This window comes from Rhincodon typus, chromosome 34 (assembly GCF_021869965.1).
Source record: "Rhincodon typus isolate 14 chromosome 34, sRhiTyp1.1, whole genome shotgun sequence".
NCBI classification, from domain to species: Eukaryota; Metazoa; Chordata; class Chondrichthyes; order Orectolobiformes; family Rhincodontidae; genus Rhincodon; species Rhincodon typus.
Genome location: NC_063365.1, coordinates 11,363,291 through 11,435,379, shown reverse-complemented (window position 1 = coordinate 11,435,379; position 72,089 = coordinate 11,363,291). Strand labels below are relative to the sequence as shown.

Below are 72,089 nucleotides of genomic sequence, written 5' to 3'. Positions count from 1 at the left end.
TCCTGGTGATGAAAGGACGTTGACTTGAACTGCCCCATCCACCTGACAGTTCTAGTAAAATACCACGAGAAAGGTAAACAGCAAGGCTGGCAGTGCAAAAACTGTACAGTGATCTCATTATAAGGTGCTTATGGAAGATTGTTACCATTGAAAGCAAACAGTCCAGACCTATGTCAACATCAGATGAGCATGATTCTATATAATTAAATTGCAATTACATACTTTACACTTTGATGATTCTTGCTGGGGTAATCCATGTGGATTGGCAAATTTGCAGGTGACAGCAAGGATTGAAAACTGCTGTCGTACCTCCTACATTGCAGGCAGTCTTCCTGTCGTAGTGAATGTGCCAGCACCAAGTCATCAGCTTTGTGATGTTAAGAGTTTTGAACAATTTTCCAAGAAGATGCTGATTGGTCTCTGTGCCCGGGTAAAATGCTGGCTCAGGGCTCACCACAAAGTTATACAAAGTAAAAGAAAACTCGGGTACCGTGTCATGTTGGCCAATCACAGCAGGGATAGCATTTGGCAGGTTGTGATTGGCCTCATTATATCTCAGGTCAATACATGGTCATGGTCTATAAGGAATTGTAGGTATCTCTTTCCCTCTCTTGGGCTTTCCCATTCTGTAATTTCCTAAATCTCTCCAGATTCCTTTCACTTTATCTATGTCACCTCTTAAACTACTAATTTCAGTCTGTCCTAACTGTGTGGCTGGAGGTTGTCCTATATGATAAGGCCCCAGTGATGCTTAATGGCTTCAAAACTGCTTTATTGACAATGTTTTCAGTTAATCAATGACAGCAATGTGTAGGACATTGGCGGACGTTTAAATGTGGTGTTCACTATGTGCAAACATTTTGCTGACACTCGCTCTCGAAGTTGACTTTAGGAGCTCTGCATGAACAAGAAGCATTACTTTTGCAAGAGGCTGGAGAGAAAAATGAAATCAAATTTACCTTCTCCCAGGACTCCGCTTTCTCTCCACAGATGCTGACCTGCTGAGGTTTGACAGCAATTTCTGTTTTTGTTTTGGATTTTCAGCATCTACAGTTTATTGGGTTTTTTTTCCCTGTTACAATGACTTTAAAGCTGTGCAAAGGCTTCATTGTAACAAGATGATAAAATGCTGTGATTTGTTACCCAAAAAAACAATTCTATTTGATTACAATTTTCTACATTGTAATGGTGACTGCACTTCAAGAGACTGCATCGGTGAGGTAGGCCCAGTGGTGAAAGATGGCGCCTGGGGATTGGTGACTTCTTTGATGGTAGGGCCTGGCACTGGCAGCAGTGACAGAAGGGCATCATGGTGATATCGACAAGGTGGGCCCTGAGGCGAGAGCTGTGACTCTGATGTTGGTGGCTTTGGGATGGGTGGCAGTGCAGGAGAATTGGCCCAGTGGTGAAAGATGGCACCCGAAGAATGGTGACTTTTGATTAGGTCTGGTGTAGGTGGTGGCGATGTGGTGTAGGAGGATTGGTGGTGCAGGCATTGTTAATGATGAGCTGGCTCAGGACTGATGGACTGTCTTCAAGCTACATCTTTCTAATCTTTCGCTTGTGGCACCAGATCGTGGCGACAGTGGAAAATCATTTCACTGTATTTTTACTGTTTTTCTCACTGTAAAATACACGAGACAATTAAAAAAAATAATTCATTCATTAGTTCAAAAGCCTCTCATTTCTAGTGAAAGAAGAAGCTATTAGACATAGACCAATCGGGTCTGCTCATATCTGATCTCATAATACTCAACTCTGCTTTCCTGCCTTTGCCCCATAATCCTGATTCCCACCCTGTTTAAAAATCTGTTGATCTTAATGGCTATAGCTGCTACATTTAATTAAAATCCTTCTTTACAAGGACTCGTTGCATTTTGGCAAAAGAGGAAAACTATTAACTGCCCAAATGCTAAAGAAAGAACTTTGATTTCTATAACACCTTGCAGATCTTTACTGTATCTCAAAGTACTTTTCAAAATATGGTCAAGGTTATATTGTATCAGACACAGCAACTAGTTTATACAAATCCAATCACTCTCACATGGCTGTGAGACTAAACTAGATTTTGGTCATTTTCTTTACCAGGTTCATATTAGCCAGGACAGTGAATAGAGCCAAGGAATCTTTTACACTGAGAGGACAGAAGATATTCACTGTTTCCTGTGATCTATCTTTCCTCAGGCAAAGTCATACTCCATTAGTTCCATGCTGTTGCACCATCCTATAGTATATCATAATGTTGGGTGTTGAACATACTACCTTCAGTAAATCACTGCTTTTAGATAAACAATTTCTCTATAGAAATCTGATAGATAAACATTTACACGCTGTATGATGATTGGCCTGTGAGTTCTGTACACGTTATGACTGAGCTCAAAATAAGTAGTTTGCTTCAGCTGCTGTTGCTCAGTGAAGCTTTAGTTCTGGAATGACCTTTTTACTCATTAATAAAAACAACCTTCAAAAACAGATTAAAAAGTTTTGAGTGACAAAGACTCCTGGAAATGAGCCAAAAAATATAAAGAAATTCTTTCAGTGCTTTGAGTAAATTAGCTGAAGCTCTGCCCACAATTAGCAAACATCAATGTTTATTCTGTATGAGAAATCTATGCAGTTGAGAGACAAAGCCCATCATGCTACTGTAGTTGTTATAGAAGTGCGTTTAAAATCCAGAGGTCTGGATTATTAATCTGAGTTCGTGGTGATGTGAAAATTTTAATTAAATTATTAAACAGTGACCAGGAGGCATGTAGGCTTGTTGTGAAAAACCAAATGACCCACTGATGCCCTTTAAGGAAGCAAATCTGCTGGTGTGTATAATTCTGCACAGTTCATCACTGACGGTAAGTATGTCCAGGGCCTTTGTACCTGGTCCAGGCCTAAACAAGGCTCCATTCCCACAAAAACATGGTTTAACTCTTAACTGACCTCAGGCTTCCTAGCAAACTGCTCATTTGTATCAAAATAAGGATGGCCCAGGACTATTGGCCTTGGATTAACAATGAAATCCTGAGAATTGACATAAAAATGAAATTTAATCACTGGCCAATGCCTCTAGCTATGCCCTATAGTGAAAGATTAGCCTAACCATCAAGAGATAGAGCTTGTGGACAACAACACGCAAATAATTTACCATGTTCAAGTAGTTTATGGTAAAAGGACGAGTAATGTACATATGAAAACCTTGAAAGAAGTTAACAGAGATGAAACAGAACAAAGAAGCATTAAGATGTCAGCAAGTGCTCCTGTGAAAGTTCCACCATAAAAGATTAGAGCAACATTTCCTTGAATGAGTTCATCCAGATTCACATATACAGCATTAACAAGGCGTGGAGCATCTAGACTGGAGTGAAGGGACCATTACATACAAATCCTGTGGTATTAGTGACAGACATTGTTCTGTTGGCTCTAGCTCCCTTTTAAAATGGAATATGATAGTCGCACCTTAATGCTGTTCACTTGAGAATGTCGTTTTCTGAAAGCTTCTGAAAAAAAAAAATCAAATCACTTAGTCCAGTCAGGAGTTTAATCATGAAAGACTCTTTCATGCAGAAGGTTAAAGTGAAGATCTAAACATCTGTCCCAAAAAGTATTGGATCCATTAAGATTTTTAAAACTGAGTTCACTAACCTTTTGTTACATAAGAGGTAATAAAAATCTGCCACATCCAATATGGAAGAAAATATTGGGAAATACAGCTGGAGTGTGATTTAAATTTCAAGGCACTGACCAGCATCACCCTGCTGTTATTTAATAGCATTGGGCTGGATTTTATGGTCATCCCTCTCTGATCATGTTTTTGGTGTTGGGGGTTGAGACTGTGGTGAGTGCATCAAATGGACAGCCCATGTCTTCCTGCCAAGACCCCAGCTCTTTCCCAAATTTTCAGGGGTGTTGGTAAGACACCCACTAGACCACTGCCTTTAGACCCATTGATATTGAAATGTTAGGCTTATTGAAATGTTGTCTATTTTAAGGGTCTCCATTCTACTGTCAAAAAGCTGGGAAGTGGGCAGAAGTGGAAAGGCCAATGTGTGTAACATGTTAAAGATGACGTAGAATCATGAATTGGGTATGCTTTGGGAGTTCTCCCATCAAGATATTGCCACCTTTCTCCCTCTCGATCTGGCCTCCAGAATCCATTTTCTGCTCCCTGGGTTCATTGATAGCATCTCCATCCAAAACTCCCAACTTGTCTATCTCGCTTACCTATCCCAACATGCATTGCATGTTGTCGTCTTCGTGGGCACTAATAGTAGTTCAGGAGTGCTCATTACTCAGCTTTGGACGCCTATTCAGAGTTGCTAAACTGGGCATGGTGATACAATCTAACTTAATGTGAAAGGGATCACCCAGATGTATCACTTCAACATCAACAGCATGTCAGCTGGTCAGCTACAAATAATAGCAAGACCTTAGGGATGATTGACATTCTCTCCTGGTTAAAACACCAAGGACAGTTTGGGCTGATGTGGGAGAGGAGGTCTGATAGAACCTATAAGTTTAAATAAGAACAAAACATTTAGTGCTTGTAATTGGCTGTGTCTCATTGCAAACCGCAATCTAGTTTACATTTCAGAGGATAGGGCAGAAATTATTGTTTGGTATGTTGTCATGTCAATGCTTAGCACACATGTATCAAATTTCTCTCTCTGCCTTGTGGCATGGTGAACACCTCTGAATTCTGGGAGTCATTCCTAAACTAGGAACTTGTAAAGAGTCACCACTGACACAACTTGCACAGTATGATTATCATTAGACTTCTCAAGGATAAACCCATCATGTAACAGAAGCAATATTGATTCTAAGTTGTTCTACCAGAGGTCACAATATTACACAACTTGGCTTAACTTCAGCAGCTATTTTTTGCTCTCAAAGAAAAATTGGAGTGGTTCCTTGTCGAATTTATTTGAATTTGTACCTTCAAAAAGCAATTAAGCAGCAGACATGCCAGTGGCTTATAATTATCTCTGTAGATTAAAGATCTAGGCTATATTTATTTCACCAGGCTTTTCGTAGATCTTTTCTCAAACCATTAACTTTGTGGTAAAGTTAATGTATGTTGAAAGGAATGCTGAAAGGCTTTAAGCTCCACTATATTACATGGAGCTCAGCAGCTTTTAAACATTAATTAAGTGGCGTCATGGCATTAAGGTAAATAATCATAAATCACTTAAAACAATATGAAATATTGGCCCTTAACGTGTTTTTAAGTTGGGGTTTGATGCTATAAACAGAACACAGCCAGATTTTACTAACACTTATTACAACCAACCTTAAAACAGATGCTTCCATTTATGTGAATTACCTGATAAGGGAAGATTTTTAAATTGGCACCAATTGAAAAACGTCTCTCCTTCTACTATATTTTTCTCCCAAGTTAACTGTAAAGAGTAAATTCCTGACAAGTAAGTCGTTTTTGGCTGAGTACTCTTGTTATGTTACCGGCCAAAACTTACATCCAGTCGTACTCTTTACCTTGTCCACACATTTAAGCTAGAGTAGGATTTGACAACTTTATTTTTTTCAGTTGAACAAACAGTGGAGTATAAGAAGCGTGTACAAAGTAGTTCCGATAGGGACTAAGCTTACAAGGGGTAATTGTGCAGGTCAGACAGAGAATTCTAGCAATAATAAAGCAAGCGCTTTCAAGGTGGTTGCTGTAGCACGTTAAGAGCTGCAGCCATTTGCAATCTCCTATTGCTTCTCTGAAAAGATAGCTCGATAGTACCCTCTTCCAACCTCTTGGAATACAGAGGATACAGAAGTTTGAACGCACGCACCAACTGGTTCAAGAACAGCTTCTTCCCTGCTGTTATTAGACTGCTGAATGGACCTCTCTAATTTCAAACCTAATGTTGATCTTGCTTTGAGCACCTCCGGTGCAGTGTAACCTGTATGCCTCGCTCTTTTTAAGCACCCTGTGATTCTAGGCCCAAAACGTCAGCTGTCCTGCTCCTCTGATGCTGCTTGGCCTGCTGTGTTCATCCAGCTGTACACCTTGTTATCTGTGATCTGTATGTCCTTGTTTGCTACGATCTGCCTGTGCTGCCAGCAAAACAAAGCTTTTCACTGTACTTAGGTACATGTGACTACAATAAATCAAATCAAATCAGAGCAATTCCTGTCTGGCAAGCCTGATCCGCAGCAGGACTGCATTGTGCATGACTGACATATGAAGAGGTTCAGTTTGGATTGTAGTCACTGGAGTTCAGAAGATTGAGAGGGGAATCTCTCAAAAATATATAAAACTAATAGAACTAGACAGGTTAGATGCAGGAAGAATATGCCCAATGGTGGGGGTGAAGTCCAGAATCATGGATCATAGTTTAAGTGGTAAATCTTTTTGGAGTCATAGTCATGCAGTAAGGAAATAGGCCCTTCAGTCCAACCAATCCATGCTGACCATAATCCCAAATTAAACTAGTCCCCACTGCCTGCGTTTGACCCATATCCTTTCAAAATTTCCTATTCATATACTTATCCAGCTGTCTTTTAAACATTGGAACTGTACCCGCATCCACTACATGCTCTGGAAGTTCATTCCACACACGAACCACTCTCTGCAAAAAAAAATTGCTCCTCATATTTTTTTTTGTAAATCTTTCTTCTCTCACCTTAAAAATATGTCCCCTAGTCTTGAAATCCTCCACCCACCATTTTATAAACCTCTACAAGGTTACCCCTAGGCCTCCTACACTCCAGTGAGAAAAGTCCCAGCCTATCCAGCCTCTCCTTATAACTGAAACCTTCCATTGCTAGCAACATGCTGGTAAATCTCTTCTGAACTCTCTCCAGCTTAATAATATCTTTCCTATACTAGGGTGACCAGACCTGCACACAGTACTCCAGAATAGGCCTCACCAACACCGAGTAGAACCTCAACATCCCAACTCCTATGCGTAAAGGTTTGAGTTGAGCAAACAATGAAGGCAAGCATGCTAAATGCCTTAACCACCCTATCTACATGTGACGGAAACTTGAAAGAATTACGTCTTTCTGTTCTAAACACTACCCATGAGGAGAAATGTCTTCACCCAGAGAGTGGTGAGTGTAGGTTTCACTACGACAGAATGTGGTTGAACCAAAGCTTTCTGTGTTTAAGAGGGGGTAGACATAGCTGTTGTGGCTAAAGAGATCAAGGGATAAAGAGGGAGGGTGTAACTAGGGTATTGAGCTTGATGACCAGCCATGATCATATTGAATAGTGGATCAGGCTTGAGGGGCCGAATGGCCTACTCCTGCTCCTATCTTCTGTGTGCATGGACAAAGAGGTTAACCTAATAATTGACCACCACCATACTCTTTTCTTCTGACCATTAAAAACAAAATACTGCAGATGCTGGAGATCTGAAATAAAAAAAACACAGGAAGTGCTGGACAAACACCGCAGACCTGGAAGCATCTATGGAAGGAGAAATAGAGAGAATTTTTCAGTCCAATGACTCTTCTTTGTGAGTTCAATAACACAGTCGGGGTTAGACCTGAGAGAACAAGAGTGGAGCAAGTTCACAGGGAGACAGCTCAGAGTGGGAGAAGGGAGCAGAGAAATTAAAGCAGCCAGTGTGACATCAACAGTTTTCAATGAAGACCTATTGTCAAAATAAGTAGCCAGAGTGGTGAGGGGTAGGGGTGTATGGGGGTTGAGGGGGGGATGGTTTGCAGATAGATGGAGAGTATTGGAGATGGGTGAAAGAATCTGTGTGGCAGGGAGAGGGCTCCTGCCTAAAATAATGGGCACAGAGTCAAAGGCAATGGGAGAAGAGTTCAAAATCACGTTGCGCCCAAAATTCATTGAGGTGATGGCATAAAGAGAGAGAGCCTGAGGGGTTGCTGATGGAGAGAGGGGTCAAGAGTATGTATGTGGTGGTACATGGCATGAGGGTGGATCTTAGGATACGGTAGGAGCAGGTGTCTGAGGAATATATATGTCTCAAAGGCATATGGAATCCTGGGCAGCTTTGAAACATGAAGGACAGGAATTTATTTGGAATCCATGTGGGGTAAGGCAGAGCCAGAGATAGTTACTCAGAAAGGAGATGAGCCTGCAAAAACGAGTTCTAGCAAACATTTTACCAAACCCTGGGAGAGAAATGGAAACCAGTAAAGGTGAGCAAGCCAAAAGATTTAAATGGAAACACTAAGAGAAAAGCAGAACTTCTTCAAAGTGGGCACTTCTGGAAGAGATGTGGCAGTGAATTAAACTCTCAAATAAAGGTGAAATACCATGGATGCTAATAGATACCATCCAACCTTCATAGATGGTTGCCCGCTGATGAAGTCATTGAAACATAAAGAATTGTCCCTTGTTCTAAGTTTAATAAAAATCCAACACAAACATTGGCAAGTATCACTGTGACCTCAAGGGTTTGACAGAGCAGATGTAGAAATGAGGATTCTCTTAGCTGGGAGGTCAAGAATTAGGGGGCAGTGTTTCAGAATAAGGAGCAAGCCATTTAGTATAGACTTGAGGAGGACTTTCTTCACTCGGAGAGTAACAAATCCTTTGAATTGTCTGAGGGTTGTGGTGGCTTAATCATTGATAGATTTCCAGGTACAAAGGAGGGTTTAAGTCCCCTCATTCCAGAGGTGCATATTGCTATCTATGAACAGGTTGATTAGAAGGTATTTAATGAAATCACGGGATTTGAGAATAAAACATGAAAATGGCATTGGAGTACATGATTAGCTAGGATCTAGAATGGCTTGGGGCTGGATTGGAAAGGCTTGATGGGCTGAATGATCTACTGCTTCCTTGTTCCTACGATTTGAACCTGTGAGGTTGTCCACCTGCACTGAGGAGTTTATGGAGTAAACCCATTAATGTTGTCATTAGTGCTTAACCAATCCAGTAAATCTCAACCATTTCCTTTGGCAGTCTCTTTGACCTCCTTCACTGGAAGCAGTGATCCCACACTCATCAAGAGAGACAAATTGATACAAACAAGCACAGCAGATGCGGCCAGTATTGGGGAAGCTGAATGGCTGTAAATAGCTACTCTTGTTATAAATGAATAGACAGTGGTAAGCTGTTGTCTGTGGGGGCTGATACGTCCATTGATGAGCCCTGATCATAGCTCTTTAATCATTCTATGGAATAAATTCTGTATTACAGAAATGACCAATGAGCACTTTCAAAAGTTGTTTCAATCATAGGGAAACATTCTTGATCTGTAAACTGGAATTAAGTTCACTATAATTAGTTTTAGTTTATTGGAGGCTAACAACAGCTTTCCCTTGTCATGCTGTAGTACCAATGTGGAGGTACGTGCACAGTCAGCTTGAGTTGGAGATTTCACACTACAATGTGCCCATTAGTCATTCCCCTTGCACTGGGTGCATCTGATCCCAGATTTAGCTACACGATACTATGAGGGACATTTAACTTCCACATACTGTAATGGTATATTGACTCAATATTCCACAGATAGTATTGAACAATTTGTACCAGCATTAAGTTAGAATTCAGCAACAAAACACTGCAAGTATTTTTACTAATTTACACCACAAATGCTGCTTTATGTCTGCTTAAAATCCACTATTAATGTCAAAGAACATAAATCTACCACCCATCAATGCCTCATCAAGAAACATCTTGTTATTATAATAACAGAATTGGCACAGACCCTTTCATTAAAAAAAGACAATGTTCAAAAGAGTGAATTTTAGGAATGTTTTCCCCGATGGATCTTATGGGGTATTTAAAGACTGAGGCATATTTTCCATCCACTATAAGCACTAATAATCAAAGCTGGCCCTACAAGTGTGACCAAGCTGTAGGAAAACTGGGACATGGTTTGTGGGAAGCAAAATCTCCTGCTAATTTTTCTAACTGCTTTTCACTTCTGAACCTTTGGCTAATTTTCACCTTCGTAACATTATTCTGTCTCCGTTCATCTGCTGGTGAAGGCCTTATTTATGTCTTTGTGACCTCAGGTCTTGACTGTTCCAATACACTTCCTACTGACCTTCCCACATTTTACCCTCTGTAAACTTCAGGTCATCCAAAACTCTGATCTTTGAATCTTGACTCACAGGATGCCTTGATCCCCATATTGTCCCTGTGCCTGCTGACCTACACTGATTCCTGATGAAACAATTTCTTGATTTTAAAATTCCTATCATGTTTTCAAATCCCTCCCTCTTATCCCTTTGAGCCCCACAGTGTTCCTAGATTGCCTCTAATTCTGACTTGTGCACCCCAATCATTATTGTATCACAGTCAGTGGCAGTGCTTTCAGTTGGCTAAGCCCCAAACTCTGAAATTTCCTCTCTACCACTCTATCTCATAATTTAAGATACTTGTTAAAACTCACCTCAATGACCATTTTTTTGGTCATTTAACCTAATATCTCCTTATGTGGCTCCTGTAAAACTGGGTGGGGCAATGGCCTAGTGGTATTATCACTAGACTTTTAATCCAGAGACCCAGGTAATGTTCTGGGAACCCACTTTCAAATCCAGGTGATAGAATTTGAATTCAATTTTTTAAAAAAAGTCTGTAATTGATCTAATGATGACCGTGAATTCATTGTTGATTCTTGGGGAAAATCCCATCTGGCTCACTAATGTCCTTAAGGAAGGAAGCTGCCATCCTTACCTGGTCTGGCCTCCATATGACTTCAGACCCACAGCAATATGGTTGACTCTTAAACTGCCCTCCTGGGCAATTAGGGATGGCCAATAAATGCTAGCCTACATCCTAACAGCAAATTGAAAAAATTGCCTTAAGACACTTCATCATGTTAAGGGTGCTATATGGACATAAGTTATTGTTGTCATAGCTTTTTATGCTGTTTATCGGTGTTGTTCTGCCTCGTGTGTTTTGTTTTGCTCATTTGCAGATTTATTTTTGTTCTTTTGGCAAGAGGGCTTCAGGGAATGTTTACTTGTAAATAAAAACAGATGAATATTGTCTGCAAACTTGACAGAAAGCTGACTGTAATTGAAGCAGTTACGAAAATTCAACCGAGCATAAGTGGTAGAAGGACAGTGAACTGGGGGGAAAAGGAGCTTTCACAATGAGAAACTGTCAGTTTAGGAAGTAGCCACCACTCTAACTGCACCAATTTGTTTTAGCACAAATTTAATATACCTTTAAGTAGATCTGCCCTTTTAAATTTTACCACCTTCAAGGACTGCATGTATACGGATTCCTTTTCACACCTGCCCCACCACCACTTCCATTACCCCCAATCCTGCCACATCCTTTAGTGAGTTCCTAGACCAACCCAACATGAGCCAAAAGATCTTTGAGAACAATTAATAAGACCAACCATGGGAAATTTCAGGAAAGATAGCCTGGCAAGAAATCAGCCTGCAGGAGTGCTGAGTGTCTGTCTGTGTGTTTCTATGTATAGAAGCGGTGGAGACAATGCTGTAAAGATCAACATTGTCATCGGTTTACTGAGTGTAATTTCGCAAGTACTTAACAGTCTAAAGTTTGGTGAAACACAACAAAATAACAAACTACAAATTAGTTCAGAGATGTGTCCATTAGAGTTTAAGTAATTGGGAAAAGAATAAGGCCATGTCTACCATAGTTAAATATTGGGAAGGCTGAGACCATCCAAAGGGAAGGTTTTGGTCCAGTGGTATTATTGCTGGACTGTTAATCCAGACACCCATGTAAGGTACTGGGGACCCAGCTTCAACTCCCACCATAGCAGACTGAACTCAATTAGAAAAATCTGGAATTAGGAGTCTAATAATTACCATGAACCCATTGTTGGAAAGATCCATCTGGTTCACTAATGCCCTTTAGGGAATGTCTGACCTATTTGTGACTCCAGACCCACAGCAATGTAGTTGACTCCTAACTGCCCTCTGGACAACAAATGCTGGCCTAGCTAGCAATACCCTCACCCTGTGAATGCACTTAAAACATAATCATCTGCAGACCCTGATACAATGTTTGTCCTGGCCATTGATTCCATCCAGTGTCTATGGGCCAGCCAGACTCTTTGCAACCTTGGTATGATTATTTGACCCTGGTAAATAGTTCATTCCCATTAGGCATTGTGCCCCTCTATGTTAAATTTGCACCCATTGCCTTTTTGACCCCAAAAAAACCCCAATCTGGCCTTGCAAACTATCACCATATCTCCAATTTTCTTCGCTGCTCTAAAACACCTGGGTCTCCCAAATCCATGCAAATATTTTCTAGAATTCCACCCTCCAATCAGATTTCCACCACTGCCACTGTGCTGAAACAACCTTTTCTCAAGGTTGCAAATGACATCCTCTGCAACTGTGACAAAATGTCAGCTATCAATTCCTTGTCCTGCCTGCAACCCGTTGAACACACCACCCTCTTATGCTCCTCCACCATTCGGTAACTAAAGAAGTAATGTTGTCATGATAGTGGCAAAATATGTTTCCCAAGGTCCTGCCATTCATCATGTATTCCCATACCTTGTCTGTACTGCTCAAGTGCATCACTTCACACTTATCCAGATTGAATGCCATTTACCACTGTCATTTCAATTCATACCTGTCTGGTAAGTGGCCCACATTGGACATAAAAGGTTGCCTGTGGTGTATCCAGTTTGGAGGGACAATGGGAACGGACTTAGAAAGACACAAACACACACACTCTCATACACACACACACACACACACACACACACACACACAGTCTCTCTTTCTCTCTCACACACACAGACTCCTTAAGGTTTCCTTAAGTGAAAGAAAGGAATTTTATTATTCACTACTCTCTAGAAAAATTAATAATTGTGACTTCAAACACTCCCATACACACACGCACACACATACACACTCTTACACACACGCACGTGCTCGCGCACACAGGCGCACACACTCTCTCTCAGACGCACGCAGACACACACACACTCTTACTCTTTCTAGAAAAATTAATAATTGTAAGAGTGTGTGTGTGTCTGCGTGCGTCTGAGAGAGAGTGTGTGTGCCTGTGTGCGCGAGCACGTGCGTGTGTGTAAGAGTGTGTGTATGTGTGTGCGTGTGTGTATGGGAGTGTTTGAAGTCACAATTATTAATTTTTCTAGAGAGTAGTGAATAATAAAGTTCCTTTCTTTCACTTAAGGAAACCTTGCAGTTGGCTCCTTAATTCGACAAGTACAACATGTTAATTGAAGTGTGCTAAAAATATTTATTGAGAACAACCTTTGGGGTTAAAAAGAAGACAGCTGACCTGCCCCTCTCAAAAATTTAAAGTCATTGTACGCCCAAAGAGCTGGTCTCTTATTAGAGAGAGAGATGACTGTGGCTTAATCTGAGGGTTACTACATCTCAGATGAGGGGTGAGGTTGAGAAGATGGTACCTTCATAGTAATCTCAGCTGGTACAGTAATTGAACCCATGTTGTTGGCATCACTCTGCATTGCAAGCCAATAGTCCAGCCAACTGAGCTAACCAACACCCCCCATCCACAGTACTCACATATGCACACAAATGTATTATGCTGTACCTTTACTGTGCCAACAGACATACAGAAAGGTTGAAGTATACATGACAACAACATACAAATGTTAGCCTGAGATCACACAATCAACAACGTTATCTGTTGCCCACATTTTAAAAAAATTTATTAATTGGAAATACAATTAGTCTCACTTAGATTTCTAACTTGCAACATGAAGCTGGTGATTAAAATGTTGGACAGGATGGCTTCAGAGTTGATATAATGCATCTCACAGCATCTTTATTATGATACACTTTGCTAAGTATATTTATTGCTTGGCTTAGTAAGTTTAGTTTATTTGATTTAATTCAATGTGCATTTAACGCTAGAACTTTTTGTTAGCACCTTGCTCATCTCACCTTGAGCAAAGCCCTGACATAACTGCTAGTATATTTTATATGTAAGATTCATTGTCATCATCTGAAAACTGAGAAAGACTATTGTAACATTATCTCAACAAGATCATACAAGAGAAGATTTAATTAAGGTACACTCCAGAATTTTTAAAGCGGAATGCTGAGGAATTTATATGCTTGGCATATGTTATAATTTGCTCAGTTTGCACAGTTTGACCTATGTCATTTGAGTTGAACAGCATTTGATGGAACAAGTAAAAAGTCTCCAGCTGTACTGTAAATACAGCTTTGATTCACTTTGATTTTGTATACCATTCAATAACATGAATTACAATTCAGGGTAAATGAAGGAAGTTGCTTTGAACTTCATTTTTCCCTTCATCTTTCTGAGTCAATGATGCTGTCAGGAGTTCCGAACTTCTGCTGCTCCTCAGTGTTTGGAGTCAGGCAATAGTTAACAAATTCTTGATGGGATCCATTCTGCTGGGTCTTAATTGTTCTCTTCGTCTCAGCTTCCTTTATTAAAGAAAACAACTTGATCAGTTGTAATTTGGAGCTAGGAAATCAAATGCAATATCCTGTCAATTTATTACACAGAAGCCAGGCTCCAAGTAATAGCTTTTAAACATTAGCTGCTTTTTATGAAATTAAACGGTTAGATATCCTTTAGAACCCACACAAGGATGGAGAGTTATTCCAATGGCAGTCTGCCCTAACCCCCACAGCTAATGATCATATGTGCCCCATGACTAATTAATATTTCACATTCTCCTATTGTGGTAATGTCAAGCCCAATACCCTTCACTTTAAATTTTGGCTGGTTGGAAAAGACAAAGAATGAAGTTTCACTCATGACCTCTTTGTCCAGTGGTTTTACTCACTCTCTCTCTCTCGGGATAACATCAGTTGAATTAAACAAGGAAAGCTAAATTAGATCTGTGGGTGAATTGAACTTATCTTAATTATCAGGACATTTTTGAGGTTTTGTTAAATGGTAGATGAAAACTTAAATCTTCTGTAAACACACCAACGTCAATTTTATTAGGGCTCCTCTCAGAGTTAACCCCCAGTCCCTTCGACGATTTACATTCAAAGGGTCTGGAAGTGATTCCGCTTTTGGCTTGCTTGTGTCTGCTAATTGAAAGCAGGTCATGCAGTGGAGTCTAGTACATTGCCATAAATTAATGAACAGGTAAACTGTGACTTTGAATATAAAGTACATCCATTGAGTGCTTGTACCCCGCACTCCCCAACATAATCCATACCAAGTTAAACTTTATAATGGACCTCAAGGTGGCTCTCTGCCTTTCTTCTGTTTGCTGCAATACTCTGACATGACTCCCCAGGATTCACACTGGAATGTTTATGCTCTTATATCATGGCACCTTCCAATCTGATAGCATTACTTTTTTTTAATGAGAAAGTGGACAATGTAAGAGATTCTCCACAAAGGGCCTGCTGTTGTTCAACATTTCTATTTCCTTTAGATGTGTACGTTGTAAATACCTACTGAGTTTGAAACGAAAGAGCAACTTGCATTTATATAGCCTCTTTCACAACCTCTAGGCATTCTTTACAGTCAACAAAGTGCTCTTGGAAGTGTAATCATCGTTGTAGGCAAACGTGGCAGCCAATTTGCACACAGCAAGCTCCCACAAGCTGTAATGAGAGTATTATGATCTGATTTAATGATTTTGGGTGAGCGAGGATGATTGACCAAGACACTAGAGAGGGCTCTCCTGCTCTTTGTATTGTGTCATATCAGATTTCACATTCAACTAAAAAAGACAGATGAGGCATTGGTTTGAAATCTTGACGAAAAGACAGTACTGCAACAATGTGGGACTCGCAGTACTGCACTGGAGCATCTGCCTTCAGATTCTGGAGTGGGACTTAATGCTTCTGACTTAAAGTTATGAGATGCAAGAAAGAAAGCTGACTGTGTACCCATTATATACAAATCAACAGAGAGTTAAATTGGGCAAAGTGCGAAACAACTACTTGATGAAATTTTACCTGACCAGTATATTAGCTTAGAGTGACCCTGCTGGCTCTAGTTATAAACACTTGAAGAAGCAAAGAAAGTCTGAGGGAAGCAGGAGTTACAAAGGATAGAATGCAGCAGCAGCAATGTGAGGGGTTTGAATATCAGTGAGGATGCAAATTGAGGAAACTGGGCAGATTTTGGTGGCAAAGAAGAACAAGAAACGAAAGATTTATGAAGCATTGTAATGTTGACAAAATATTATATTTTGTGTAGTTATATTGCTAGTTTTTTTGGTCCCCTGAAAACTATTACACTATCTTTGTCATCTGTGCAGCTTTTAGCAATGATAAATGAGAATTTTTCTTCCCAACAAGTAGACTTGTGTATGGTGATTAACAAAGCACATGGAATGTAAGACTTATGAAAGCATCCACAATAATTAGATTTGAAAGGGAATTAGATTGGTACATGAAAAAGGGACATATCAAAGGATATTAGGAGAGTGGGATTAAACTAGACAGCTCAAGTGGAGTAAAACACCAGCAAATGCACCAAATAGTTTGTTTCCACAGCCTATCATTTTCTGATCTCCTCAGTGAGGTGCAATACTCAGATGCTCTTTAGTCATTTTCAAATCGATTGCCTGTGTGCCAATTCAGCACTAGGTTCCTTAATTGCCCCTTTTGAAGTTCTTGGCATGGTCGATCACTGTGCTAAACATTAAGGCATTAAAGATTTCAATGAAAATTATGCCTGGGCAACATCAGACATGTGCGGCAGTAGCGCATGAGTCTAAACACGGGAATTTACAGGGTGTGAAAGGAAATGGGAAGGATGCATGCATAATCCCGTAAGAAATATTCATCCAGTTCTCAATGAACAGGGCCCTTTCAGCAGTAATGTTTACAGATTACCAAGGCAAGCCAGTCAAAATGTAGCGTTTGTGCCGCAGAAAAATAAACGAATAGATATGCAGGGAAAGCACTGGATAAATGATTCTGACATCCAGGCATGTGATGTTGACATGAGAATGTCATACAATGTTCCAGTGGTTGAATTTGGAGATGCGAAAGTACATGAAAATAGGTTGCATGCTCTGATCTCAGAGTGCACAGATTGCCAGGAAATGTGGTAGGTGAGGGGATTTATGTGTTTATTGGTTCTTGACAAGGAGCTCTGAAACTGTTCCTCGAGACACTTTTACCAAGGTGAAATTACTTGCACTGTAAATGGCTCCTCCACAATTGAAAACACTTCATTCATCCTGACCTGCTGGGATTAGGAGACCTCCTATCAGCTTAGCTGTACACAGTAGACACAGAGACATTTGTACAATTGAACTCCATTCTGTATTTTCTACATGTTACCTACTTTATTCTCTAATGCTGCACTTAAGCTCCCTCTCTTCAAAACTGGACCAACCTGAACTCAACGATTTCTGTTCTTTGTGTACCTTTCCAGCTTGAAATGAGTTTATTCCTTTTTTTTGGTACATTCATGGGCTGTTAGTATCTAGACCAGCATTTGTTGTCCATCCCTAGTTCCTAGGAGAAGGTGATGGTGAGCTGCCTTCTTGAACTGTTACAGTCCTTCTGATTTGAGGTACACTGACAATACTGTTAGGGAGGTGTTTCTAGGATTTTGACTCAGTGACACTGAATGAGTGGTGATGTATGTGGTAGGAAGGGAAACTTGAAGTGGGTGGTGTTCCTGTGTATCTGCTGCCCTTGTCATTTTAGGAGCTGGAGGTCGCATGTTCAGAAGGTGGTGTCAAGAGACTCTTGGTGAGTTGTTAGCGAGTCCATCAAACAGGAACCAGAAAGATTATTAACATGACAATTGACCAATAATACCTGCTGACCCCGCAATTGTATCACTAAAAGAAAGAATGGACAATAGTTCAAAATGCAAACTAGTTAATCATTAGTAACAATGAATACATTGTGGATTTCAGAATTCCTAGGTACTTCTCCAAGCAGCTAGTCTTGATGTATTGGATCTGACATTAATTGGCAGCAGACAGTTCCATCATTGGAGAGCTGTTACAGTTAAACTCAAGTCTATTCTCAGGATTCATGTGTAACAGAAGCAGAAACTTTGTTTGCTTTACCTGACTTCCCGAACACTGATAAATGTCCTGACTAATTTTTAGTCATTCAACTCCAACACTGGTTGCAATCAGTAACCTCAACAAAGTGTAGGGTCAGACCTGCTTAACACAAAACCAAGTGAGAGCTAAAGTTACCACAGTCCTACTTTCTCATCAGAGGAACAACTGGTGGTTGTCGTGCCTGAGGATCACCACACACCAGACATGGGGAGAAGGTGAGTCCCTCATTGAAACCTCAGCCACAATTGAACCCATGCTGCTGGTATCAATCTGCATCTGAGAAAAACCAGCTGCCCAGCCAACTGAGCTAACCAGCCCTCCACACAACCAAGCTCACTACATCTCCACACAGCTTCACTTTGTATTTTTAATCATTTATGCAAATGGCTGTTACACTTCCCACACATCGTAAAAACTATTTGGTCAGATGGGAGACAATAACAACATCTTCAACTAAAAAATTGCATATTGAAGTTTTATGCTTGAAAGTAATATTGGATCCAATCAGAGATTTTCTAATACTTTTGAAACTTGAATCAGTGACATTTTTACATATTACATCACAAAGCAAACCCACTGCCTCACATCGCCAGGGACCCAGGTTCGATTCCACCCTCAGGAAGCTGTCTGCACATCCTCCCCACGTCTGTGTGGGTTTCCACCAGGTGCTTGAGTTTCCTCCCACAGTCCAAAGATGGGCAGGTTAGAGGGGGATTTGCCATGCAAAATTGCCCATAGTGTGCACACTAAGTGGGTTAGCCATGGGAAATGCAGGGTTACAGGGATAGGGTAGGGGGTGGGTCTGGATGGGAGGCTCTCTGGATGGATGGTGCGGACATAATGGGCCAAATGGCCTGCTTCCATGCTGTAGAGATTCTGTGAAATAGTTCCAGTTGGGAATAAAATGTTATGGTGTTTAAATGACTGTGCCCTACCTAGGAATAACATGATGGCAAATGTGTTGTCTCCTTATCTTTACCCGAAACACTACCTAGGTAGTGTCTCCCACCCATCCTCCTCCTCTAACCAAAAAAAAAGGTTCTGAGCGCTGATTTGGTAAGGCTACTAGTATTTTTTTTTATAATTTGTCTGTTTGGGAATTCAGAACAGTGGGAATGGATATTAGGGCAGATGTATGCTCCTCCTGTAGAACGTGGGAGGTAAGGGTCACCACTAGTGTCCCCACTGACTTCATCTGCGGGAAGTGCACCCAACTCCAGCTCCTCGGAAACCGTGTTAGGGAACTGGAGCTGGAGCTGGAGCTGGATGAACTTCGGATCATTCGGGAGGCTGAGGGGGTAATTGAGAGGAGTTACAGGGAGGTAGTCACACCTCAGGTACAGGAAAAAAGTAGATGGTTACAGTCAGGGGACGGAAAGGGAACAGGCAGACAGTGCAGGGATCCCCTGTGGCCGTTCCCCTCAAAAACAAGTATACCGTTTTGGATACTGCTGGGGGGGACGACTTACCAGGGGTAAGCCATGGGGTACAGGTCTCTGGCACAGAGTCTGTCCCTGTTGCTCAGAAGGGAAGGGGGGAGAGGAGGAGAGCATTAGTCATTGGGGACTCCATAGTTAGGGGGACAGATAGGAGATTCTGTGGGAACGAGAAAGACTCGCGGTTGGTGTGTTGCCTCCCAGGTGCCAGGGTCCGTGATGTCTTGGATCGTGTTTTCGGGATCCTTAAGGGGGAGGGGGAGCAGCCCCAAGTCGTGGTCCACATAGGCACCAACAACATAGGTAGGAAAAGGGATGGGGACGTAAGGCAGAAATTCAAGGAGCTAGGGTGGAAGCTTAGAGCTAGAACAAACAGAGTTGTTATCTCTGGTTTGTTACCCGTGCCACGTGCTAGCGAGGCGAGGAATAGGGAGAGAGAGCAGTTGAACACGTGGCTACAGGGATGGTGCAGGAGGGAAGGATTCAGATACCTGGATAATTGGGGCTCATTCTGGGGTAGGTGGGACCTCTACAAACGGGATGGTCTACACCTGAACCAGAGGGGTACCAATATCCTTGCGGGGGGAATTTGCTTATGCTGTTCGGGAGGGTTTAAACTAATTCAACAGGGGGGTGGGAACCTGAATTGTAGCTCCAGTGTACAGGAGGTTGAGAGGAGTGAGGTCATAAATAAGGTTTCAAGGTTGCAGGAGTGTACCGGCAGGCAGGAAGGTGGTTTGAAGTGTGTCTACTTCAATGCCAGGAGCATCCGGAATAAGGTGGGTGAACTTGCAGCATGGGTTGGTACCTGGGACTTCGATGTTGTGGCCATTTCGGAGACATGGATAGAGCAGGGACAGGAATGGTTGTTGCAGGTTCCGGGGTTTAGATGTTTCAGTAAGATCAGGGAAGGTGGTAAAAGAGGGGGAGGTGTGGCATTGTTAGTCAAGGACAGTATTACGGTGGCAGAAAGGACGTTTGATGACAACTCTTCTACTGAGGTAGTATGGGCTGAGGTTAGAACCAGGAAAGGAGAGGTCACCCTGTTGGGAGTTTTCTATAGGCCTCCGAAAAGTTCCAGAGATGTAGAGGAAAAGATTGCAAAGATGATTCTGGATAGGAGCGAAAGTAACAGGGTAGTTGTTATGGGGGACTTTAACTTTCCAAATATTGACTGGAAACGCTATAGTTCGAGTACTTCAGATGGGTCAGTTTTTGTCCAATGTGTGCAGGAGGGTTTCCTGACACAGTATGTAGATAGGCCAACAAGAGGTGAGGCCACATTGGATTTGGTACTGGGTAATGAACCAGGCCAGGTGTTAGATTTGGAGGTAGGTGAGCACTTTGGTGATAGTGACCACAATTCGGTTATGTTTACTTTAGCGATGGAAAGGGATCGGTATATAACGCAGGGCAAGAGTTATAGCTGGGGGAAAGGCAATTATGAGGCAAGATTTAGGATGCATAGGATGGAGAAGGAAACTGCAGGGGCTGGGCACAATTGAAATGTGGAGCTTGTTCAAGGAACAGCTACTGCGTGTCCTTGAGAAGTATGTACCTGTCAGGCAGGGAGGAAGTGGTCGAGCGAGGGAACCGTGGTTTACTAAAGAAGTTGAATCTCTTGTCAAGAGGAAGAAGGAGGCTTATGTAGAGATGAGGCGTGAAGGCTCAGTTAGGGTGCTTGAGAGTTACAAGTTAGCCAGGAAGGACCTAAAGAGAGAGCTAAGAAGAGCCAGGAGGGGACATGAGAAGTCTTTAGCAGGTACGATCAAGGAAAACCCGAAAGCTTTCTATAGGTATGTCAGGAATAAAAGAATGACTAGAGTAAGATTGGGGCCGGTCAAGGACCGTAGTGGGAAGTTGTGCGTGGAGTCCGAAGAGATAGGAGAGGTGCTAAATGAATATTTTTCGTCAGTATTCACACAGGAAAAAGACAATGTAGTCGAGGAGAATACTGAGATACAGTCTATTAGACTAGACGGGATTGAGGTTCATAAGGAGGAGGTGTTAGCAATTCTGGAAGGTGTGAAAGTAGATAAGTCCCCTGGGCCGGATGGGATTTATCCTAGGATTCTCTGGGAAGCTAGAGAGGAGATTGCAGAGCCTTTGGCTTTGATCTTTATGTCATCATTGTCTTCAGGAATAGTGCCAGAAGACTGGAGACTAGCAAATGTTGTCCCCTTGTTCAAGAAGGGGAGTAGAGACAACCCTGGTAATTATAGACCAGTGAGCCTTACTTCGGTTGTGGGTAAAGTGTTGGAAAGGATTATAAGAGAGGATTTATAATCATCTAGAAAGGAATAATTTGATTAGGGATAGTCAACAAGGTTTTGTGAAGGGTAGGTCGTGCCTCACCAACCTTATTGAGTTCTTTGAGAAGGTGACCAAACAGGTGGATGAGGGTAAAGCGGTTGATGTGGTGTATTTGGATTTCAGTAAAGCGTTTGATAAGGTTCCCCACGGTAGGCTATTGCAGAAAATACGGAGGCATGGGATTGAGGGTGATTTAGCGGTTTGGATCAGAAATTGGCTAGCTGTAAGAAGACAGAGGGTGGTGGTTGATGGGAAATGTTCATCCTGGAGTTCAGTTACTAGTGGTGTACCTCAAGGATCTGTTTTGGGGCCACTGCTGTTTGTCATTTTTATGAATGACCTGGATGAGGGCGTAGAAGGATGGGTTAGTAAATTTGCGGATGACACCAAAGTCGGAGTTGTGGATAGTGCGGAAGGATGTTGCAGGTTACAGAGGGACATAGATAAGCTGCAGAGCTGGGCTGAGAGGTGGCAAATGGAGTTTAATGCGGAAAAGTGTGAGGTGATTCACTTTGGAAGGAGTAACAGGAATACAGAGTACTGGGCTAATGGTAAGATTCTTGGTAGTGTGGATGAGCAGAAAGATCTCGGTGTCCATGTGCATAGATCACTGAAAGTTGCCACCCAGGTTGATAGCGTTGTTAAGAAGGCGTACAGTATGTTAGGTTTTATTGGTAGAGGGATTGAGTTTCGGAGCCATGAGGTCATGTTGCAGCTGTACAAAACTCTGGTGCGGCCGCACTTGGAGTATTGCGTACAGTTCTGGTCACCGCATTATAGGAAGGATGTGGAAGCATTGGAAAGGGTGCAGAGGAGATTTACCAGGATGTTGCCTGGTATGGAGGGAAGGTCTTATGAGGAAAGGCTGAGGGTCTTGAGGCTGTTTTCGTTAGAGAGAAGAAGGTTAAGAGGTGACTTGATAGAGACATACAAGATGATCAGAGGATTAGATAGGGTGGACAGTGGGAGCATTTTTCCTCTGATGGTGATGGCTAGCACGAGGGGACATAGCTTTAAATTGAGGGGTGATAGATATAGGACAGATGTCAGAGGTAGGTTCTTTACTCAGAGAGTAGTAAGGGCACGGAATGCCCTGCCTGCAAAAGTAGTCGACTCGCCAACTTTAAGGGCATTTAAATGGTCATTGGATAAACATATGGATGATAATGGAATAGTTTAGGTTAGATGGGCTTCAGATTGGTTTCACAGGTCGGCGCAACATCGAGGGCCGAAGGGCCTGTACTGCGCTGTAATGTTCTATGTTCTATGTTTCATTTTATAATCTGACTGATTTCAATCATGAACGAGTCTGGTCAGCACTGATTCATGAAACTTTCTTCATAATCAGTGGCTGCACATGTTGATACGTCCATGACAACCACTCTTAAAATAATTCAGCAGGTATCAAACCTGAAGCAGTTCCTCCTCTGCAGTGGAGTCTCTGCAGATTAATGTGCATAATCCCCAGACTGCAAAAACAAAAGACATTTTCAATCAAGTACCATTTATTCATTATGAAAATCTGTACCTCACACCTCACAGATTTTGTCCTTCCTGACAGCATACCAAGGTGAAGTACAGCTTCATAAAATTTATTGGCGTGTAAGTTGATGTATTTAAAATTTGAATAAAATGATTAATGGGATAAATTTTGTGCAATGTTAAAGTAATTTTCCTTTTTCCAGAGACACCAGAGAATTCATGGAGGTAAATCTATGCTCTTGAACATAAAAAAACTGAAAATGTTGCCAATTAGCTGTGCTTTTAGCTCCTCAGGTTTTGTTTTGTCCACAGAACTGCTTATGGTATTTAATATTGCTGTAGGTCCTTAGTTTAAAAGTGGTGGAACAATTGTGAGAGTGCTTTACGAATTGGTGAATTTTAGGCTTGGTAGAAGAATATCTCTGGCCAAATGCTCAATTGGATGCAAAAACTTGACCTCTTGGATACAAAATATGTAAAGTTTTGGTTAGAAATTTAATTATAGAAATACAAATAACTTTTAAATGGGACAATCAGTAAAACATAAATTTGAGGGGAAAAATTCAGTCAACTGAAGATTATACAAAGAGGCATTAAGATTCAATCAACAACATTATTTTCATCATAGTTCAAGTTGATTCATTTTATAGTGATAATCTTCAAACATCGGTCTTTACATTGTTTTCTTACTTGGAGGAGAGAAGGTCGAGACAAAATTTAATACAGGTTTTCAAAATCATAAGGGAAATGGGACAGGGCAAATAGGAAGAAAACTGTCCTGTTGGCAGAACGATTGCAAACCAGGGGACACCGATCTAATTGGAAAGGTAAAGGTGACCTAAGGAGAAATGTTTTTAACCAGGATCTAGAGTGCACTGCCTGAGAGTGTGGCAGATTCAATCAGAGTTTTCAAAACAAATAGATAATCACCTGGAAAGAAGAGATTGCAGGGCTCTGAGTGAGACAAACTAAGTTGCTCTTCTAGTGAGCTGGCACAGGCATGATGGGCCAAATGGCCTTCTTTTGGGTTGTAACGATTCCATGATTCTATTGTGGTCCTCACTGATCTGATGTGGAAAAGAGTCACTCCGCAGTTATTTCACCTTCATCCCACATCATATTGTCTCCCCAGTTTCTGCGTTTTCAAATTATAACAGTGACTATATTCAAGAAGACTTTGTTGGTTGTGAGCTGCTTTAGGGTGGGCCTGGTACCATGAAAGGAAAATGCACAACATTTTGTCTTTCTAATCTGATTTGAAGGGTTGAGAATCCAGTGCATGTGCATCTCTTGGGAAGATTTTATCTCTATTGTTCATTCACAGGACGTGGGCCTCATTGGCTGGGTCAGCATTTTTTTGTCCATCCCTAATTACCCATGGAACAGTGTTGGTGAGTTACCTTCTTGAAATGCTGCAGTCTATGCGTTGTGGATACATCCACAGTACTGTTGGGAAAGATGTGAGAGACGACTTATAGAAGTTTATAGAATAATACGGGGTATAGATAGAGTGAATAGTAGTTGCCTTTTCCCTAGGATGGATGATGACTAGGAGACTCATTTGTAAGATGAGAGGAAAGAGAGTTGGGGGTAATTTTTTTTTAGAGGGTGGTTCGCATGTGGAATGAACTTCCTGAGGAAGTGGTGGGTGTGGGTACAATTACAATATTTAAAAGACATTTGAATAGGTACATGAGTAGGAAAGGTTTGGAGGTATATGGGCCAGGATCAGGCAGGTGGACCTAGTTTAGTTTGGGATTATGTTCGGCATGGACTGGTTGGACCGAAGCGTCTGTTTCCATGTTGTATGACTCTATGATGTTATGACTGATACTGTCTCCCTTCACCCTGTTAATCCAGCTTGCCAGACAACACTCACATCAGCTCAACAGCTACTGGGAAAATACCCAGTCAAATTACTGAGCAAGAGTCACTTATCCACAGTGTCTGTTCACCAAGATTGGGAGGAGACTTAAAAGCAAAACATATCTTAGTACCTGGAGACTGAAAGCATTGAACCAGAGAATATATCATTAACAGCCTTCAACAAGGTTGAATGATGGGAATGAGGTTTTATTCCGTAGAGTCAATGGTTCTGTAATGGAGAGGATGGAATATGTTAGAAGCCAGTTGATAGCACTGAAAAATAAATCGGGATTTACAGATGGGAGGCTGTAAGAGAGAATTTGGATCGATGACTATATGAAACAAGTAGGTTCTTGAAGGACTATGGTCATGGAAGCACAATGCCAAATCTGCAATTGCACATGATCTACCATCATGGTGTATAAATGGACATTATCAAGAGCAATTCCACCATGATCACATGCTATAATTTTAATTATGCTTCCTGGTAACACATAGTCAAAACTAAAATGCTGTAAGTGTTTAAAGGATTTCAGTAGGAATGCTTTGTTGTGACAAGCTGCTGATGACTAACAGTCTTTATCTTTATCACTGTACCTCTGGACAATAACTGGTCTCTGACAGAAAATAATCTGTTGAGATAAGCCATTTGTAATCAGCCTCCACTCCCTCCAGCCTAAACTCATTGAACTAACAATAACCAATCAACCCTAGCTTCTCTGACCTTGCTATGTTGGAAAAGCAACCTTCTGTTTTGAGACTTCAGCTACAAGAACTGATGTTGTGCCCACTACAGCTCTTTACCACTTTCTCCAGGGCTTTTAGGGATGGGCAGTGAATACTGACCCAGCCAGTGATGCCCAAATCCTATGAATGAATACAAAAAAGCATAACTACAGTAAAAGGCCAATGATCAATGTAAAGCTACAGAGGAGGAAATAAAATCAGTTTGGTTCTGACTCTATGCGAGAAGCTAACATCCATACTCACAGCTATGGCTCCACAATTGTAATGGTCTCAAACTCCTCCAGTGCCACAATGATGCCACAGACAAACTGGAGAAGCAACACCTAATATTCCACCTTGGGAGCCTACAGCCCGATAGCCTGAACGTAGAATTCACCCGTTTCAAAATCTCACCACCCCCGGCCTCATCCCACGTCCAACCCTCCCTCTCATCCCCGCCTCCTTGACCTGACACTACCTGTCCACCTCCTTCCCCACCTTCCCACTGACCAATCCCCACTACCCCCAACTGCATCCACATATCGCCATCCCACCTACCTTCCCACAGCCCCACCCCTCTTTCCTCTATTTATCTCCCAGCTCCCTTGCCCTTCCCCAGTCCTGATGAAGGATCTGGGCCTGATACATCGACTCTCTTGCTGCTCTGATGCTGCCTGATCTGCTGTGTTCCTCCAGCGCCACACTGTATCAACTTAAATTGTGCTTGGTTTGATCAGGTCAATAAAAATTCAGTCACTATCTACAATGTGTCACAGTCAGATTTACTACAAACATCAGGAGGAACATTCCAGGGTACATATAGAAAACACTTTTAGGATTGCACCAAAAACAGAAGTTGCTGGAAAAGCTCAGCAGGTCTGAATTAATCAGAGTTAACTGTGTTCTGAGGAAGAGTCACTCAACCCAAAAGATTTCTCTCCACAGATGTTGCCAGACCTGCAGAGCTTTTCCAGCAATTTCTGTTTTTGTTTCTGATTTACAGCATCTGCAACTCTTTCGATTTTTATTTAGGATTGCACAATACACTTTTGGTTCAGTGCACAATGTGAATGCTTTCTCAGGACATTTTCCAAAAAGATGACATTGATAGATTATAAAGAAGAAATTTGTACACCAGCTTACACTAAAACATTCCAAAGTGTTTCATAAAGACATGAAATAACTGGAAATCAAGACAGTGAGGAAGAAGCTTGGTGGGAGTTATTAAAAATGCGATTAACATAGTAACTTTGATCATTTCAATTCATTCATCCTTGGGATGTGAGGATTGCTAACAGGACTAACATTTATTTATCCAAGAGAAGGTGTTGGGGAGCCATCACAACTGCATGTTGTGAGGTATTGAGACTCCTGCAGTGCTTTTTGAGAGGGAGTTCCTGAATTCTGACCCAGTGACAAGCAAGAAATGGCTATATAGATCCAAGTCAGAATGGTGTATGGCTTGGAGGGGAACTTAAGATGGTGGTATGTGCACATACATATGCTAACCTCATCCTTCTAGGTAGGTTTGAAATATTCTATCAAAGGATCCTTGATGAGTTGCTGCAGTGCCTCTTGTACATTGTTCACATTGCTGCCACTGTAGATATTTTCGATCAACCCATGCTCAGATATTTTATGATCAACAGCAGGTGAGACTTAAACTCAAATCTCCTGGCTCAGAGGTAGGGACACTATCACTGCGCCACAAGAGTGCTTACCTGTTGTTACTATATGTCAATGGTGGAGAGAGGGAATATTGAAGATGTGGGGTGATTGGGTTGCTTTGTAGGTTTCTTTGTCTTGGATGGTATCTGAAATAACCCCAGAGGCCGGTATCCTGTCACCAATTTATTTACATGAGCATAGTACAGTACTTGACACTGGTCTCCTCAGAGCCAGCTCTGAGTGAACAGAATCTCTGATACTCCTGTTTATATCTGTCAGCCAGGGCTCCCCGATTGGACCAGGTTAACAGCCCCAATTAGGGAACTCATATTCTATAATGTCCTTCTGGCTGACCACAGTACAATCTCTACTGTATCAAGCTTTTCCAAGTGCTGTAGGAGCTGCACTCATCCAGTCAAGTGGGGAGTGTTCTGTTAAATTCCTGGCTTATGCCTTGTAGGTGATGGGACAGGCTTTGCAGAGTCAGAAGGTGAGTTAGTCATATGAATGTACCAATTTGGAACAGGTACAGGCCATTCAGGCCGTAAGATAGACCGGAAGACCTGAGTTCAAATCCGACATGCTGCAGAGCTGTGTAATAACATCTCTGAACAGGTTGATAAGAAAAATAGGTTTTTGAACTGTGTTGTGGCCTCCTCTCTACTTTCCTGTCTACCCCTCTGATATGCTTTGATTCCCCTTTCAAACAAGAATCGATCCAATTCAACTCCAGAATTCCCAGCCTTTGACCTGTTTTTGTCGCATCAGTAATTCTGTGGTTGATCTTGTTAACTTTCTGGTCCATGTTAACACCGAGGGTGTTGATGGATGGGAATTCAATGATAGTAATGACATCAAGGGCAAACAGTTACATACTCTTGTACTGGGGACGATCATCCCCAAACTTATCTGGCATCAATGTCACTTTCTACCTGCCAGTCTGCATCTGCACACTGTGTATGTCTTTCTCCACCTCTTCAGTATCTGAAGAGACTTCTGTAGAGGGGAAGAGAAATAACATTAGGGGAGTGATTTTCTAGAATGTACCGGGGTGCGAGACTAAAATAAGCAAACATCCGATGGTTAAAAGAGAATCAAAGAGAAAGTTAGGGGATGGGGGGGCGCGTGGTGGGAAGGCAAACGTCGGCGATAACAGTACAGAAAATAGCTTTTCCTTGTTCATGCATGTTTGCGTGGGCACTTAGATTGAGTGGCGGGGGGGGGGGCGCGTTGGTTGCAGTGGGGGTATGGTCTGATGTTTTGAAGATCATTCCTAATACATTCAACTCGAGTGATATGGTGCCATGTGGGGCAACTGCAGTCTCTCCAGTGAATTAGGAAAATGAAGAGCTTCATTGTTGCTGATGCTTAGGGCTGTTGGAAAACAGCCATCACTGTGACCAGAACCAGCAGCCAAAGCCACGTGAGACAATCATCCTAACTGCTACATTGCTCGGAAACTCAGGAAATGAAAACTCAACACTGATAATTTATGAATTATCAAGACTCTGAATTGAATTTGTAAACATAGGAAACCCTCAATTGAGTGGTTTCTTCCAATTCAACATCTTCATTCTCCGAGCTTTTGGAAGATTTTTTCTCAGAACCATTTCAAATTTTGCACAATAAATCTTTGCTTCGAATCACATTTAAATAGTTACAGACAGACAATTTATAAAAGGACAATTTGTGGATAAAATGCAGCCAGATGGGTTGGCAGCCTACTGCTCGTTCGAAGCCAAAGCTGCTCTTTATTTTCCTGCAGTCCTTGTTCAAAAGAGACAGATTTTTTTTTCCCCAAAACAAGATGGAAATAATACGCTGCTCTTAAGACATGCAATAATAAACTGTGTCTGGGACTGCTGCTGTGAGACTGAGTTGAGTCTTTGCTGATCCAGTTCAAAGTGGCTGGACGTCAGGGCAACCTGGTGATCTACCACATCCCCACCCCTTCTCTGCAGCAACAACAACTTGCATTTACATAGCATTAAGAGGTCTAACCCTCCAAATACCATTCATGAGTCAGCCTGGTTGGTCAGTCCTCGAATATAGACTGGTAAATCCTCAACTTGGCTCTAGTGCTGCATTACAAAACGTTATCTGGACTGCAAATCTTCTGATGCCAACTGTGTCCCCATGGAGCTGACTAGACCCAAAAGACCCTGAGCCTGGTGGAGGGTAGTCACTAACTTGTCATTAGATGACAAGTTGCCTGCTGTAATCAAACAAAAAGGGCTTCTAGTCTGCTTCAAACCCATTGCTATCATTGTGACATCAAACAAATGAAAGATGTCAACCATACCACAAACAAAATCCTCTTCCCAAAACAAAACAGCACTTACCACTGCATCAATGACAGTTATCCCCCCAGTGATGATGACTTTTCTTTCGTACAAATGAATAACCGAACATGGTAAGTGTGCCAAAGCCTACTTAGAAATAACTACTGATTCTGTGTTCTTTAAGATGTAAACAAATCTCCCTGTGGAAACAAACATGGGGATGGGTTCCAGATTATTTGAAAGTAATTTCTTCAGCCATTGAGTCATTCAAAACAGAACAAATCATTTGAATTGCTTAAAAAGAGAGATTTAGCATTTTCAACAAGCAGACAGTGGAACTGTGCAAGTTTAATTGGTTCCAGTGATGTCCAGGAGAGTTTGTGAGAAGACTAGCCAAGGCTGTTCCTTGTCTTTAACAAGAAGTGATTTTAACCAGTCTTTTCTAGCTGAATTTGGTCCCAAGTTTGAATCAATTTGCAGAACCTAGCGTTTGCAATTGTCTCAAAACAGTACTCTGAACACTGGCAAGTATTCTAGTTGCTCATCATCAGGAATCACCAATACTATTTTAGGAAACGGTATTAGGTGTAAATTACTGTCACCTATCCTCAATTTGCTCAGAATGGGGAGACTGTGGTTTTCTAAAATATCTTTCACAGGATGTGGGTATCACTGGCAAAGCCAGCATTTATTGCCCATCCCTAACTGCCCTAGAACTGAGTGACGTGCTCGGCCATTCAGAGGACGAGAGTCAACTAAATTTTTTGTGTCTGGAGTCACATGTAGGCCAGACCACGTTAGGATGGTAGATTTCCTTCTATAAAGGGTATTAGTGATCAGATAGAGTTCTACCACAGTTGATGATGATTAGTCACCGTCACCTAGATTGGATTTATAATTCCATATTTATTAACAATATTTAGATTGCACGATCTGCCATGGTGGGATTCAAACCATGTCTTCAAATCAGGGTTTTGGAATTACTAATCCAGTGACAATTACCACTTCTCAAACACCTTTCCAAGTGATCAGAGATTTAAGATCAAATGAAGGGAGGAGCATCCTTTTCACAAACACCACGAGTGAAGCTAAAGTCAAGCAGCTCAGGAAATTTTTCACCCATGCTGGAGGATTCCGGGTTCAGAGCGGGGAGAGAAGGCAGTGCACACTTTGGAAAACTCCTTTATCCATCTTCCTGACATTTGGGAATCACTCAGTCAAAAAAGATTTGGATAGATTTGGAGTAACATTTTCTTATTTTGGCCATATTTTAGTTGCTTCCAATATTCTGTCCTCAACAGCAGAAAATGATTGACACTGGGCTGGTGTTCCAAGGGAGTAAAATATGAGTGTTGACAGATTATCTGTCTTCATAGAGGACATCTCATTCAATTTTGAGTCTTTCTTAAACTGACATCCGTCTGTATAACTTACCCATCAGCAGACCATGGAATGATGATCAGGTGTAAGACTAGAGGCCTTCTTGGTCTCATTAATACACCATTCAGCAGTGGATTTACTCATTTTGTACAACAACAGAATATTGTATTTCAAAACAGTGTCCATCCAGTTCACCTCTACAGACACAACATAATTTTCTCCTCCCTTTTCCATGGAATTCCAGGTTAGGGTACAATTCCACGGGCACTAGTTCACCTCTGGTACTTTATCCAACTTGTCATCTTTCATGGGATGTGGGCATTGCTGGCTGGGCCAGCATTTATTGCCCATTCCTAATTGCCCTGGAGAAGGTGCCAGTGGGCTGCATCTAGAACTACTGCAATCCCTGAGGTGCAGATACATTCATAATCCTAGTAGGAAGGGAGTTCCAGGATTTTGAGCCAGCAACAGTGGAGGAATGGTGATACAGTTCCAAATCACGATGGTGTGACTTGGAGGGGAACTTGTAGATGGTGGTGCGCACATGTACCTCCTACTCTTGTCCTTGTAGATGGTGGAGGCTGAGGGTTTGGAAGGTGCTGCCTAAGGAGCCCTTTGGCATTACTACAGAGAATTTCATAGACAGTACCACTTCCTGGTGGTAACGGAATTAATGTTACAGGCGGTGGATGGAGTGTCAATCAAGTGGGCTGCTCTGTCCTGGATTTTGTCAAGCTCCAAGTGGAGTGAATTGAGTTGGTTGAAGACTGGCATGTAAGACTGGCATATAAGACAGGCATGTATACTCCTGTGTACACCTTAGTTGCAGCATTTCCTGACAATGCAACAGCAACAGGATGTTGAATGTCCCATTCATTGACTGGCAACCATTTTGACTCATCTGCTAGTTGTGAAAACCGCAATCTAATGATCTTAACCTATCTCTTCTAACAATTAAACCTGGGATATTTCATTCTTGTATAACGGCTCAGCTTTTCACTGAATCTTTGAAGGACTCACTTGCCACACATTTCCACACCCTTTCTTTCTTTACCTGGACCCTGACATTGGCATCAATCCAACCCATCGCCCTTTCAATTGCTTCTGTTTTCTCTGTGCTCCTTATCTTAGTGCTGTTTCCTGCACATATTGGTTCTCTATCAGCCAAGCACCAGCTGAGGCTCAGACATTGTATGAGGTGTCACTAGGACAACACATGAGCTCAGTGTTCTCCAATTTAAGTAATTCCATTTAAAAACGGGATTATTAATAACTTTTGTGGAAATACTTAAGGTGAAACACCTCCTGGAGTATCATTTGATAAATATTTCCACATGTATGGTCGCTTGATAATTCACTTGAGGATGACTTTCAAGCATTTTTAAGCTGGTTTCTCCATGAAAACATGTATCATATTACCCAACCTGTCATCCCTTATCCCCTACGTATACTGCAGAAGGAACTTTGCAGTTAAAATCATTATTACTTTCTGTAAGAGTTGCAAGATTACTTTGTGGAAACACTCCTGGGTCCAGACTGATTACTCCAAGAAAATAATTTGGAAAGGCTTATGAAACATAGAGATATGCAATGATAGAATGGCGCAGTACAGAAGGGTGCCATTCAGCCCATTGGCACCCTTCAAAGGGCTATCCAAGTGGGCAGACTCCCAAGCTCTTTCGCCATAATCCAGCAATGTGAGAATGAGAAATTGCTTCTCTACCACATCATCGATTCAGCAGAATCAAAGTTTTAAATCTGAACTGAGCAAACAATGCGTTTCTGAAACTGTATCCCTATTTACCAGCAGGTTTGTCTCTCAGGAAGATGCAACCTGGCTTTTATTTGGAAAGGGTCACCAGATGGCAGCCATGTTATTTTGCCAAGTCCATCCCCTATATCCTTCACCAATACATTTGACAGCCATGCTTTCAGCTTTCTACACCATACGCTCTGGGGTTTAGTCCCGAAACTCATCCACCTCTTTTATCATTCTCTTGGTCTATGGGCTGAACCTTATTGCTGTTTTGGCTAAGTGTAAGCTCCATTGGGTTGTGTGGAATGATTCTCACCCTATGTTACCAAACCTGCCTCATTAATGGCATTGCTCATGTCTAATTTCAGCTCCATCTTGCCATACGCTGTCCTCAGAACAATGCACCACTCAGCTGATACTCTGGATTTCACCGGCACCCCTTACGCCCATGCCATCTTAAACAGCCAGACAAGCACCATTTGTCTGGAGCTGTCCTGCTCAGTTTCTGACCTTTGCCCCTCACATGGCAGATGATGGGGAATCGTCGTCCTGCTTTGAGGGCAGGATCCTGAAGGTCCTACTGGGCAGGGGTGATATCAACCTGGGACTCCCTCTTTCTTCAGGACCAGCAGTGGAGGCCACTAAACTGAACCATGCCCATCCTGGTCTGAGGTTGCCACCTGGGTCAGTGTAGTTTCAGCTAGGAATGCCCAGAAATGTCAGAAGGAGATGAATGTCCTTCTGCACTCCACCAGGGTAAATGTCAACTCCTTCTCTCTGATACCTCACACTCACTCTATTTCTACTACTTTACCCAACTCCTACCAAGGCTCACACTCTACCACTCTCATTGATACCAGCCACATTCACCCCATTCACCCTCACCCACTCCAACTCTCGACATCTTTAACCCTGCATACCCACAGCGCTGCCTCCTCACTCAATTAGGTACACCTCTCCACTAGCACCAACAGTAATAGCTGTGCCAACCACTTTATCATCTCCCCGTAATACCATCTCCCTTAAAACCCATCTGGTTCAATAATGTCCTTTAGGGAAGTAAATCTGCCACCCTTACCTGGTCTGGCTTACATGTGATTCCAGAGCCACACCAATGTGGTTGACTCGTAACTGCCCTCTGGGCGACTAGGGATGGGCAATAAATACTTACCTGACCTAGCCAGTGATACCTGCATCCCATGAATGAATAAAGGAAAAAATCCTGCTTCTTTCTCACTCCAGGAGGGAAAAACCCACAATAGGACATAGAGATTCAAGACAGGGGCAGTGCTACTGGGATTCCCTGAATGAAATCTATTCCCCTTGACTGAGGCTTGCTGACAACTATGACTAGCTTCCTGGCTTTGTGTCTGCAATAAATTGCAAGGCTAGGCAGCAGCAAAATGAGCCTGGTCGCTCTGGCTGAGGGGCTAAAGCTCAAAAAGAGACAACAAAGCAAGGCAGGTCTGCTGTCAGCATCCAGGTAGGCTCAGAGTGAATGAGCGCTATGACAGTGAATGAACAGCCTGGAGATGCAGCCTGGTGCAGTCTTTGAGCTGGATGTGTGTTCTTAAGCACAAAGTGTCCTTGCTGCAGCTTTACAATGAGAGTTGTTATTGTGCCCAATGTGCAGCAGTGAAGTGCAGAAGTGTGCTGTAAGTGGATCAGAGATGTGCCATGTGGGTACCATGCCAATGTCTATGGATATTTGGGGAATGTGACTGGGGTCCACTGAACCCTGAAATTTCGACGACTAGCCGAATCCACCAGGTACCCATTCTTCCTGATGTCGTGTTTGCTGGGGGCTGTTTGGTAAAATCTGAACCTGCATGTTAATGAGGTGAGAGACAGTAGGAACTGCCGATGCTGGAGATTTCTGAAGAAGGGTCTCAACCCGAAACGTCAGCCTTCCTGCTCCTCTGATGCTGCTTGGCCTGCTGTGTTCATCCAGCTCTACACCTTGTTATCCCTGTTAATGAGGTGAGTTGGGTTGTCAACAAGGAGTTTACCCAACGTTAATCGCTGTCAGTTGGTAACTTGCTGCTGCCTGGTGAAAGTCTCCCCATGGCACGAGTGGAAGGCATAAAAGATGGAATGAGATGATCTCGAGGATGAGATGGTCCTCACTAGACTTCCCATTCAATTCTGCCATACATCTTGCCATAACCCACGTCACTCAGACTCCTATAAGATTCTGCCCTGTCTCTTTTTGTTCAGCTCTTAGTCACTCTTCCAAATATCTTTGCTGTCTATCATTTTTAATGGAATATGCTTCTGGGATATTTTACATTCAAGTTGCAGTTGATGGGCCTAACCTGTTTTTTTTTTGCTGGTACTTCATTCATGTGCCCATTTTCAGTTGTATTGCGTGAGGTCAGAGACACAACACGAACCGGAATCAAACATGTGGCCTTTCCAATCCCTATTGTACAAAACTGCAACTGGATTAACTTTTGCCACCTCTTGAGGGAGCTGTAGTGACTGCTTCTTTGAGGTGGCATCATAACCTTAAGGCAGTGAGTGCTCAATTATGGATCATTCAAGGTTAGCATTACACCAGTGGAGCAGAGGATAATGTACTTAAGTTAAAGTTAAGGTATGCTGTCGGGCAGAGTAAATGGAACATGTTCCTGCACCTAACCCATGTTATGGCATCTGATACAGATCACTCTTAACAAAATATTTTACCACAAAATGATTAGAGCGTGCAATGATCATATCTGGCACCATATGTATATTTTCTGTTAATTGAAGCTAAAACCTTTTAAAATTGACTTCTCTCTGCATCCGTTCTTTCTTTGCTGTAATTATTGCTTCAGCTTTCTATTCAGCTGGCTGGTATAATATTTTTTTAACCTATCAGTGTGCCCACTCTGGCTCCTCTCAATGTCCCTCTTACTCATCAGTAGGCAATACCAGGTACTGCCAAAGCCTTATTCTACCCTCTGCTTTATGTTTCTCCATGGTGAGAAATATTAATCTGCCCAACAACCCACTGATGCTGACCTGGCTCCAAGTTTCTGTCCAAACCCACAGCACCACATAAAGTGAAAGCAATTTGTAAATTTTTACTTGACTGCTTGGTGTCAGTTTGAGTGAGCCATAGAATGATACAGAAGATGAGGTATTTCCTGGCTGTTGCAACCATGGAACCAGCCTGAAGCATCCTTGACTGTGTAGCATCACTGAGCAGGAATAGTGTTCTTGTACATTTGGCACTGCTTGGTGCTGTTGTTGTACATTTCCGTTATTCTTATTAATCAGCCTACAGAAGGTTGAAAGTAATGTTCAAAGTAATCATCAGAAGAAATCTGAACATTTGCTTTCACTTCTACATTTGTGTGTGTGTGTTTGTGAGTGTGTGTGTGTGTGTGTGTGTGTGTGTGTGTGTGTGTGCTTGTATCTGTGCTTCTGTGCGTGTTGATGCATGTTTGTGTGATTGAGGCTGAATAGGCTGGGGCTATTTTCCCTGGAGCGTCAGAGGCTGAGGGGTGAACTTATAGAAGTTTGTAAAATTATGTGGGACATAGATAGGGTGAATAGCCAAGATCTTTTCCCCATGGTAGTGGAGTCCTAAACTAGAAGGCATATGTTTTAGGTGAGAGGAGAAAGATATGTAAGGGACCTAAGGGGCAACTTTTACATGCAGAGGGTGGTGCGTGTATGGCATACGCTGCCAAAGGAAGTGGTGCAAGCTGGTACAAGTACAACATTTAAAAGGCATCTGGATGGGTACATAAATAGAAAGGGTTTACAGGGACATGGGCCAAATGCTGGCAAATGGGACTGGATTAATTTAGGATATCTGGTCAGCATGGACGAGTTGGACTGAAGTGTTTGTTTTTATGCTGTGTAACTCTATGACACTGAGTGTGTGTCTATGCATGTTTGTGTGTGCATGTATGTCTGTGTTTTGTGTGTGTATGTTTGAGTGTGTGCCTATGCATGTTTGTGCTTGTGTATGCATCTTCATATGTGTCTATACAGGTTTGTGTGTCTGTGCACAGCCTCCAGATGCACTACATTCTAAAGCATGAGATCATGGCTGTCAAAACTTACAGGGGTAGCATTTTACCAAGAGTAATGTTCAACAATTTATCATCTTACAGAATCAGTTGTTGAGTTTAATGTGAACCATAGCAACAGAATGTTACAATTTATCTATGCTACATTGCTAGATTGAATAAGCATGTACCATTTATTCCTACAAGCCCTCTGCAGTATTTTAATTCACATCTGTATGACTGTGTATGAAGATCAAAGTGGACGGCTGACTGATACCTGGTTCTGTGATGCATAAAGGTTTTCATGTGGAGTTCAATTAATAATGAACAGCAGTCCTTAACTGTTGCCTGGTCCTCTGGAACAGCTCCTGAGATGTGAAGTTATATGCATCAGCCAACACTTACATAATCTACTGATCCTGTTAATGCAGTATTTCTATATGTACACATTGCTATTAAAGAGAGAATTATAACTCATAGCTAATGGCAGTATCACTTTTCAGCGCAGTAGCTAAGGACCAGTAAATCTGGTATCATCAAAGCATACAGTAAGGCAGCAAAACTGGCTACAGAGCAAATAGATTAAGCACACCCATTGACCTTATCCTTGCCAAGCTCCTTTGGCTTCCTGTCCCCAGTGAATCGACTGCAATGTTTTGTTCTTGTTTTCAAATTCCTTTGTGGTCCCTCTCCACCATATTTCAGTGCTCTTCTCCAGCTGTAAGCCCCTGCTTACTTTGTCTACATCTCCAATTGCATTGTTGCTAGTCCCTTGCTATACAATTAGAGGTCAATCTTTCAACCACTCGCCTCCCACTCACTGCACAACATTCCAAATCAGACAGGCTTTCTTTCTCACACACAATAAAAACCGAAAGAACTGCGAATGCTGTATATCAGGAACAAAAACAGAAGTTACTGGAAAAGCTCAGCAGGTCTGGCAGCATCTGTGAAGAAGAAAATCAGAACTAACGTTTCGGGTTTGGTGACACTTCCTCAGAACTGGCTTTCTCCCTGTCTCTGTTCTCCCAAAGAGTTGTTTCAGCACTACTGTGAGCTCCCCTTTCTGCATTCTCCTTGATCAAGCCCACCCCTGCTGAGTATCTTCTTTTCACTTGGTCTGATGTGTTTTAGTAACAAGAGGTTCCGTTTGATGATGTTGTTTCAATGCAGTTGTAACTAATCCAGGAAAGCCCCACGATCTTTGCATGAAATGTTTTGGTGGAATGTTTAGGACTAGATGAACCCCTCCCAGCCCGGTTATAATCTCTTCCAACCTCTTCCGTTGGGCAGAAGATACAAAAGCTTAAACACAGAGACCAACCGATTTAAGGACAGCTTCTTCCCTGCTGTTATTAGACTTCAGAATGAACCTCCCAAATTTTAAATTTAATGTTGATCTCGCTCTCTGTGCACCTTCTCTGCAGCCGTAACATTGTTTTCCTTACTCTGTTCTATTACCCAAATGCACTTTGTCTGATATGATCTGCCTTCCCTGCACGCAAAACAAAACATTACACTGTACCTAGGTACACGTGACAATGATATATCAAATAAAAATCAAATCAAGAAAAACCAGACACAATTCATCCTGTAAGTCCATTGTGTGACTTTCATTTTTTAAATTCATGTTGGAAAGGACTGACACACTAGGAATTTTGATAATGTTATCTTTGTGAAATGTTTATGTTAACTCTGTTGCTCTATCGACAGATGCTGCCTGGACTGCTGAGCATTTCCAGCATTCCTTGTTTTTATTTCTGATTTCCAGTAAATGCAATGTTTTGCTTGTGAAGTTTTCCAAATCTATGTATTGACTTGATAATCTTCCAACGCACCCTGTCAAGTGCAATGACACAGAATACAAACCGTATGGGAGTAGTTAGAATGTGGAACCTGCTACCACGCAGAGTATTCAAACAGAATCTACAACATTACATGAGGGAGAAAGAATAGACCCTGCGCTGATCATATTACATAATGCCATGAAGGAGGAGGTTGGGATAAGTCTATTGAGACAAGTAGCCTATTTTTGTGCAGGTAAGTCAATGTAAAATCCAGGAGATTCTAATTTCACATGCTGCTCTCCATATGTGTGCCTGTTACTGCGACATCTTGAATTGTGTGTACAAGTCAGTTCTAGCATTTCCCCTCTAGTTTCCCTGAATAGAGTCACAAAGCACGGAAACAGACCCCAACTCGTCTATGCCAACCAAACTTGCCTGTCTGCCTTTTTAAGTAGAGATAGTAGGAACTGCAGATGCTGGAGAACCTGAGACAACAAGGTGTAGAGCTGGATGAACACAGCAGGCCAAGCAGCATCAGGGGAGCAGGAAAGCTGACGTTTCGGGTCGGGACCCTTCATAAGACCTTTCTGAAGAAGGGTCCTGAGCCGAAACGTCAGCTTTCCTGCTCCTCTGATGCTGCCTGGCCTGCTGTGTTCGTCCAGCTCCAAAATGTGTTGTCTCAGACTCCAGCATTGGCAGTTCTTACTATCTCTGTACAAAAAGCAGGGTGCTATTTTAAGGAATCTGCATATGCTGCATACTAGACATTCAGTATAAGAGCCCAAAATATCCATTCAGTCCTTACTTTCAAATGGATACGATGATAATGTGGGAAGAAAGGCAGAGGATTAGGTCATTCAGCTCCTCAAACCTATTCAGCTGTTCAATTAAAATCATTATTGATTTACATCTCACCAGCCAAAGTATTGTCCAGCACTGCCAGGGTGCAAGATTTCAGCTGAAGTTCCTTGAGAGGTAAAAGCCATCCGATATAAATTCCATGAGCTGAATGTAATGTATCCAATCTATTCCCTTCCAATTTCCAGCCATTGGCATTCAGTCAATGTAGAAGGCCACTACAGGGAATGGTTAATTACATGAACTTCATTTAGGAAGTGAGATTCTGTTAGAAAGCTGAAATTGTCAGTGAAATTAGAAGCTAGAGAGGCTTTGGCTGTTAAACATTTAGCCACAAGCTTCCTTCTTGTCACCTTCATCTTTACTGTTTCCCTGGGGATTAGTTCCTCCAAAATCTCATCTGTGCAAGGCAATTGACAATTCACCGACTGCAAAGTTATCAGCTCCTGTAACCATGTCCAGTTGAATGACCTTATTGATAGTTCAGTCAAGGTGAAGTCTCTCCTGTTGTTCATTCTGAAGCCTTCTTTGATTTGATTTATTATTGTCACATGTACCTAGGTATTGTGAAAAGTTTTGTTCTGCATGCAGTATGGGCAGATCATACCATTCAAAGGGTATAAGGGTAACAGAACAGAGCAATGAGGTAACATCTTGAAACATAGAAATTCTGGTGCAGCCAAGTGAAATAAAGATAAAAAGAAAACAAAGGGGGTGAGAATCGTTTGGAGTTCAACAAGGATTGTCAAGTTGTTTTGTTGATGGTGTGAATTCTCAGTAATGTTAGACTGTACAGTGTTTCTCATCGTGCCCAGTACAAGCATGAAAACATTGTAAATTTAAAAGCTACATTTTAAAGAAGTGCGCAGAAAAGCTGTTAAGTTGCCTGAAGAATACCATGTGGTTTAAGACCGTATCAGCTCCAAACAATCCTAAAAGTCAAACAAGCACCTAATTAAAATGGACATTCACAATCATTTGGGAAGTTCACTCATCACTTTGATTAAGGGTGGGCCATCAACAAAAGAAGGACAGTAACATCACAGCCTATTCACTTTTTTGCTTCACCATGTACAAATAAAAGCTTGAAATTCAAAGGTTGTAGGATAAGTGTGAAATAGATCCCATCGACGTTTCATTGTATTGTGATGACTTCTCATCCTAAACACAAAGACTTTGGCTGTCCCAAACAAGGGGGCAAGGGTGGTATTAGTGCTGGACTGTTAATCCAGAGACCCAGTAACGTTCTAGTTCAAATCCTGCCATGGCAGATGCGGGAATTGAAATTCAATAAATATCTGGAATTAAGAGTCTAATGATGACATGAATCGATTGTCAGAAAACCCATCTGGTTCACTAATGTCCTTTAAGGAAGGAAATCTGCCATCCTTACCTGGTCTGACCTACATGTGACTCCAAACCCTCAGCAATGTGGTTGACTCTTAACTGCCCTCTGGGTGATTAGGGGTGCACAATAAATGCTGGCCTAGCCAGCGACACCCTCATCCCATGAATTAATAAAAACAACTCTCAATATGAAAAGCCACAACAGAAGATGTTTATCAGCCACCTTATTTGGAAAAGAATTGTGCCATGTCACATGGGTTAAGACAACCATGTGTCTTACCTGATGGTGACAGTTTAAAAAAAACCTCTGAGCTACATGTTTAACGTTGTGTTGTATCTGTATAGTGAACACTACTTAACAAAGACCAGAAACACCTATTTGCAAATAAATTTACAGACTGATTGTAATTGTTGTTGTGTTGTTCTGAATCATATAACTGCTTTAAAATTTAACTTTATTCTAGAGCGACACCACCGCTACACCTGTGCACATGCAGATAGATCACATAGTCACTTTTGCACGGGGGACAGACACTCAGTTCAGAGCAACAGCAGATGCTGATCTGAAGCAGAAAGACCACCTGAAAGCTGTCAAACCAGCGGCAAGATATAGCTAAGTTAATAAACAAGTACCTGCAAAGTAGGAGAAGGACTGTCCTCCACCATGCTCTACCCTCAAGTTCACCTGCGTACCAAGCTCCAGACAATTCAACTACAAGGAGCCTTACTGTTTACTGAGAATCTACTGCTTTTCAAGGCTGTCACTCCAGCAAAAGAATCAATTTATCTAAGGGACTACAGGCCTGTTACAAAAGGGGGTCAAATAATTCCAAATTGTAATTGTACTTTTTTTTTTCTAAATCTGGATTGAATCCTTGTTTGGTGATAGTGTATGTGAGCCTAGAGTGTGAGACATTGCATTTTAACCTTCATCATTTTTAAAGGTTAAAAAGGACAGAACTTTATCAAGCTTTGGCTAGATGTCAATTCAGGGAATATTATTGTAATATGAGCAGTCAGCATTCCCATCAGTCACAAATGTTTATCATTGTCCTCAATACAATAGGACATGGTTTGCCTATTTATGGATTTTGAACATGGAGTGCCCTATCCTGATATATGCTGCATAATCATGGCATGCAAATACAGCAGGAGATTCTAAGTGTAATTGGATTACTAAGACCTTGTCCCCTCAACTGCTATGCCATGTCACCCAAACAAGGCTTATAAGAGCATGTTGGCAAAAGCTTCCAAGGTGAGAGGAAATCATTGAGGAATGTCTTTGTGCAACCGAGAGACCTGGGATTGACCTTGTGAAACATAGTCCCCAGGTCAGAGTCTTTAGGTTCCCTGCATTTACTTCTCCTTTAGAGAGATGATTATGACCAATTTATGATGAGCAATGACATGGTCAAGGTAGCTTGAGACCAGGATTTGAATTTGGTGCAGTTGGAAAATACACGTGTTTCACATGCAGAAGGTATTTTTAACCAACCTGTTCAGACATATTATGATACACTTCTGCAGCAAGTCCGAAGTGTGCCAAAAGAGTGGCCTGATAATGTTTCTGCCTGCCTTTGCACTAGGGCAGCTTTTGTGTGTAAATGGAACAGAGCTTGCCTGCCCAAAGAAGCTGAATGACTGACTACTAGCACGAACAGCTCTGATATTTGAACCCAGGCCTATAAACAGGCTTCAACCTCAACCCTGCAGCTTAGACCACTGGGCATGCTTGTCACATGAGAACTCAATCATTACAAATGTCTTTAACCTGCTTAGTTTAAGTGCCTGATGAATGCAATTGCCACTTAAAGGACCTCACATAACTCACTAGTTGAGCCCTTATCTTCAGTAGGAAGCAAAACACCTACTCCACCCCCTTCAGATGCAGCCATTCCCCATTTCCATTGTGTCACACTTCATAAACTGAGTCACAGGCTCAGTCTATCAGTCTCAGTAACCCATCCAAACCTTTATGTCTCTTTGTTCCTTACACTTGCTGTCAACCCCAACAATTCTAAGCTTCCACATGTTCCTACCCATCTCTTCCATTTACAGTCTTCACATTCCCACTTTATCCACTGAGCACCGTGCCCACAGGCTTAGTCATTATAATAGTGACCCCCCACTGAGGTCAAGGTGTGGTGAACATCAATGATCCACAGTAAACCATGTTCTCCAATGTACTTTTGTATGTCATCCATACATATTGAGTTCCCCACATCATATCTATTCTCTCCACTGCATGCCAGCATGCTGCCTCCAATCCCTACAACTGACTGCCCCATCATGCCAACCACAGAAATGGCTACAGATAATGTCCCTAGATAATCAGTGAATGGAATTATTGTGGCCCACCAACCTGATCAACTTGGAATGACAGCCTGACTGATCTCTATACTGTTCCCCAACTGATTTATCAGTAATCTCCAGGCTGGTTGCACTAAACCTGCAGGATGGAGCATGGCCCAATCCCCTAGACTCCAATGATATAGGACCTCTGATTTTGACTGTCCAAAGTAACTGACTGTGTCCAAGCTGCTGGACTGAGATTGGAAGCTGTCCTTGATTGGCTATGGCATGACCCACTGACCGACAACAGTCCATCTTGACTGTTGCCACATGCTGCAGATGGGACATTGACATATGGAGCTGTACAGCAATGTGCCCAACCCTTTGACTATCATTGCTGACAGCCAGGACAAGCTGCCTGGCTTTGAGTCTGCACCAAAAGACAAGGCAAGACAGAAGAACTGTGTGAGCCTGTAAGTTCTGATTGAGGCAGAGGGCAAGGCAGACATGCTATGAGCATCCAAGTAGGCCCAAAGTGAATGAGTGTTTAGAGAGTAGGTGACAAGTTCTGAGATGCAACTTGGTCCAATCCATTAGGTGGATGTTGTCCCTGTGCAGAGAGTGTCCTCGCAGCAGCAGTCCAATGAGAGGTGACAGTGAGATCCAGAGTACAACACTGAAGTAGTGAACTGTATCACGGAGATGTGCCATGATGATGCAGTGAGTCTGATACATGTCTGATGCTAATGTCCATGAATTGGGTGTGTTATGACCCAGGCCAGACACCCTCAAAATATTTTAACAATGTAATCTTGACCCTAACTTTTCCTTATTATAAAAGGTACATGTCAGGTACTGTGTTCCAGATGCATTGTGACTGGCCAAATGACTCGAAGATAAGCAAAACACAATTTATTTAAACACTGTAGTTAAAAATACAACCAAAGAAAGAGGAATTTAAAATAACTTAACTCTATTGGAAAACTTAACAGAAATATAGATATAGTACCTATTGCTAATTAACTATTCTAGTATAGTAACAACCCATAAACACACCCCTTGGCAAAAATGCAAATTCAGACACAGATTCTCACATGCAGTTCTCCAATCCAGGAGGAAAAAGTCATCACGAGAAAATTCAGAGAGGGTAGCAGCTAGGAGACATTCACTGAAGGTTCCAACTCTTTTGAGACCCCAAAGGCTTCTGATGTTACTGAAAACACCAAAATCCAGAAATCTGGATAGGAGAGAGCTGGCCATACCCATTCAGGCTATTAAAAAAAAATCCAAGACCTCCCAAGCTGTTTATTCAAGAGGTCCTCAGAAGCTAGTTCACACTTCTACCTTGGAACCTCTCTTCAAAAAAGGACAAAATAACCTCTTAAAATGACAGCATCATCACAGTTGCGCGCTGTCTGTGGAGTCTACCCTGGGTTATTGGGGAACATCAATCAAGATGGCAGCCTGGAGGATTAAGCAGTGAACTGGAGCTGTTAGGCACTTGCTCTGGCCCTCGGATCGGAAATTATTGCTGTCTATTTTCTCTCCGTTGCCTTGGGGAATAACAAACTGCATATTACTGAGGTGAGAATAAGTTCTGATGAGATGTAAATACATACAAATAAGCCTCTCAATGCTCTAGCTCGTCTCGCCACTAAATGCTCGAGTGGAAAATCAGACTTTTTTCTTTTGCCACTGAGAATCTCATTTTTCCGATCGCATCATATTTTCCCAAATGGCTCCACATTTCCCACGTCGTGCAGGGGCTGGGAAAATTCTGCCCAATCCTTCAGAGAGCTACATTGAGCTTTTCCTGGAGAAATGACTTATCTAAAATCCATGTTAAATATGCATTACCCCATCTAAACTTTACACAGAAAATGGCAAAAGATTTTTCCTTCTTTTTATCAATTCTTTCCACTGTTTTATACCAGTCAACTGCATCCCTCCTGAGCCTCCCCATTCCCAAAGAATATGGCTCCAATTTTTCACTCTCTCGTAATGGTCAACCATGATTATTATCGATTTTCAAAGATTTTGTGTTTTATTCAATACAAGTTAAAACTCAGACTGACTATAATTGTGACGCTTACAGTCTGGCAACAAGTGAGTAATGTTCGAAGCATTTCAATATTTCTGAAGTTTTTTTTGGTGACTGTGATTTTGGAATTGAGTTATGTTTAAGCACGGTGTTCGAAAATAAAGTGAATTTGCAAGGATTTTTAAAAATTCAGGCTACAAGCTGCCAGCATTGATGAATGTGTATTAAAACCAGATGAAGCACTATGGGGGATGTCATAGCTCACAGTCTATTTCAAATTGATACAACACGGACTTGCTTTCCCATTCCAGGCCAATTAGCTCACAGGATCATAGGCCCTAAGCAATTCATCATCTCATTGCAGGTCACGAATTAATATTCATGAGCATTGCATAGTGGACAATTCTATTCATGTGGGCACAGCATGGGATGTCCAATACTGCGGGATTGTCCTGGAGTCTCCAGGAATTTGATCAATTTGCTGGATACTCAGCAAGTAACGTGGGAGAAAAATCATAGAGGCATCAAAACACTGGTGGGTCTTTTTGCATCTAATGTGCAGGTTGATTGTTATTTGTAAAATCTTTCGGAGACAAAAGGAAGAGGCTGTCAGACTGGGTGAGCCAGTCAGGGCAGTGGGAGGTTTGCTCACATGTTGAAACCTCCAGGATGTTCATAACATGAAGTACTCCTGGAGATGGGTCTGACTGGATTCCCTCAAAGGTGAATCCCTGCACGGGATGGCTACCAGCAGCCCTGCCCTTCTGCTTCCTGGGGTCGGGATTACTAATTATGGGAAATTTATGTTCAGGAGGTGGTCAGATTTTGAGTACCTGACTATACGGCTGCTCTCTCATTAGACAGAGACAACTGGTGGTGATTTAACCTGATGAGCATCGCACCTCAGGGGAGGGGAGAGGTTGAGAAGGAGAGTCCTTCATGGTAACCTTAGCTGATGCAGGAATTGAACCCACACTATTAGCCCAACAAACCAACTGTCCAGCCAACTGAGCTAACTGGGTAGTAGAACGCAGCTCCTGGACCAGAGGTGGAATCTGTCAGATTATCACCCAAAAAAACCTTCTGGCTCAATAATACCTTACAAAGAAGGGAGACTATCACCTTGGTTTGACTAACACAAGTCCAGTCCCACACTATGTGGTGACTCCACTGTCACATTCATAAAACTTGTTATCACACGGACAGTAAAGATAAAAAATAATCACTCACCTACTTTACAAAGGAGGTTCATCAATTTCCGTTTCTGTGGGGTGTGAAGAAAATCCACTTATTTATTCACCTATCTGCAGTGAATATGGAAAAAATATTTACTTTCATAAAGCAAGGCAGGAAATGTCAGTATACTATCAAGGAGGAGAGACTTCAACACATTTTTCCAAATTTTATCCCAGGGGATAAGTACTTTCACAGTCCAGTTGTCTGCCTTGTGGTAATATAACTGCTACCTCACTGTGAGACCACCAGAGGAGTTCAGCTTGTTTCTACAACTTGCAGGGTATTACAGACACACATATCGATGAAATGCTAAGGATTCCCTATCATGCTTTAGACGAAATGTTATTACATCTTCAACGTCCTGACTCCTGCTATGCCTTCTTTTAAAGCACTGTTCTGTGTCTCTGGAATCAGGTTTAACAACAGGTCTGAGTTTCAATGCATAAACCATGGATTCATACAATAATCATAAAGTCCTTGTATTTTTCACCTGCAGTTTATTGTATCAATATGAGCTTCCTGGAAAGCAAAGGATAATAATAATCTAGTGATAGCATCAATTTTCACATGTACACTGATGACACCCAGCTCTATCTTGCCTCCAATTCTCTTGATGCCCTACAGTTGTAAAATTGTCAATCTGTTTAATCCGATATACACTACTGGATGATTAGGAATTATCACGGATTAAATTTTGGGAGCACTCAAGTTGGTTTCTGTTCTGCCCCAAACTCCATTCCCTAGCTAGCCAACTATATTTCTGAAGAAGGGTCCCGACCCGAAATGTCAACTTTCCTGCTCCTCTGATGCTGCCTGGCCTGCTGTGTTCCTCCAGCTCCACACTGCGTCATCTCTGACTCCAGCATCGGCAGTTCTTACTGTCTCCATGTGCCTCTCCTTCTGTCTAAATAAGCTTATTCACATCCTAGATGGCACATTTGATCCCAAGATGAACTTTCGAACAAATATCCATGCCATCACTAACACCATCTATTTCCACCTCTGTAACACTCCCTGACATTGCTCATCTGCTGCTAAAACCCGCATTCATGTGTTTGTTATCTGTGGATGACTATTGCAACACACTCTAGGCTGGTCTCCACCACTCTACCCTCCGTAAACTTGAATTCACTGAAAACTCTGTTGCCTATGATTTATCTTGCATCAAGTTCAGTTCAGCTATCATTCCTGAGCTCACTTATAATGACTCCAATGTCTCAATTTTAAAATTTTCATCGTTTTTTCCAAATCCCTGCATGGTTTCTCCCTTCCCAATCTCCATAATCTCCCCCAATTCTGCATTGCTCTGTGAATTAGTTCTAACTGCAAATCTAAACTGAGGCTTCTTTAGTATCACTGATTTAATCATTTCACCCTTGGTTAGCTGTGCACTCAGCCTCCAAGGCCCTTAGCTCTGGAATTCCCTCTCCGTCTGTGCACTCAGCCTCCAAGGCCCTTAGCTCTGGAATTCCCTCTCCGTCTCTCTACTTTACTTTGCTATTTTAGAATGCTTCCTGAAACCCATCTCTTCAACTGAGCTTTTATCATTTTGCAGCCATTATACAGGGCCTTGGTGAGACCACATCTACAGTACTGTGCACAGTCTTGGTCTCCTTACTTGATTAACGATGTTCTGGCAATGAATGGAGTGCAACAAAGATTTGTCAGACTGATTCATCGGATGGCAGGACTGATGTATGAAGAGGGACTGGATCAGTTAGGCCTATTTTCACTAGAGTTTAAAAGAATTGGTGGGGGGAATCTCATTGAAAATTATAAAATTCTAACAGGGTAAGTGTAGGAAGGATGTTCCTGACGACTGCAGACTCTAGAACCAGGGGTCACTGTCTAACGTTATGGGGTAAGCCGTTTAGGACTGAAATGAAGAGAAATTTCTTCACCCTGAGGGTGGTGAGCCTGTGGAATTTTCTGCCACAGAAAGCAGTCGAGGCCAAATCATTGGATATTTTCAAGAGGAGATCCATTTTTCTTTGCCCTAAACAAATCAAGACATATGGGGAGAAAGCAGGGACAGGGTACTAAATTAGATGATCAGCCATGTTCATAATGAAGTGCACAGCGTTCTTGAACAGCCTACATCTGCTTCTGTTTTCTTTGATTCTAACTTAATGTCTCCTTATGTAGCTCACTGTCCTACTTTGTTTCAAAATGCTCCTGTGAAATCCTTAGAATCCTGTGCTGAGGGTACTGTATAAATGTGACTTGTTTTGTCAACTAACACATACACTGTAACAAAGGACTGAAAAAGAGTCTGAAAGATAAGGTTCTAGATGCCACGCACTCTCAGTCCATTATTACTATGGACTGTCACTAAGTGAAATATGGCTTTCTTTTCCTGCTCTTTTTACAAGTGACTGCTCAGCTCCAGATGATAACTGGTGGCATGCATTGATGCTGATGGGCAGATAGATATTAGTTTCAAATGCTGGTCAATTAAATGGCTAAACTCAATAGCATAGAAGTCCTGACATTGACAGTACAAAGTGCACATGTTTGTGTTGCAACAGGCAGCGTTTTTGTGAACTGTACTCTATTATCAGATAATTGCAGCTCTCAAAGTCACTGACGTCCAAGATTTTTAAAAGTCTGAGCATTTATTCCTGAAAGTCCCTCAAATATAATCAGCACTGCCCTTTGATAGTTCCCTTAAGCCTGCTGATTTCAATTAGGTCGTTCATTTTTCATCTGTTAATGGTTATCTTTATAGCATCGAGCATATGGTTTATTTTTACCACTTTATTAGAATTATTGTAAACATTTACATATTATTGATTGGGATTGGGTTTGAAAACACAATAAATCAGTTATCCAAGCCATTTGTGCTGTTTCAACATTCACTCACAGTGGACCGCTGCCTGAAACATGCTGTGCAGTTTCTTGAATGTCATGTTGAGACTTTCAGTTTTCAATTCCATCTGTAGTCTGCCACTTTTAAGAAAAAAAGTGTGTGGAATATCCAATGGCCACCACACACCACTTTTTACAACAAAACATTGTGATTTCTCTCCTTGAAGGTGTGGACATTACATGGCTCACTGTTTTGGTAATGATGGTATAACATGGCACTGGGGGCTACCACTGATGCCAACTATCTACCATGGGAATGATGACAAGCTGGTACTACACTTTATGCTCAAATGTCTCTGGAATGAGATTTTGGTTAATTCAGGAACACAGTTGTTGAATACTCCTGAATTGTGAATTATTGCAGAATGCATTGCCATTGAAAGGGCCTTGGAAGCAAATTTAACAGAAGAATTTAGATTCGTAAAGTCATAGAATGATACAGCACAGAAACAGACACTACAGTCCAACTCATCTATGCAGACCAGATATCCTAAAATGATCTAGACCCATTTGCCAGCATTTGGCCCAAATCCCTGTAAACTCTTCCTATTCATGTACCCAACATTTGAAAGTTCATTAGCAAAATACTCAACGCAGGAGATGTTATAAGCACATGGGCAAAGTAGTGCGACAGTCTGGATGGTACAGACATGATGGGTGTAATGGTCTCATTCTTCGTTATATGATTCTACCAAGAAAATGGTTCTTTGTATTACTGTTACAGTAGGGATGATTGAAGCTCAGGGGCTGGATTTTAATTGTAGCAGGTTAATACACATTAAGTAACTTATTGAGACATTTTCCCAATGGTTAAGTGAATTTCTATTGGAGTCTGCTGAAACACAGTGTACAGGGTGTTTGACAGAGTATCTCTATTGTGGCTTCCACATCTCTTCCACGAAAATCATGTTGCTGAAAGGAGCCCATTTGTGATTCACTCTGACTGTGATTCTAAACCATGGACCTGAGACCCTCTCTGTATTTTCTATGATTCTACCTTAATGGCTCCTTACATAGCTCTGTTAGCTACAGTTCTGAGTTAGCTGATCCCATTTGGGGCAGCTGATTGAACAGTACATAGGGACATAGGAACAGGAGTAGACCATTCTGTCCATCAAGTGTACTCCCCATTTAATGCAATCAGGCCTGATCAAACACTTCAATGCCTTTTATTGACACCAGTCCCATAACCCTTCATTCCATTGATAATCAAAAAGGCATCAAAATCTACTTTACACATATTCTGAGCTTCCAGAGCCTTCTGCAGTAGAAAATTCTAAAAATTCACTATCCCTGATTATAAATCTTTCTCCTCATCTCAGTCCAAAATTACCATGCCCTTCAGTTTTCAAGTTTGCTTCCTGGTTCTAGACTCACTAACCAGGGCAAATAGCTTACCTGTACACACCCTGTCTAGTCCTTTAATCATTTTGTAGATTTCAATAAGATCATGTCACTCTTCGAAACTCAAGAGAATACAGGCCCAGTTTGCCTGCTCTCTTATCGTAGGCTGTGGTGGCTCAGTGGTTAGCACTGCTGCCTCACAGCACCAGGGACCTAGGTTCAGTTCCACCTTTGGGTGACTGTCTGTGTGGTGTTTGTACATTCTCTCTGTGTCTGTTTAGGTTTCCTCTGGGTGCTCCTGTTTCCTCCCACAGTCCAAAGATGTGCAGGTTAGGTGAAAAATGAGCCTGAAAGTTGATTCATTAAATGAGAAATCCCAGTCGATCTTTTAAAAAGAAAACCTGGCAATTAATCACTCGGGAGTACTGGTCAGTCAATTTAGTAAGAGTAATCAGCAGTTCACCATCAGTCTGTTCTTGAATAAATGCTGTGACCAGACTCTGTGCACAGCACACTGCAGCAGAAATTTACAGAGGCTCTGTACCAACTCCACTTCCCTCGTCTCAAACTTCTTACACAACAAAGTAGTGCTAAAATATAGCAGATGGCGTATTGTTTAAACATACTGGATAAAATGAATTGCTATTTTAATTTAACTACCACGACTTTCTGCAAGATTCCATCCCTGGTGTCTATGCGAATTTAGCTGGCCAATCCACTTAGCCTGCACATTCATGGACACGATGGGGAATTTTAGCCTGGCTATTTTACCTAACCTGCTTTTGGACTGTGGGAGGAAACTGGAGCACTGGAGGAAACCCAAGCAGACACGGAGAATGTGCAAACTCCACACAGACAGCGTAGAATTGAATCCGGGTCCCTGGCGGTGTGAGGCAGCAGTGCTAACCACTGAGCCACCGTGATCTCCGGAGAGTATATCTACTATAATACCTTACCTACCAAATGACAGCTACTGTGTAGGTTTACTCCATAAAATTGCAAAATACTGACAAAAGATCAACTCTGCAAACTGGATTCACACCACTCATTGTCAGTTGATATGGAACCACTGCAATGACTTCCACTGCTTTGGAGCTGGATTTGATCTCTGGTTCCCACGAACAAAGATTAGTTCTAAATTTTACGCACAAATTTCTCTCCCATTCCTTAACCATATTAAACTCAATAAGCCCCACGTATGAAGCAAACACATTGAATGTCAGAGAAACTCAACAGAGGTGACAGCATCCGTGGAGAGAGAAACTGAATTCGTCTTCAGAAGAGCTCGAACATTGACTCATTTTCTCTCTCCACAAATGCTGCCACCTCTGCTGAGTTTCTCCAGCACTTTCTGGAGTTTGTGTCAGATTTCCAGCATCCGCAGGGGTTTGCCTTTATTTAAACCTCACAAATGAGTGTGCCTCTGCTTCCTAACCTCAAGTGAGTTCTCACTCCGCTGAAGAATGGACAGCAGGGAATCAGAAATGTCGTAAAATTGATGGGTTTAAATGTCATAAAGCAGGAGGATGAATATTTATGACTGGTATCTGAATCCTAATAAATCAGACTTAAGTGATTCCCTTTTAAATGTTTATACTGTTTTCTTATTCCATGATCGCGTAGGTGCTCCTTAACATTAACTCTGCAGATCTGCAGTTCTGACAAAGCAGCATCTGGAAACCTTCCAACAATTTGAAAGCAGAACTTGTACTCATCAAATTCAAGTTTCAATGATGTCATCAATGAGACACTTGACCTTTGCAAAGAATTGAAGCTCTCTGCCCTTTGGGATCGAGGCATAGCATCAGTCGATGTGAGCAGAAAACAAAGTGAGGATTCGCTTTATGTTTTTAAAAAGCAGGAAAGACAGAAGGAAGTCTGTCAGTGGATGATGTTTTAAATTAACATGAAGCCATGGGAGGATCCATCAGATGTATAATAAATGTATGAATGCTGTAGTATTGAGTGGAAACAATGGATAGCGCCCTCCGACCTGATCATAAGGTCTCACCCAAAAGATGAGTCAGCAGTAGTGAAGTTCCAAAGTCGAACGTGGAGTTTTTAGTTTATCGGGTACATGAACCAGCTCCTTAGTTAGTGAACTTTGTGTGGTATTTGAGCGATTGGCAGAGAGTCATCGAGATGTACAGCACGGAAACAAACCCTTCGGTCCAACTCATCTATGCTGAACAGATATCCTAAATTAATCCAGTCCCATTCACCAGCATTTGGCCCATATTGCTCTAAATCCTTCCTATTCATATACTCTCCTAGATAGATGCCTTTTAAATGTTGTAATTTTGCCAGCCTCCACATTCTCTGGAAGCTCATGCCAAAAATGCACCACCCTTTGCATGAAAAAATTGCTCCTTAGGTGTCTTTTAAAGTCTTTCCCCTTCACCTTAAACCTATGCCCTCTAGTTTTGGACTCCCCTACCCTGGGGAAAAGACCTTGGCCATTCCCTTATCCATGCCCTTCATGATTTTATAAACTTCAATAAGGTCACCCCTCAGCCTCTGATGTTCCAGGGAAACTGACCCCAGCTTATTCAGCCTCTCCCTGTAGCTCAAACCCTCCAACCCTGGCAACATCCTTGTAAATCTTTTTGGAACCCTTTCAAGTTTCACAACATCTTTCCTACAGCAGGGAGACCAGAATTGAATGCAGTATTCCAAAAGTGGCCGAACCAATGCTCCGTACAGCCGCAACATGATCTCAAATAATATGGGAACACTCATCAACTCAGTCTGGAGTAAGTCCATGAAGAAATAGTCTGGTAATATACACCATTTAACCAGGATAAGGACCTTGGTTAATACCTTGGTAAAAATCACCCCATAAGCTTGTTCACAAAAGAAAATGAGAAATAAGAACAGGAGTAGGCTATTCAGCCCTACAGCCTACCCCATCATTCAATGAGATTAGAGTTGACCTTCTACATCAGCACCATTTTCCTGCACCATTCCCAGATCCCTTGATGTATTTAATATTTACAGATCTGTCAATTTCAATATTGAACATAATGATTAGCCATGGGAAATGCAGGGTTACAGTGATAGGGTAGAGGGATGGGTCTGGGTTGGAGGCCCTTTGAGGGTTAGTGTGGACTCAACGGGCCAAATGGCCTGCTTCCACACTGTCAGGATTCTATGATTTTTACAGTTCCTTATTTACATTAGTCTCTAGATTCTCCATCATTTCTGGAAGGATTTTAGTGTTTTCCTGTATGAAGACGGACACAAAATATTGTTTTGATGATCTGTCTCTCCTTATGCCATTATAAATTCTCCTGACTCTGCTTGTAATGAGCTCTTTTTTTTGCTAATCTTTTCCTTTTACAGATGATGGATAACACTTGGGCAAGAGAACCATAAAACTGAGGACCAATAATTATTACTGTAATCTTGCAGAAAGTCATGGTAGTTAAATTAAAATGTCAATTCATTTTATTCAGTATGTTTAAACAATACGCCATCTGCTATATTTTAGCACTACTTTGTTGTGTAAAAAGTTTGAGACGAGGGAAGTGGAGTTGGTACAGAGCCTCTGTAAATTTCTGCTGCACTGCGCTGTGCACAGAGTCTGGTCACAGCATTTATTCAGGAACAGACTGATGGTGAACTGCTGATTACTCTTACTAAATTGACTGACCAGTACTCCCGAGTGATTAATTGCCAGGTTTTCTCTTTAAAAGATTGACTGGGGTTTCTCATTTAATGAATCAACTTTCAGGCTCATTTATTTTCAACAGCACGGATAATCTGCAAATTAAGTGGGAAGTGGGTAGAAAACAGACAGCTAGTCATCAAAAAAAGGGGATAGTGAAATGAAGAAAAAAAAACATTTACAAAGGAAGGTTCACTAACTGGCCTCCATTGTTTATTAGTTTTATTGGCTCTGGCCCTAAGCCTGTAATTGGTGGCTGTGGATATGTTTTACGTCACCAGGTTGGCAACTGTACTTTGTTTTTAAAAATAATTTAATTAGCTTCTCATGCTATTGAATACAATGCCTCTATCCTGGTCACTGATTGTGGTGAAGGAAGACAAAACCAAAATTGCATTTCTGTAGCATCTTTCCTGACAACGAGGCATCCAAAGCTTTTTACAGCCAATGAGTTACTTTTGAATTAAAGTTGCGTTTGCAGTGTACAAAACATGGCAATCAAATTGCAAAGCAAGCTCCCAAACAACAATGTGATCATGATCACATAAAGTGTTTTGTATCTGTTGGTTGAGAAATAGATATTTACAACAAATTGGGGAGAATTCTCCACTGCTTTTCTTGGAAATTGCACTGTAGAATTTTTTAGGTCTGCTTGAGATGTTTGTCTTCTTCTTGTTTTTCTGACCTATGGTTATACTGTGAATAGCTGTAACTTTTTTTTCTTCATTTCTCCATTCTGTAACGATGGATTGTACCAAGATTGTACCTAAAACGGCACTGTGTGTTGATGACATTGTTACACTGTAAATAATCTTGTAACTAAAGAAGCTGTACCGAGGTACATTTGTAAGTTGCAACTTATAAACTTTTCACTGTACTCATTTGAGTACATGTGGCAATAAAGCTAATTCAATTCAAATAAGGCCTCAGTTTAACATCCATCTGAAAAACAGCACCTTTGGCAGTGCAGCACTCTGTCAGTACTCCACTTGGTGTATCAGTGTAGATTTCCGTGATCTCACACTTGGAATGGGATTCAAACCCATAGCTTTCTGACTCAGAAGCAAGAATCACTAGAACTCTTAATCTGCATGCTGAAATGTACCAGATATCTGTTCCATTTCCTTTCAGGCGCTGCAAGCAAAGGATTTTTGTTTTTGAATCTGTGATTGAATTTCGTTAATTAAACCTGTAGAACAAAGACAGGAAATTGAAGTTAAATTTCAGTTCAGCTGTGATCAGACTATATGGTGGTCCAAACGTGAGCAACTGATTCGCAGACTCCAGTTCCTACGTTCTTGAGTAAGAAGGTGATTGAAGAGGGACTCTTCTGATGCTATTACTGCAGGCTGAGAAAGAAATAAGCTGCAGTTCATTACTTGGAAATATAAATCCCTTGTGCATTTCAGCTTGTTATGCAGGATTCTTTTTGATTAGAGGTTAATGCTCCAAACACCTAAGGATCTGAAGAGTTTGCTTTAACTCTTCAAGGTTAATAGTAAGGTTAAGGGTCAGCCTGGAATCAGAGTAGCTTTATTACTCTGATACAATGGTCCACTTTCTTCCTGACTTTGGCTCTGTGCATCAGAAAATCTCAAGCTCAAAACATTCCTTTTGGAATTTTTATTTTCGGAGCAGTGTGTAAGTCAGGTCTGCAGCTCAGGAAGGGTGCATTTCCTAATGCTGTTCCAATTGCACTTGTCAAAATTTTTTAGCACTGGGTAAGAAGACCATGCAGATCTTCTAATAGAGTCATAGTCATAGAATCTTTCCAGGCAAGGAAGCCATTTGGCTCAGTGAGTCTATGCTGGTTCTGTGTGGAGTAATTTATCTGTCTCACACTCTCCTCATAGTTCTGTAAGTTTATTTTCCCCTTGTGCCCATGGAATTTCCTTTCAGTTAATTGATCATCTCTGCTGCCACCATATTTGTAGACAGTGAGTTCCAGGTCGCTAATATTCTCCATATAAATTATTTCCACCTCACATCACCCCTAAAAACCCTAACCTTGTGCTGTTCTTGTCCTTGTAGCATCAACGAATGGGAACAGTTTTTCTTTGTCTACATTTATGTGACCCTGTCATAAATTAATTAGTAGACATCCATTGCTCTTTGTTTCTCCAACCCCGACTTCTCCATCCTAATCTTGTTACTAAACCACCTGCATTTTATCCCTGGACCCTTTCTAGCAAATCTCCTCTGCTTACTTTCAAGTCCCACACTCTTCCTAAATACCATGACTAGAACTGAACAATCTATTCTAGGCACAGAGCTTTATAAAGATTCAGTAAGGCTTCCTTGTTTACATATTCAAGTCCTCCATTTATTAAGGCCTAAGATCCCAAATATTTTTGTGATGAAAGGTATGTGTTTTATATCTTTTTTTTAAATATTGGATTGCAAATTAGTGGCATATGGGTGTTGGCCTATTTTCTAAAGTGGCTTAAGAATTAATAAGGTCAGCCTTTCTGGAACCATGACTTCAAAATCAGTATACATCAGAGAATAGGTGCCTGCTAGGATCCCTAGGATGTCAGTTGAAGTTTTTTTTTTAATATTGTGGGGATTTACTACAACAGAAAGAATATAGAAGAGTACATTTTTAAAATTTAGTTCAGAAATGTTTGCATTCACTTTGAAGCAGGAGTTACAGGGTCAGAGAGGCAGGTCAGAGGCTAGGAACTCTGTTTCAAATAACTGACCTCCTGACTTCCCAAACCCTGCCCGCAATCTAAGAAGCACAAGTCAGGAGTATTGTGGATTGGGTGCAGTTCCAACATCACACAAAAAGCTTGTTAGAAACATAGAGACATAGAAGATAGGAGCAGAAGGAGGCCATTCTGCCCTTTGAACCTGCTCCACCATTCTTGGCATAGCTGATCGTCCAACTCAATAGCCTAATCCTGCTTTCTCTCCATAACCTTTGACCCCATTCACTCCAAAGTGCTATATCTAGTTGCTCTTGAATACATTCATTGCTTTGGCATCAATTTCTTCCTCCGGTAATGAATTCCACAGGCTCACCACTCTTTGGGTGAAGAAATGTCTCCTCATCTCTGTCCTATATCGTCTACCCTGAATCCTCATGATGTGACCCCTGGTTCTGGACACACCCACCATCGGGAACATCCTCCCTGCATCCACTCTAGCCAGTCCAAATTCACAACTATTACCACCCAAAAGAACAAGGATAACAGATTCTTGGGACACCATCACCTGCAAGCTTCCCTCCAACCTAAATACTGTGGAATTACAGTGTCAATCAGTCCTTTGCTATCACTAGGTCAATATTCTGAAGCATAGGCTTTTTTTTACATTTAATCCCAATTTTTTTTAAGAAGGAGAACTGCTACAAAGAGAATAAAAGCTGAGGATGTAAATTTAGTGACCCTCTGTCAATGTCCTCTGTAAAACCCATGGAATGTCACACCTCTAAAGTGTCTGAGAATCGTCAAACAGGAAGAGACTTAACAAGAAAAGATAACAAGGGGTTGACGTACTCCCTTCTCTTATCAGAAAGTCATCTCCTGCAAACATGTTTGATTTACCCTCCAGGAATATACAAAAAAGGGTTAAAAACTGACTGCAAAACTTGTGTGTGTGTGTTTTTTAGCTGGATGTCCTAGAATGTAGACTAGAGCATTGTGAGGGGCACAGCTTTGGGAACAGTCATTTTAAACACCCTTGGTTTGTAGGTAAAGCAAAGAAAAAGGCTGTTTCTCACTCTCAATGCTGGAATACAGACGCTGTTGAAAGCAATTAGAGTAATATAATTTCCACCAAACTGCACAATTGAGAATCTCAAACTTGACTGTTTAGGTCGTACCATCAATGCTACTGTTGCCATCTAGTCACAGCCACAATTTTATTTGCTCTTCTCGAACAGTTTAGACACTTCTGTATTTCCTTTGTTTTACCTTTTGTATGGACACACCTCTTGTTTCTACTCTGTCCATATGAGTGGTGCATTACTATTTCTTCTTGTGTTAAGTAATTAACAAACCCCCTCTATCTGTTTACCTGGGAGATTACCAAGGGGATGAAAGATTATCAGGGACATGCAGAAATTTAGAGTCAAGTTGAAAATCAGATCAGCAATGACCTCAATGAACGGTGGAGCAGGGGTGAAGGGGCAAGTGGCATACTCTTGTTCTTCTTTCAGATGCTTCTGTCAATTAGGGAAAAATGGTTAGCACTGCTGCCTCACACCAGGGACCTGGGTTCGATTCCAGCCTCAGGCGACTGTCTGTGTGGAGTTTGCACGTTCTCTCCGGGTCTGCATGGGTTGCCTCTGAGTGCTCCAGTTTCTTCCTACAGACCTAAGATGTGCAGGTTTGAGTGGATTGGCCATGCTAAATTGCCCATAGTATCCAGGGATATGCAGGCTAGGTGGGTCAGCCAGGGAAATGCAGAGTTACAGGGATAGTGTAAGGGAGTGGGGCAGGATGCGATGCTGTTCAGAGGATCTGTGTGGACCTGATGGGCTGTAGGGATTCTATGAAAACATAAGTTCACCTGAGTCTGGGAGAAAGGTATCTGTAAAGGAAGGGATGCTATTTAACTTAACCTTGTTGCAACCAAACAAGTGGGATGGTGGTGAATAACCAAGGGGTGCCAAACTATTCTTCCTCACCAGGAGCTTGAGGATTTGGGCTATTCTATCAGGAACCATAACAAATTGGTGAACCTCATGCAGTCTGTTCACAACACAGCTCACCTTCATCATCTCAAAGGGTAATTGTAGTGACTGTGATGAAGTCAGCCAGGTGGACCTTACAGAATATGAGTTCCCTGATTGGGGCTGTTAACCCAGTCTAATCAGGGAGCCCTGGCTGACAGATATAAACAGGAGTGTCAGACATCCTGTTCACTCTGAGAGCTAGCTCGGAGGGAACTGGATTAGGGTCAAGGGCTCTCCACATGTAAATAAAGGGTGACTTGGTGACTATATACTAAGCTCTGTGGAGTTATTTCAGTAATAAATGCTGGACCAGCTATCACTGTCCATATTCCATGAATGAATTTTAAAAAATCTTCTCTCCAAATATTTTCTGCCACTTTCTCTGTGCACTTTTCGAACTGTGCAATTTTCTCTTTATTTTCTCCCTATTCTATCTGTCATCCTATCACCTCACACTTCTCTGCATTATTTTCTGTGTGCCCATTCTGCTTGTCTTATCTAGGTCCCATAGCCATCATCATCACTGTCTGCCACACTTCTGAGTGTGAAACCATGAAATGGAGACTTCGGGCCATCATCCAATGTCTTTATCCTTCAAGATTTATTCATCCGTGGTATCGTCTGGGAAATAAAAGCTCAAGTTAAAGGATGATTTCTGGGTAATAAAGCTACTGCTCATTCCCATTGATAATGACCCCAGTAAGAGTGGCCCAAATAGCAAATGAGTCATGTTAGTGAGGTACATGCCCTCATGACAGAGGGCTGTGTGGTATTTTCTATATCCTGTGTCACAAATATTTAGAATTCTTCATTTCAGAAACGAGTGGATCTTGACACTGCTTCCTAGGTAACCTCATCCATTGGTGCCAGTACCAAATAAAAGATTTGAAATGGAAACCACTTCTGCTGAGGTAGTCGGTCCCCCTGAACTGACTTGCTTCCCTTACCAGAAGAAGCTAATCTATCTTCTGAGGTGAACTTTTCCTATCTTTCTGAACTAAACTTTCGAACCTTCTGTTCTGAAGTCAAAACTAAACCATTTGCCTGAATGTGTTTACTCTGCCTGTCATGAACCCAAACAGTATAAACATTTAATCAATGCAAGAGTTCCATCAGGCACTGTGGTGCAGTCACATGCTTTCTTGTAACTATGTATTTAGGTTAGTGTTGACTTTTTGACCTTTCTTTTGGAGAAAAAAAACTTTCACAGAACTGACGCGTATCCATTGCCTCCATTTTGAAATCCAATTCCAAAATAATACTGTCACACATCTTTCATCGCAATTCTCATGAGTATTTTCTGCAATACTCTCAAAAGTGAAGTCTTCTCTTCTGTGTAACACCAGTCTCTTAGTGTAATACTTCTCTCTTATGTCATTTCCTTCCACTGTCAAATAAGACACTCCCACAATGCACCACCCATCCTGACAACATGACAATACTTTAACCTTAACTCTTAACCCTCTTTCACACAGAGGAATGTGCCTATAATCATCACCTGATGAAAACAAGTCTATGAAGTTAATTCTTTTCACTTGTATCCCATCCAACACCCTTCTTTCAGTTGTTCAGCCTACTGTTTGGCAATTTGAATATGGTTCTTAAATAAAACCAGATCCTGACTGGCTAAATGACAGAATGTATTATTAACATTACTGTGAAGCAATCCTGCATTTTTTTTCTGCTTCCAATCTTTAGAACACCCTTTGCACTCTGATTCAAACAGAAACAGTTAAAAAGCCATCAAAGATCAAAGGAATGGCACTGAGAGCAACCAGCACAACACAGAGAGAGGTAGGAATCAGTACTTCTGCCTTAGAAGGTTGTAGACTTCATAAACTATAGCATTAGATTGAAATCACAGCATCAAAAACAGGCTGTTCTGCCCTACTGAACCAACCTATTGTTTAGGCCTCACTTGATTCTCCATCCACCCAATCTCCTTGCTCCTTTTCCACTATCCCTCTAAACTTTATGGAAAAACAAAGAGAAATGTCAGCTCTTCTAGCACTTCACCAGTTTGTACACAAAGAGCAGTGTCAGAAAACCACCAGGTAAATATCTCACCTAAACCTAAGCGAGGAGGAATCAATTTCCAACTGGGAAAACAGAGGAAAAACCTGCAGTGAGATTCTCCTGTCACTGCTTTAACTTCCTGGTGATTCCATTCCCCACTTCCTGTGCGGTCCCTATCTGGCTGTGAAGTTCAAGCCAACTTTGTGGAAAGTGGTATCATGGAATCCGTACAGTGCAGAAGCAGCCCATTCGACCCATCAAGTCCACACCGTTCCTCCGAAGAGCATCTCACCCAGACCCAACCCATCCCTGTAATCCTGCATTTCCCGTGGCTAACCCAACTAGCCTACACATCCCTGGACACTATGGGTAATTTAGCATGGCCAAACCACCTAACCTGCACATCTTTGGACTGTGGGAGGAAACTGGAGCACCTGCAGGAAACCCACACAGACACAGAGAGAATGTGCAATCTCCACATAATTGCCCAAGGGGGAAATCAAACATGGGGCCCTGGTGCTGTGAGGCAGGAGTGCTACCACCACTGAGCCACTATACTGCCTACGTGGCATGAGATTCTTTCCTCCAGGGAGACACACAATGTAACATTCTGCTATGCAGTTGGGACTCAATTCTGTCCGTCAACAGAAACATCAGCAGAAAGTAAAACCACTTTCTGACAATGCAGTATAAACATACCCTCAATTAACACTCAGTCATCGAATGTAGGTCAAACTGTAAGCTCCTGACCCAGAATCACAGAACTGTTTGCAGCATGAGACCATTTGGCCCATCGTGCCTCTGCCTGTTCTACTACCTAGTGCTAATCTTCTACCTTTTCCCCACATCCCTGCACATCATTCCCACTCAAATAATCATTCCAAATCCTCTTGAATACCTCAGAGGTGAAGAGTGCTATAATTTGAGCTTAATCAGTTAGCGCGTGGTACTTATGCGACAGTATAGAAGCATGTGAAATGCCAAGATTGTGAGTTCCAACCTCCTGCAGCAAGTTGTGAAGGGAAAAGGGAGCATAATATCTAATTTATGGGTGATATGGTGGCACAATGGTTTGCATGGCTGCCTCACAGTGCCAGGGACCCAGGTTCAATCCCAGCCTTGGGCAACTGCCTGTGTGGAGTTTGTACATTCTCCCTGTGTCTGCGTGGGTTTCCTCCCACCGTCCAAAGATACACAGGTTAGGTGGATTGGCCGTGCTAAATTGCCCGTAGTGTCCAGGGATATACAGATTAGGTGCATTAGTCATGGAGAAAGCAGGGATAGGATGGACTGTGGGTGGGATGCTCTTTGGTGGGTTGTGTGGACTTGATGGGCTAAATAGTCTGTTTCCACACTGCAGTGATGCTATGAGACTCCCACTACTGACCCTGTCACACTCTCCGCTCATATGGGAAATAAAGTGTATCCCAAAGGCTTCTGTTTTGTTTCTGCCACAATCTGAAATACATCATTTCTGAAAATGCAAAATCTCTCAACTCAGTGACCGGGGGAGACAGAACTCTCACCAAAATCCCAACGCCCTGAGGGCAGGGTTTCAGCCCTGGGTCAATACTGGCCTTGTTCAGAGTGGGGCCGGGAGAGGGAGACTACAGGGATTGGCTGAGGCACATTAAAGGCAGGGGGTGAAGCAGCTCAAGTAGAATAGCCACAGGGACATTTGATGCTGCACCATTCACCTGAAAACAGAAGGATCCCGTTTCTGGAGGCCTACACTTTCATCATTCTCTCACTGTCAAACGGCTCAGGTGTATCCACAGAAACTGCCAAACTTAGCAACAGGAAATGATAATTAAAAGTGACGGAGACCTTGTGAACACTAATCCCAAGATCCCATTTGTTCCCCATTCATCAGCCTCCTTACAGGTTTGGCAATTTGAATGTCAGTTTCTAAACAAAACCAGATCTTGACTGGCAGAATGACATAATTTGAAATGGTAAATTTTAGCTGCTATTTCATTATTTCTAAAATCACTGTGAAACAATCCTACATTTTTTTCCAGTTCCATTCGTGAGAACACAATTGGCTTCTGAATCAAATAGAAACATTTAAAACCACCAAAGTCCCCAAAACATCTTTAAAATCAGCACTGAGGGAGATTGTTGTGCACTGAAAGATAAGAATCAGTACTCCTGCTTTTAGAGGTTGCAAGTTCCATAAATCATAGCGTGATATAAAAGTTACAGGCCACTCAGCCCAACTGACCATTGTTAGTGGTGTCCCCTCCATACAGCATGGAATGCCCACAATATCTGCCTCTTCCTCAGATCTCATGTTTCATCAAATTTTCTGGAATTATAAGCTAGCTCAATGGCAAACATGTAGCCATTGCCAATTGTCCCAAAATCCCATCTGGTTCACTAATGTCCTAAAGGGATGGAAACTGCCATCCTTACCTAGTCCAGTTTCGATGTGAGTCTGGACCCAGAGCAATGTGGTTGACTTTTAATTGCCCTCTGAAATGGTTTAGGGGGCCAACTCGTTGAAAGGTAACAAAAGCTGGCCTTGCATGTCTGCCAACTTTCCCATTCATTCTATGCTTATTTCATCACATAGTTCCACTGGGAATGAAGTTCTTAAGGCCCATGAGTACAGTTGAAATGACACCATTTTGAGCTCTCCCAAATAACAACAAGCAGCCTATCTGCATCACTTTGTGGGTTGGAAGAAACATATATGGAAACATCTCATGAAAGCAATTAGAAGGGATAAGGTGTCGCAAATGTAATTTGCTACAGTTTTAGAAAAACAACATCTCTTGCCTGTACAAAGACTTGGCTGTTTCTTCAACAAACCCATTAGTTCCATCTTAGTCACAGCAGTATTCTACCCACCCTAGTTAACAAATCATAGAAAACCATGTGGTGTTTTTGGATCAGAATTTTTGAAGCAACTTGCGTATAGCAGCAGATGTGTGCGGTATTAGATGTGTTGTTTATTAAAGTAAATGCGATTTCTTTATAATGTGTCCATTTGAAAGACTCTGCTGCTTTTCATTTATTTTCTAACTTGTTTATGATCATTGCTGAACCACAATGAAGGCTACGACAACCCTAAGATTGTGGCTGTTCTCAGGAGTTCTGGTCGCTACCACACTCTGGTCACCACCACAATCACAACACTGTCTCAACTTCCTCAGGAGGCTAAAGAAATTTGGCATATCCATAAAGACTCTTCCTAATTTTTATAGATGCACCATAGAAAGAATTCTATCCGAATGCATCATGGCTTGCTACAGCAACTGCTCTGCCCACGACCATTAGAAACGACAGAGAGTTGTGAACACAGCCCAGTCCCCATTACGCAAGCAAACCTTCCATCCACTGACTCCATCTATACCTCTCCCTGCCTCGGGAAGGTAGCTGACGTAGTCAAAGACCCCTCCCACCCCGGTTATAATCTCTTCTAACCTCTTCCGTCGGGCAGAAGATACAAAAGCTTAAACACATGGACCAACAAATTCAAGAACAGCTTCTACCTCACTGTTATTAGACTTCTGACTGGACCTCTCAAATTTTAAATTTAATGTTGATCTCGCTCTTTGTGCACATTCTCTGCAGCCATAACATTGTGCTCCTCGCTCTGTTCTATTACCCTAATGCACTTTGTATGGTATGATCTGCCTGTACTGCACACAAAACAAAACTTCTCACTGTACCTAGGTACATGTGACAATAATAGATCAAATCAAAATCATGCAAATGCTTGGAGATACAGACTGTTGGATTGCAGTTAGCATCACATCATGAATGTCATTTATTGCTGCTCAATAGTTGTTCCACTTTCCAACTTTGTTTTATTTCACTCACAGATTGAGATCATCACTGGTCCAGGCCAGTATTCATTGTCCATCCCTAATTGCTCACAAGGAGTTCAGAGTCAACCACATTGCTGTGGGTCTGGAGTCACATGTAGGCCAGACCAGGTAAGGATGGCAGTTTTCTTCCTTAAAGGTCATTAGTGAACCAGCTGGGTTGTTTTTTTTAAATTGACAACGCTTTCATGGTCATCATTAGACTCTAAATTCCAGAGTTTCTTTTTATTGAATTCAAGTTCCATTGCCTGTTATGGTGGGATTTAAACCGATGTTCCCAGAACATTACCTGGGTTTCACAGATTACTAGGCTAGCAATTGTATCATTAGGCCATCATCTCCCCTTAATTGAGATCCGATTCCTATGTGAATCAAATTGGGGATTTCTCTGGGCTGAACACTCATCACCTTTGACACTGGGGCCCTCTGCCAAAGCACCACCACTAGTAAAATAGCAATAACAGTGATGGAGATCCACCTGTTCCTTCTCAAGGAAACACTACCCAAGGACAAATGAGAAATTAATCTACCAGAACAATATTTCCATCTCATTGTGAGCTGATAATGCTTAAAATATAAATGATGACAGTCAGCTTCCTTGTTCCAAAGGATAAATAATGATTGCTATTGAAATAACTCCACGAAGGTTGGTATCCCATTACCAAGTCACCCTTTATTTACACGTGCACAGTACATGACACTGACCAGCTAGCTCAGGGCTGGCTCCTGGAGTGAACAGAACCCCTGACACTCCTGTTTATATCTGTCAGCCAGGGCTCCCTGATTGGACCAGGTTAACAGCCCCAATCAAGGAACTCATACTCTATGAGATCTACCTGGCTGACCTTGCTCCAATCACTACATCTATGTCGAATTGTAACCAAATGCCCATTATCAGTATTGTACCAGCACACTCAAAACGTGTCCATATTTAGGCCTCTGTAACTAAAACTCCAGGGGTCCTGAATTAAAAAAGAAAAGGCGACTTGAATTTATGGAATACCTCTTCCAATCACGGGACATCACAAAGCACTTTACAGCCAAGGAAGTGTTTTAAAATAGGAAGTGTAATAGTTAATATACACTCAGCAAACTCACAAACACAGTACTGTGATAATCACTGGATCATTTCTATTGTGACTGAGGAATAAATAATGATCAGTGCATCAGGGATAGCTTCTGCTCATTTTTAGAACAGTATCATGTGATTTTGTTTACTTCCAAGCAGAGAAATGGGGCCTCAGTTTAGCCCAAAAGACAGCATATCCAACAGTGCTAACTTCTACCAACTTCCCAATACAACGTATCATACTCTGACATTTCTGCCACCTACAATCAGACACCACCACCAAAAAGATATTTCCCTCTGCTTTCCACAGGGACCATTCACTCCATGACTCCCTCGTCAGCTCCACACTTCCCACCAACTCCTCTACCACACGTGGCACCTTTCCCTGCAACTGCAGGAGGTGTTACACCAGCCCCCATGCCTCTCCTCTCACCTCTGCCTGAGGCCCCAAACAATCCTTCCAAATCCAGCAGAGATTCACCTACACTTCATCCAATCTCATCTACTGTATCGGTTGCTCCCGAGGTGGTCTCCTCTATAATCGGGAGACCAAACGCAGACTCAGGAACCGGATTGCGGAGCATCTGCGCTCTGCACGTGCCAACCAACCTGACCTTCTGGTTGCCATCCACTTTAACTCCCCCTCCCACTCCCCTGGTGACATGTCCATCTTTGACAGCGGAGGAGAGCAGAGTGAGGCCAAACATAAACTGGTACAACACTTCATATTTGGCCTTGGGAGCTTACAGCCCAATGGCCTGTTGACTTTACCAGCTTCAAAATCTCTCTTCCCACATTCCATCTTCTGACTCACCTATCCACTTCACCTTCCCACTGACCAACCACAATAATCCCCTACCTGCATCCGTCTATCTCCATCTCACCTACCCTCCCCATATCCCCATCCTCCTCCTATTTATTTCTGGGGTACCCTCCCCCTCCCCAGTCCTGATGAAGGGTTTCAGACTGAAAAGTTGACATTCCTGCTCCTCAGATGCTGTCTGACCTACTGTGCTTTTCCAGCTCCATCTGTATTAGGTCTAGCTTCCAGCTTCTGCAGTCCTTACTGTCTCCAAACGGATGGGTTGATCCCAGCTCTCACAATTCCAGTGAGCTCCGGATATATGTTTCCAGTGTTTCAGTGGGAGATCTACCGGATCAGACTCTCCATATTGCCACCACAGTGTGCTTTGATGGACAGAAAGGCACTGAGTAGTCCCCAGCCATTTCACAGATGGAAGTCAGCAGCAAATTCCAAGTGAACAGGAAATCACTCGTTGGAAAATGAGCAAGTTCCATCGAATTCACTACCTATCATCCTGGTCGTTGTGCGTGACAATGGAACTGTTGACTAAAGACAGTAATTAACCTCGATCAATTAGTCTGCAACAGACCCAGACACAAGGTGAAAAAAACCCCAGTTTGGAAACTCACATTCTCCTGTCTTTTACTGTCTCATCACAGCCAAGGAAGAGAGGCCACATGCTTCATGCTCCACTTCTTCCAGCTGAATATATTTCTGATCTGGCATAAATACAAACAACCCTGAACTTTGAATCCATTCCACGAGTTCTGGATCATCCACTCAAGTAAAACAGGTCTGCAATTTCCACCTCACACCCAGGACATCACTCAGAATCTTACTGTCCTCCCATGACATTTTGCTATTCTCTTTAGGCTACAGTCTGACTCTGGATAAATATATGTTGATTTGCAATGCTTCCCAAAATGCTGGATTAGGATCACAGCAGTCTCAATAACAAACTGTCTCATGCTGTCATATACATAGGCATTTTAAAAAAATCTTTTTTTTAAACTGGTCAAAGGAATCAAGATGTTTCATCACTTTCTACTCTCAGTTATGTATAAAAGCCTTTGGAACACTTTAATTGTTACCCCTGCAATTAGATCTATGCTTTACTTTGCCTTCAAATTGTACAAATCTTTGGCACAGTCATCTTTCATATTTATTTGTATGTTTCACGCAGACACAAAGGAGCAAATGGTTTCCTTCTGCTATGCAACAATTCTGTGATTCTACTTCCCTTTGAAGAATTTACAGAGAGCCAGTAAGCCTTCTTTTTAAAGAAAGGCCACGCACTTCCTCAATTGCAATACTCAAATGTCCTGCAGTCAGCCATCAAAAACTCCTTTTAAAAAATGGTACTCAGTAACATGAATGAGGCCAGCAACACTAAGTTTTCTAACTATCTCTTAATTTTTCTGTAAAGAGAACAAGACATTATGTTGTACAGGCCATTGGTGAAGCCTCTTCTGGAGTACATGTCCAGTTCTGGTCATCCTGTTTTAGGAAGGATCTTATTAAACTCTAGAGGGTTCAGAAGTTATTAGGATGTTGCAGGGAATGGAGGTTTGAGTTATAGAGAGCAGCTGATAGGCTGGCACTTTATTCACTGGAGCGTAGGAGGTTGAAAGGTGATGTTGTAGAGGTTTATAAAATCATGAGGGGTATAGATAAGGTGAACGGCAGGTGTCTTTTCCCTAGGGTGGGGGCTTTCAAGACCGGGGGCAGTTTTTAAAGTGAGAGGAGAAAAATTTAAAAAAGACTTGGGGGTAAGTTTTTTACACAAGAGAGTGGTTCTTGTGTGGAATGAACTTCCAGAGGAAATGTTGGTTGAGGGGTACAGTTATAACATTTAAAAGACACGGTGGCTCAGTGGTTAGCACTGCTGCCTTACAGCGCCAGGGACCTGAGTTTGATTCCACCCTCGGGCGACTGTCTGTGTGGAGTTTGCACATTCTCCCCGTGTCTGTGTTCGTTTCCTCCGGGTGCTCTGGTTTCCTCCCATAGTCCAAAGATGTGCAGGCTAGGTGGATTGGCCATGCTAAATTGTCCCATAGTGTTCAGGGATGTGTAGGTTAGGTGGATTATAGGGGGATGGGTCTGGATGAGATGCTCTGAGAGTCAGTGTGGGCTAGTTGGACTGAAGGGCCTGTTTTCACGCTGTAAGGATTCTATGACATTTGGATAAGTACAAGAATAGGAAAGGTTTGAAGGGATATGGGCCAAAAGTGCAGGCAGGTGGGACTAGTTCAGTCTGGGATTATGGATGAGTTGGACCAAAGGGTTTGTTTCCATGCTGTATGACTTTATAAGAGGGTAGAGGCAATCTTATTCACACCAATTGTTCATTAGGCAGAATGGCTTGTAAGATGACTTCTGATGCCTAGAGAGTGAGTGTTGACTAATCACACATATATTCGACCAGTAGATGCAACAGGTTCCCATTCTTACAGGATACTAGCTAACTAGTTGGATTTTGATGACTATCAACTATTCAGCTGTTTCTTCTACTGATTGAGCACGAGCAGCAGATATATTGAACTCAATTTTACAACTTGTCACAGTGAGGTACCCACACTTTATTACCTCCAGCTCTGACACTTCAATTTCAAATATGTGCTACATCTTCTGCCATCAAGCCAAAGCTGATCTGGTAAACGTCTGCACTCACTGCACTACTTCCTGCTCGATAGTCAATTTTCCATGAATGCAGTCAAGAAGAGTTAGTGAGTAGGAAAGTCACACACTAGCCTTCAGATGAATGATTTCCACCCAGTCATACATATCTGTTACCCAGCTGGGTGCTCTCAAATATTTTAACAGCAGTAAGGACTCTATCTGAGTGTCAGTTGTTATCACATTTGATCAACCAAAAATTCCCAGGATTTGTAGCTAATGATTGTAAAGGATTGTGGGATAGGAAACGGGGACATAAATAAATCCCTTTTTACTTTGGAGGCCGGATGTGGGGGCAGAAGAAAAAATGGTTTACACTAATAGGGTGAGAAGGAGAGAGGGAAGGTTTGTGTGCTACACCAGATGGGCGGAATGGCCTGTTTCTGTTTTTTTTACGTTTAATGCAGGAGCACATGGTCCTGACAATGTACAGAAATGAGAGAGAGGGGGAAAAAAGTGTTCAATTCTCCAACCTTCACTCTGACAATTACGGAATTTACGCATAGTTGTCGAGGGTGCAATGAATGGTATAATTAGCTGCAGACAGACGCAACGATCATGAATCGACTGGAACTTGTAACATTAGAATAACTAAACACAGAATTCTAAAATAAATATAACTAGAAATATAAATAAATACACTAGACCTCAAATGAAAATAACACGTTCAAACCATGTGTTATTTGTAAACGTCTTGTTCTGAAATGCATACCATCATGAGACTAGAGGGGCGAAATTCCAAGTCACAGACGACCTCCATACCCTGGCCACAACCAGATGTAATTTCATTGAAACTGCAGAGGATTTCTCGCAGCCACTAGGTGGTAGCATTAACACCGAGAACCCAGCAGCTCCAGAGCCAGCAAAAAGCTGCTGCTAGTGCCCCTCCATATGGACTTCATATTTCAGGATATTTCTAGACGATCTGGAGCCATCCTTTATAACTTGAAGGAAGCAGATTGTGCGCTTGTCTGCCACTGTTTTCCATTTACACCCGATGAATTTGGCTCCGGTCCAAGCATGAGCCGCGCAGATTTTTTTTTCATGAGGGTCTGAAATGATTTGTTAACAAAATTCTTGGAGAGAAGAGATTTTGAGAGAGGGGGAGTTCTCTCTTGAATCTCACGCTGATCTAAATTTATATTCGCACTTAAAACATCATTAGGGACCACACGAGTATTTTGGGGAACATGATTTGAAAGTAACACAAGGAGTATGTTACAATTGTAATGGAGTCGGTGTCATTCTTAGCAATATTGAAAGGGATGTGGAGATGCAAATTTCACAGACCACAAACTTTCGCCCCGAATATAGACCCAGGTTGGCATTTGTGTGGGTGTCCCTCACGATCCTATTTGCAAGATGAAACTAAAAATAAAACATTATAACAAACACGACAAAAACATGCAACATTGTTTGGAATATATTTTAAACTCAGTAGCAATTTTCTGCGACTTTTCACCTGCTGAGGTTAAAAAGAGGACCCTAATTCGTTCAAAATAAAAGACGAGGTCACCTGCAGAGCTGGCCACGAAGAGGCTGCAGGGAGAGGTGCTCTGTGCAGTCGGAGCTGTAGCTCAGTCAGTTTCTGGGAATGTCTCTACACTGAGTCAGTCTCCTCTAATGCAAAACAGCAGACGCTCGAACTGATAAACAATCAACCGTTAAAATGTTACCTTTTTGTTTGGTGTTCCGTCTGGGGGACAGCGACCGTTACAATGAGTCACTTCCATGGAATAAAATGTTGGGAGTGAACTTTGTTTCTACAACTTTAGTGCAACTGGTAAGGGATTAAATCACTCAAAAGCTGGTGAGTTATTGACTAACAGTGTAGTACACACATTCTGCACAATTCACATTTACCCTGTAACTCGTAATAACTGACTTCAATCGTGTTTCAGTTTGTTTTGCAAATCAACTTAAATGCGATCCAGTTCGAGATTCGGTCGTTTGCTGCTGTTATGTTCATTTAATCTGGATTTTCAGATACATTTGACTTGGAAAATGAACTCATGGATACATGGAGAAATGCTGAGGAGCCGATTAAACGGGATGATTGAGGTTTATGGCGGGGGTGCTCTGTTTTGAAATTCTCAACTCGCCCCGGAGGGGGAACATTAACATTGTAGTGGGGGCAGTGGGTAGAACAGTTCAAAGTGCCCTGCCTGGATTGACTCGGTTCTGGTTTAAAGCGAGTGGCTCTGGTGGCGCCAGCTTCGCTGAAGCCCAGCTTGGGAGCAGATAGTCAAACTGATGGCACAGGGCTTCAGAGGCAGAGGTCAAGCCGCCTTTTCTGGTTCTGAGAGGCGGCAGACACTGCAAATCCTCGCTATAATCACATGCAGATGGCCAGGTACCGGCAGCAGAGACAGAAAGATTGCAGGACCCAGATAACCATCATTTCAGTGCGGCCAATTTCAGACTCCAAATGAGACAAAAGCAAGATCAGGTGAGCACATTGGCACAGACCAAACCATTTTCAGGGTTTAGTTTAAAGGAAAGGGGAAAATATGCAATATTGTAAATTAAGCATTTTTGTTTGTAAAAAAAAGGATGCTTCTAAGCCGAGTCTCAGTTGTTGCCGCAGAGATGGATATTTTAAGATTCATTCCCTCACTCAACCATGGGAGGGCTGACCATCAGCTGTCAAATTTATAAACTCTAAAATTTCTAAACCTCTACCTCTGTCTCCCATTCGTCATCCACTCCACCTGTCCGTATCTTTCTATCCTCTGTTCATCCATTCCGTCTCTTTCAAC

At 41.9% G+C, this 72,089-nt stretch overlaps 1 long non-coding RNA gene across 1 annotated transcript; it reads right to left on the bottom strand.

The window, feature by feature from the left end:
- Positions 1-13,628: 13,628 nt before the first annotated feature.
- On the bottom strand, positions 13,629-71,144 carry LOC125486881. The gene is made up of 3 exons (XR_007265501.1): positions 71,007-71,144; positions 46,366-46,439; positions 13,629-14,316 (listed from the first exon to the last, which is right to left on the bottom strand). It is a non-coding gene; the product is annotated as an uncharacterized LOC125486881 (long non-coding RNA).
- Between the last annotated feature and the right edge of the window lie 945 nt (positions 71,145-72,089).